The sequence below is a fragment of the Vulpes vulpes genome, chromosome 5 (genome assembly GCF_048418805.1).
Source record: "Vulpes vulpes isolate BD-2025 chromosome 5, VulVul3, whole genome shotgun sequence".
Taxonomy (NCBI): Eukaryota; Metazoa; Chordata; class Mammalia; order Carnivora; family Canidae; genus Vulpes; species Vulpes vulpes.
In genome coordinates, this window is record NC_132784.1 from 100,818,895 (window position 1) to 100,890,983 (window position 72,089).

Genomic DNA, 72,089 nt, shown 5'->3' on the forward strand with positions numbered 1-72,089 from the left:
CTCCTTTATCGAATATTAGTTGACCATAAAGTTCAGGGTCCACTTCTGGGTTCTCTATTCTGTTCCATTGATCTATGTGTCTGTTTTTGTGCCAGCACCACACTGTCTTGATGACCACAGCTTTGTAGTACAACCTGAAATCTGGCATTGTGATGCCCCCAGATATGGTTTTCGTTTTTTAAAATTCCCCTGGGTAATCGGGGTCTTTTCTGATTCCAGACAAATTTTAAAATAATTTGTTCTAACTCTCTGAAGAAAGTCCATGGTATGTTGATAGCGATTGCATTAAACGTGTAAATTGCCCTGGGTAACATTGACATTTTCACAGTATTAATTCTGCCAATCCATGAGCATGGAATATTTTTCCATCTCTTTGTGTCGTCCTCAATTTCAGAAGTGTTCTATAGTTTTTAGGGTACAGATCCTTTACTTCTTTGGTTAGGTTTATTCCTAGGTATCTTATACCTAGGCATAAGGTATAAGGCAGGAGGAATAGCCAAGGTGGTGAGACCCACAGGAAAACAAAAGCTGGGAGTCAGAATTCAAAATCCACCATCCCCAAGGGCACGAATGGTGCTGCTTCTCCAGCCAAGAAGGAAAACCGTGCCCCTAAAGAAGTCGTTGCCCATGCAGCCAAGGAGGGACCTAAAGCCAAGGCTGCTGCTCCTCCGAATGGTGGCAGGTCTAAGACGCTGCCTGAACACCTGGCCAGGAAGACAGAGGCCCCCAGGGGCCCTAGGAGGGCTGGCATGCCCACCAAGTCCTCCTCATCCAAACTGGCCAGTAGGAAGACAGAGACTGAGAGCTAGAGCTGGGATGGAGACACTGAGGTTCTGCCTGAGTTTTTATTCCCCAACAAACTGTCACTCTATTTATTTCATTGTAAACTATTTATCAATAAAGGCTTTTTTTCCCCCTCACAAAAAAAAAAAAATAATTGGGTGCAATTGTAAATGGGATTGACTCCTTGATTTCTCTTTCTTCAGTCTCATTGTTAGTGTATAGAAATGCCACTGATTTCTGGGCATTGATTTTGCATCCTGCCATGCTATCAAATTGCTGTATGAGTTCTAGCAATCTTGGGGTGGAGGCTTTTGGGTTTTCTATGTAGAGTATCATGTCATCAGTGAAGAGGGAGAGTTTGACTTCTTCTTTGCCAATTTGAATGCCTTTAATGTCTTTTTGTTGTCTGATTGCTGAGGATAGGACTTCCAGTACTATGTTGAATAGCAGTGGTGAGAGTGGACATCCCTGTCTTGTTCCTGATCTTAGGGGAAAGGCTCCCAATGCTTCCCCATTGAGAATGATATTTGTTGTGGGCTTTTCGTAGATGGCTTTTAAGATGTTGAGGAATGTTCCCTCTATCCCTACACTCTGAAGAGTTTTGATCAGGAATGGATGCTGTATTTTGTCAAATGTTTTCTCTGCATCTAATGAGAGGATCATATGGTTCTTGGTTTTTCTCTTGCTGATATGATGAATCACATTGATTGTTGTACAAGTGTTGAACCAGTCTTGTGTCCGGGGGATAAATCCTACTTGGTCATGGTGAATAATTTTCTTAATGTGTTGTTGGATCCTATTGGCTAGTATCTTGTTGAGAATTTTTGCATCCATGTTCATCAGGGATATTGGTCTGTAATTCTCCTTTTTGGTGGGGTCTTTGTCTGGTTTTGGAATTAAGGTGATGCTGGCCTCATAGAACAAGTTTGGAAGTACTCCATCTCTTTCTATCTTTCCAAACAGTTTTAGTAGAATAGGTATGATTTCTTCTTTAAACATTTGATAGAATTCCCCTGGGAAGCCATCTGGCCCTGGACTCTTGTGTCTTGGGAGGTTTTTGATGACTGCTTCAATTTCCTCCCTGGTTATGGGCCTGTTTAGGTTTTCTATTTCTTCCTGTTCCAGTTTTGGTAGTTTGTGGTTTTCCAGAAATGTGTCCATTTCTTCTAGATTGCCTAATTTATTGGCATATAGCTGTTCATAATTATAAATTATATTTTTGATGTTCATTTACTATATAGTAAAGTTTTCAGAATGTAGTGAATGTAACACTTAAAACTCTCCCAGATACTTAAAATCTGAACTGTTAATTTATGTTATTTAAATAACCCTTGGATATTTAAAATATAGCTATACGTTTCAAATGTTTGAATAATGAATTTAAGTGAATTAACTAAATACACATTCATATTTAGTACATCACAACATTTAAATTTTATCATTAAGGCCAAAGAAATACATTGAAAATACACAGATCCTTTAGTCATCTCTGCAGTGAAGTGTGTATTGATAATTCATCCACCGACATGTGTGAAAGAAGTATAATATCTATTTATTTTTCACTCATAATTTTTAATTTGTGCTTTGTAATTATTTTATGATGTGCATTATATCTAAATATTCTCTTAGAGGAATATGTAAGTGATGTATAAATAAGAGTCCTCATCTATGTAAAATTCTATGATTCTTAAAAATGAATTAATATGAATATATAAAAACTTAAGTAATAGATGTTAGTTTCTTTTGGCCATTATATTATTAACAAGACTATAACCTGAGATTCCATGATTCTTTATTTCACAAATATTTTTATTTATTAGTAGTATTATAACTCTTTAAACCTGAAAATTTTAAGGCTCTTGACAAGCCTTAGTAGTATTATAACTCTTTAAACCTGAAAATTTTAAGGCTCTTGACAAGCCAAATTAATTTGTTTCCATAAAAACAAAAGACAGTGCTATACACTGTGCCTAAATATATATTTATATACATAATATATATAATATATATATAATTTTAAGGCTCTTGACAAGCCTTAGTAGTATTATAACTCTTTAAACCTGAAAATTTTAAGGCTCTTGACAAGCCAAATTAATTTGTTTCCATAAAAACAAAAGACAGTGCTATACACTGTGCCTAAATATATATTTTTATTCCTATTCTGAATATTTCAAGAAATTATTTTAAGTAGTGTTATGTTGTATGATACTTACAAATATCTTATGAAAAAAAAGGGTTGTCTATCATTTAGAGACCAGGAATTGACCTCAAAAGAGATTAAAGGGTTTTCCAAAGTGATCCTGATAACCAAATGTAAGTAGCAGAATTTAAGCCACCAAGTATTTTTCACATGGTCTTACATTATGCTAGATTACATTTAAATAAATTTAAAAAAATCTTGTTTCCTTGATTTTCACTGAGGTAGAGGCACTGTAAACAGAGAAGCTGCTTAATGATAGTGTGTGACAAAAACCATTACTTAGTCATCCATGTAGGTCTAAAAAAAAAAAGGAAAGTGGAATAGAAAAAAAAAAAAACAGAAAACGACACTTCTGATCACAGCAACTGTTACTGTTATCCAGTATTAACTGCTCCTTCCACATTTCCACACTGAAAGTTATGGTATTTCAAAGACTCTTTGTCTTTGGCTCTTTTCTTTCAGAAGATTTGAAGACAGACAAACTATTTATTTTCATCCATTTACAGTAGACAATTTATTTTAAGGATCATTTCTGGGAAGATGATTGTAATTCTAATTAAATAGCTTGTCAGGGAAGCATTTGCCTTAACAGATCTGTTGTCATCATGATACCAGCCAGATATAAAGCTGACATGCTGATATATTTGTACCGCATTTTTACCACTGCTACATTTCTTTCTTTCTTTGTTTAATTTCCAGCTCGTAGTTTCAAGAGAGCAGAAAGATATCAAGGAAATACCTTTTCTGGGAAAGTTAATTACAACATATTTGAATTATCAAAAACCTAGAAAAATAAGTAATGATATTTAAAGATGATTACAAGTTAAACCAAGATCTGATTAAAAGGCTAGGCTTTTTATAGATGATAATCAACAGTTTGGGTGTTAATATTTTTAATTAAAAGAATTTAATTTATTCCATATAGCCTCATCATTATTCAACTAGGTAGCTTACAGAAGACTTGATTCTTATCTTTAAGGAGGTTGACGCATTCTCTTAATTTTTTGCTTTTTAAAATTAATTAATTAATTTTGGGGGGGGGGGAGAGAAAGAATCTCGAGCAGACTCCACACCCTCACAGAGCCTGACACTGGGGTCAATCTCACAACCCTGTGATCATGACTTGAGCCAAAATCAAGAGTCTGATGCCTAACCAACTGAGCCACCCAGGCACCCTAATTTTTCTTCCTTTTATAGTAAGATTTGAAAAAACCAATGAATGTTATGGAGGTCCAATATAAACCATTCTTGTTTTGCATCTCAACCCTCAAACAGGGGTAGGTAATACAAAACTAAACCAAAACACAACAAAAATCATGTGTACAACAGTAATGCCAATTTTAAAATCTATATATCTCAACTGGAAAACATAGCTAATGGTTTTCTCATAGCTAAAATATCAGAATGAATATTCAGTGTCAAAGTGTCTAGACTAGCGGATCACTTCAGAAAATGGAACTTACCCCTTGGAAGAAGGAGCTAAGTAGTAAAATGTGTATTCACTGCAAGCAGCATGATTCCCAAAGAGAAGGAGGAAGGAGCTATGATGAAAATATCCCAAACTTATGGTGCTCAAATGTGCCAGCAGAATAGTTAGTCCATTATAATGAAATTTCCTCTCAACAGAAGGAAACATTAGGAATGGAGTGGTAATACTATCCCAACAAATAACTAATTGCAGTTTTCTGTAATGCTAAATTCTAAATGTCATTTTTCTCTTTCCCATTCTCTACATAAATCTTCAGTAACAACTGCTCTCAGGTTATGGTCCATTATTCAGAAAGTTGTTGGTTCTTATAGGTAAGAGAGGATTTTTCAGATATATCCTTCATATTGTCCATATTGTCCTGGGTGGTCTTTACTGTCTCTGCCATCAGGGAGAAGATATGTAGCCTGCCCAGGACTCATCCATGTAGCATATCTTCTCTTAAGTGAATGGAGACTGAGTGTAGGGAATGAGATGTGGACTCTTACTCATAATCAATGAGTGTTCTAATGTATTGAGCTGCACAGCATAGGGCAAACTGATCACAAGGGAAGGATAATGTTTTTTTTTAAATATCACTATTTCGTGATGGTAATATCTTTACTCTGTCTTGAGGATGTCTCTTAACCTCCCATAACTTTATATTTTTAGCTCTTCTAGAAGGTCCACTAACCAACTACTCCTCTTTTTACAAATTGAAAAGCAACTTATGATTGTAACTGCAATACACAGGGAAAAAATGGAAAACCAGATGAAATAATGAAATAAACAAAAATAATTATTTTCAATGTATTATATGACATTCATAAAAGTGATTATAAATTAATTATAAACTAAAATTCAATCAATGTTAAAGAATCTCAGACTATGATTTCTGATCATGTCATTCTGTCATCACAGTAATTTGGAAACAAATAACATGGATAATTATAAATATTTATTAGGCCCAAAAATCAGCATCTGGCACAGGCACATTGTGCATGACTATGTTCCCTCATGGAGGCTTTAAGGGAGAATCTATTTCCTTGCCCTTTCCAGTGTCTAGGCATCAACTACGTGCTTTGGACTTAGCTCCCTTTTTCCATCTTCAGAGTCAACAGCACATCAACTCCTCAAGTCACACCCATTATCCCACTCTTCTGACTCTCTTCCACTTTGAAGGATTCACGTGATTATTGTGGCCACCAGAGTAATTCAGAATAATCTCTCCATCTCAAAGTCTTTAACTTCAACTATGTCTGTAGGTTCCCTGCCATTCTGTAAAGCAACATTTCACTAGGAATACTGGGGATTAGACGAGGATGTGGACATCTTTGGGGGATCATTATTCTGCTTACTACAACCAGTAAATATGAAAAATGAAACTGTTTGATGAAAATCACAACCTATGAGCATCTGCCTTTGGCTCAGGGTGTGATCCCAGGATCCTGGATTAAGTCCCACATCGGGCTCCCTGCACGGATCTTGTTTCTCTCCCTGCCTATGTCTCTGCCTCTCTCTCTCTCTCTCTGTGTCTCTCATGAATAAATATATAAATCTTTTAAAGAAAAAAAAAACCTAGAAAAGAGCAAAGGAGCACAAATAATAGCTTTAAAACAGAAGTGCAAAAATTAGGAAAATGAAAATAGTGGATATTAAAAAAACCTGACTTTAAGTGAATATGGTATATAATTATATTATAAAAAATAAAGAAGATACAAATAAACTAAAATTTAGAATGATACAGAAAAAAGCTGACAGAATAGTTTAAAGAAACTATTATTTAAAAAAATAGATCAATAAATTACGAGGCATGAAACAAAATGTACATATTTTCAGAAAATGACCAAATGTAAAACTAGAACAGAATTTAAAAACACATTTGAGGGGCACCTGGGAGGCTCAGTCACTTAAGTGTCTGACTATATTTCAGCTCAGGTCATGATCTCAGGGTCGGGAGAGCAAGCCTCGTGTCGGGCTCCAGGCTGAGCATGGAGCCTGCTTAAGATTCTTTCTCTCCCTCTCCCTCTGCTCTTTCCCACTTCTCCCCAAATAAATAAATAAATAAATGAAATTTTATAGAAATAAATATATTTTGAATTAAAACCATTGTGTATCCTTAAACCCCAGGCACTGATGGCCTTCAGCAGAGTTTGCCAAATTTTTTTGAGACAAATAGCCTTAACCATATATGAGTTTTCCCAAAAGGGCAAGATGGAAAGGTAAAGTGCTCATTAGGCTAGGTTACTACTGTACCACTAATAAAACATAACATAATTAGAGCTTACTGTAAGAATGACCAGAGGAGAGTTGTCACTGTCACTACCATCACCATAATGTTCCAGCACAGTACAAAGTTTCCTGGTCAATGTAATATGACAAGGGAATTAATTAAATAAATCATTTAAATAAAGACATGAAATAGAACTTATTATTTGCAGATATTATATTCTTACAAGATAAGGAAATCCATAGATCTAATAGATAAATCCTAGTTTTAGTCTTCAAATAAAGAATCAGGAGAGAACCTAGGAGGTATAAGAAAATGGAAGGATAAGTAAATGTATAGTTTTCTTGAGAAAACAGAAAGATAAGTTGTAGAAGGTACACTTTTATTTATTTTCTATTTATTTTATTTATTTATTTTTATTTTTTAAGTAGCTTCTACTTCCAGGGTGGGGCTCAAATTCATGACCTCAAGATCAAGAGTGCATGCTCCTCCTAGTGAGTTAAGTAGGCACCCCTGGAAGGTAGACCTTTAGAAGAGAACTGCTATCAATATGCACCCACTTTTACAAGAGAAAACAATGATGCTTGTTATACATATGGTAGCAGAGAGTTGAGGATGTATTATATAAATGCATGGTTTTTTTCCCCCTAAGGAGAAAAATGTTAAGACTTATAAATGAGAGCCAAATCTAGGAAGCTAGTTGGAGGAGACTCAAATGGTTTTTGTAGAATGAGAGTTGATGAGAAAAACAAAGTAAGATTGCAATGTTGAAGTTTAGGTTGGTATTGGTGTGTTGAGATTTTCTGTGAATTTAATATTTTGTTGTGTGATTATTCCTAACAGTTAATGCTAACCAGTGGGTAACGGATTATCTATGTTTGATGATTTGCTAAAGAAATGTAAGGAAGGGATAAAGGACAAATTAGTTTGGTGGTTTGATGAAGGATTATTTTAAAAAGTGACTCAAGGAATCTACACTGGATATAGATGAAAAAGACACTAGGGTAAATGGGGGGAAATACACTATACCTAGGCATATCATGTTAAAACTATAGGAAATAAAAGAAAGAAAAAATCTTGAAAGAAGCTAAAGGAAAAAAAAAAACACCTTATATAAAGGGGAACAAAAATAAGAATTATAGTCAATTTCTCCTCAAAATTCATGAAGCAAGACCAGAGTGTGGTGAAATATTTAAAGTGTTGAGAGAGGGGTGCTTGGATGGTTTAGTCATTTAAGTATCTGCCTTCAGCCCAGGTCATGATCTCAGGGTCCTGGGATTGAGCCTGTGTTGGGATCCCTGCTCAATGAGAAATCTGCTTTTCCCTCTTCCTCTCTCCTGCTTGTACTCTCTCACACAAATAATAAATAAAATTTCAAAAAAATAAAAATCCAGTGTTGAGGAAAAAAATAAACATAACCTTAGAATTCTATATCCTGCAAAATTATCCAAAAGTAAAAGATATATAGACTTTCTCAAACAAATATTGGAGGAATCTGTTGCCAGCAGACCTCTCTTGCAAGAAATGTTTAAAGAAGTTCCATGGAGAGAAGAAAAATATAGGTCAGAAACTTTAATCTTCATAAAGGAGGAATATCAAAGAAAACTTAAGTGAAGGTAAAATAAAAACTTAGTTTTCTTATTTTTAATTAATCTAATAGATAACAGTTGGCTTAAAATAATAGCAACAATGTAGAGTATGTATATATGACATATATACTTAAGCATACATATGTTTATGTATATTTATTTACTTATTTATTTTTCTTAGCAAGGGGGATAGAGTAGGGAGGAGAAGAGAGAGAAAATCCTGAGTAGACTCCATGTCCAGTGTGGAGTCTGACTGGGAGCTCAATTTCAGAGTGCTGGGATCATGACCTGAGCTAAAATTAAGAAACAGATGTTTAGCTAATTGAGCCATCCAGGCACCCTTGTTTATGTATATTTAGTATTTGCTTACATGCATATATATGTCTGTATACATATATACACACACATGTCAATGAATGTTTATATAGAAGTGAAATGAATGAGCAATGATACAAAGTTTGGCAAGAAAGAATCAGGATTACCTTGTTGTAAGAAATTAGGATTATTTTGTTATTGGGGTGCCGGGGTGGCTCAGTCAGTTGAGTATCTACCATCAGCTCAGGTCATGATCCAGGGGTCCTGGAATTAAGCCCCATGTCTCCCTGCTCAGTGGGGAATCTGCTTGTCGCCCTCTCCCTCTGCCCTTCCCCCCACTCATCCTTGCTCTTTCTCTCTTGTGATCTGTGTCTCTCTGTCTCAAATAAATGCATATTTTTTTAAGAAAAAAGGATTACTTTGTTATTATAAAGTTTCATAGGAAAAAAGGAAATAAATTAATGGTCTGGGAGTTCTGATAATTTTCATTAAGAAGATTAAGTGGGAAAAATTTAGTAGGAAACTGGAAGAAGTAGGAAGTTGTATTTAGAACATGAGTGGTAAAAAGTTAATAATCTGAACTCAGTAATAGGGATCCCTGGGTGGTGCAGCGGTTTGGCACCTGCCTTTGGCCCAGGGCGCGATCCTGGAGACCCGGGATTGAGTCCTGCGTCGGGCTCCCGGTGCATGGAGCCTGCTTCTCCCTCTGCCTATGTCTCTGCCTCTCTCTCTCTCTCTGTGACTATCATTAAAAAAAAAAATTAAAAAAATAAAAATAAAAAAAAAATCTCAAACAAGAATTTTAAGTGTAATGCAGCTATTAGAATAGTTGCTAACCTACAGAAGTTATTATTGCCTGTTGTACACAACATAGGTCAACTGAGAACATGAAGCAGCTGAGCTTAATGACTATTAATCAAATAATGAGGCTTTAATCCTTTAAAAGACCCATGAACAGGAAAACAAAATGACGTGGTGAGATAATTCCAAATCAGTTGTGAAGAATGAAAAAAATCAAATATATATTGATGAAGGTGAATTGCCTTAATTCTGACTTTATATATGCCCTGATACTTGCTAAATTGAAAGTCCTTTGGCCATATTAAATGCTATTTCCAAACCAAGAAAGTACTACATTTAGGATATGCATATGTTCTTCACATAACTTTACAGAAATAATAATTGTAATATGGTCATTTCATATTCCTACAGGATATACTTCCCCACAGACCTCTATTTTGTATGTCATACTCATAACCTTTTACATTAAAATGTGCTTTTGCTAAGTGATTAGATCTGATCTGAGACACTGTCTCAGAGCCAATGCAAGCTATCATAATTTTAAGGTAGAAGCTCACATTACAATATTATAGCCCCTATAAAACACATTTCTATTCCTATTCTTTTCATTAAAACACAATTTCTGAAAAACTGTAGAACTATTGAAAGACTTTCAACATACTCTTCAAAGGACATACCTTGTCTAGTACATCAACACGCTACTTAGATTTTTACATTAATTATCTTAAAAATCTGAATCAAGGTATTCACTTACTTTTCAAAGGATGCAAAATTTCCTGATAGGTTTAACTTCTTTTTTTGCAGCTACTATAATCAAATCTATATTTTCTGGCTTTTCCCCCCTCCCTTTACACATTATTATGAGAACATGATCGTTATGATTTGTGTACATAACTTTCTTCTCTATATAAGCAATTTCCTTCATGGTGCACATTTCAATTACCTGATGGAAAATTTCTTGTGTATTTTTCATTTAAATGAAAAAGAAGTACCCCTTCAGTGCCTGGGTGGCTTAGTTGATTAAGTGTCTGCCTTTGGTTCAGGTGATGATCCCACAGTCCTATAATCTAGCCCCATGGATTGCCTGCTCAGCGGGGTGTCTGCTTCTCACTCTCCCTCTGCTCCTCCTCGTGCTTATGCTCGCTCACTCACTCTCTTAAGTAAATAAATAAATATATATTTTTTAAAAAAAGAAGTACCTCCAATCAGGTCTTACAACAAAATCTTAAAAGGGCTTGATGATCCTTGTTTCAATAGCCAATAGTTAACTCATGTTCACACGTACAGAATATTTAAAATTAGTTTACTTTCTCATGATAGGTGTTAAAAAACTTCATGTGCAAAAGAGATAATTTTCTTTTCTGATTAGCCTCTGAAATAATTAGTGGAGTTAAGGGAGATAAGATTCTAAGATAGGTTTCTTGGTACCAGCACCTTAAGTGATCAAACTGACCATTGCTATTACTGGATTTCTAACAAGGGTAAATGGACTCATTTATTTTGTCCGTGGAACAAAAACAAGGTGACAGATTCATATTTTGCCCACCTTCCTCTAGATTTCTAATGTTTCCACAGAGCAAAACCTTCCTATAATTCATGTGTTCTCCCCTAAGATGAATATGGATATTAATTGATGAAAGGGTAAGAATTACCACTGTTCCATCATGGCTTGGATGTAGATGTGAAACTGAAAATGGTGTTTCCCTTCACAGAGGATAGTTTACTTTTTCATCATACCCTCGAAAGTAGCAAGACAAATACATGAATAAGACATAGTTCTTTAAAGATTTTTCCTTGTCCCTTTATTAGGAGAGTGGATTACTCCACACTGAATTCCATGCTTACATGGCCTGTACCTTTTCCTTTTGTTTAGTAACACAATCTAGGTCTTTGAGGGTGGCAATGAGCTAGGTTAAAATGAAACAAAACAAAATAACAAAGAAGTAAAAACATACATAATTTATTTTATATTCTTCCTTTTAATGGTTTTATGGATCAGCAATGAGACTTGAGTTACATTTCAATGGAAATCTCTCACTAGAGTGAAGAAAATAAGAAAGATAATAAAGAAGATAATTAAAAACATAGATTTGAAAATGAAAATAACAATAACTGTGGGATTACTGTTTCTTCCTTTTTTTTTTTTTTTTACTGTTTTTTCCTTATTGGAGTTTTGGAATCAGACTTCTCTTTGTGAGTTTCCTTATAGTAGCAAAACATTATCCAGGATTTGGAAAAAAAAAATCTTTTCTCTCTTTGGGATCTGGATTTTTTTATTCCTGGAACAATGTTTGAAAGCTTGAAGCTGTTGGAAGAGAGAGAAGAGCTGCCCATGGTCAGAAAGAAACAAAGTAAAAGGGAGGCTAGGATGTATTCCAAAATGGGATTGTATAGATAAATTATGCTCATTATGTATTTAAAACAAACAATATCTATACTTGGAAAAAAAAGAATACGGAGAACAATAGTGTCCTTTTATCATGAAACTATAGATGAGTGATAATTAACAAAGTATTAGAAGTAGTAATAAAATAAAAATGGCCTGAACAAACTGTTATAAAAAAAATACCAACAATATTTTTGCCTTTTTTGGCCATGATGATAGTAGCTTCAGTATCAAGACATGTCCATCCTCTGTGGCTGCCAGGACTGGCAGTGGGCATGGTGTCCTTTAGCTTCCTAAGAACAAATCTGGGCCCAATGGTGGTTAGTGAATATTCACAAATATTCTAATGGACGTAAGGATTTATGACATATTAGAACTCGTGCTAACCCAGACCAATGGGATTTGGATTGGTCATACTGTACACTGTTCATGCAGAATAAAATTGAACAAAGTTCAAAACTAAGTATATACATACATTTTTAATCAGTGCTATAGTTAAGTGACCTGCCAAGAAATGGGAAGAAAAAATAAATAAGAAAAACCTCTCCTTTCCTTAGAAATAGAGAGTAAAGACTGCTGACCTCAGTGGACATTATCTAATCTCTTGAGAGCCTGAATAGGGGCAAAAAAGTAGAGGAAAAATAAATTTTTCCTCTGTTTTTCAGCCAGAACATTCATCTTTTTCTCCTGCCCTCTGACATCAGTGGTCCTTGCACTTGGGTCTTAGGACTTAGACTAATACCTTTGGCCCTCAAGTCTTAGATTTTATGACTCAGGCTGGGACACATACCATGGGTTCCCCTGGTTCTCAGGCTTTGGGGTTTTGACTAGGCCTCCAGTTTGCAGAGGGCAGATCCTGAGATTTTTCAGCCTCCATGATTGTGAGCTAATCTTTCACAATAAATCTTATCTATTATCTATCTATCTATCTATCATCTATCTATCTATTCATCCTATATTATCTTACTGGTTCTATTTCTCTGGGGAATCCTGGGTAATACATTGTTTGAGGTAGATCTACATTAAGTATAATTAACTGAAATGTTGGTTAAACAACATATCCAATTCCATGAACATGCAGCCAATATTATTTAAAATGGAATTTTAAAATAAGGAAGAAAGAAAAAATATAGAACGGAGACTTCTCAGGTAAAAGAATCATTCAAATGTGATTGAGAAAGCCAGTAGTTTCTAATCAATTCTTCAGAGTTACTTTCCAAAAGAAACTCACAGATTTAAGCCTTGCACATAGGGATGCTACTTAAAATTGCATTCACCAGCCTTCCTTCTAAACCACTGGAAGACTTGTGCTTCCTACTTTCCCTTTTCTTCTCTTCAGGACAATGTAGAAAGTGGTTGGACTTGTGTGAAGACCCATGTTGAGGAGGGCAGAATTACTGATGACTAGTGCCCATATCCCAAAACTATGGAGTCCCAATAACACATTTGCTTTGCTTTAATTTAAAATTTTATATGATAGAGAAATGATTATTTTTAAGTAGCTGTCTTTTTAAAAAGCAAGAGTATTGGGGATCCCTGGGTGGCGCAGCGGTTTGGCGCCTGCCTTTGGCCCAGGGCGCGATCCTGGAGACCCGGGATCGAATCCCACATCGGGCTCCCGGTGCATGGAGCCTGCTTCTCCCTCTGTCTATGTCTCTGCCTCTCTCTCTCTCTCTGTGACTATCATAAATAATAATAAAAAAAAAATTTAAAAAGCAAGAGTATTTATTAAAGCAGTAAAACATGTGTTCTAAGCAATGCACCAACCATAAATAAAAATCAAATAACTGCTAAGTTATAAAACACAAAAGAAATGTAAAAATAACTTTATTCATATACATTTGTGAAATCACGTTATGCATATCTAAAATTTGCAGCCATCTTGAGAATTTCCTTTAAAATTCCTTTAGATATTTAATTAATAAGAAAATAGCTGTCATGTTATTTTTCTTCTTAAATGTCTTTCTTTCCTTATTTCCTTAAATGTCTTATTTTTTTAATTTTTAAAATTTATTTATTACACAGAGACAGAGAGAGAGAGGCAGAGACACAGGCAGAGGGTGAAGCAGGCTCCATGGAGAGAGCCTGGTGTGGGACTGGATCCCGGGTCCCCAGGATCATGCCCCGGGCTGAAGGCAGGCGCTAAACCGCTGAGTCACCCGGGCTGCCCAAATGTCTTTCTTATTATACGAAGTGCATAGGAAATCTCTTGGTAATTAGCTCAATGTTTTTGTTTGTTCAATTTTGGTTACTCACTACACAGTATTAATACATTTAATAGTGAACTTGGGAAACTAGGAGCTGACTGTAATATTGAAATACGTTTTTTAATGTTCATAGACTTGCTATTCATTTGGAGTTAAAAATACATACTTTGAATGGCAAAACTATCTCTAATATTCTTTAGTTTTCCAAGTAGAATATTGAGAAACAAAAACAAACAGTGCTGAAACAGGATTGGCAATGAAACCTGAGTTTTAGGCCAGAATTTCAACTGAAAATATATTTTAACTATTCAACCGTTGTGACCTATTTTAAATAGTTATGTTGATACTTATGATTCAAGGGTTAGTGATTCAATTACATAAACCCCTAATCTGAAGCAAGACAGTATGAAAAAAATAGGTTATCTCTACATTTAAGAGCATATGTTTAGACAAATATGTCTATAGGTCTTTCTCTCCTGACCAGGTTATAGTAAACTGACACAACCCAATATAATACTACTAAACCAAGAATTAGGTAAGGCTGGAAAGTCACATTAATGACATATTAAAAGATATTGGAAAGATGTGGAAAATTTGACCTGCAGTTCCAGAACGGAGCCAATCTGAGGTGAGATGAACATCTCTGGCTCTTTGAATTCTTGGGCATGTTTGCCACTTCTCTGTGTGGACATCGGATTGGGTTTAGCCCAAAAAGAAGAGCCTTCCTGAAGGAGAGAAACCAGAGAAGTCTTCTGGCTGCCTCTGTGGATTGGCCTGGCAGCATGAAGAATTAAGAAACCAGAAACACTTTTTAACATAAGACATTTTCTGAGATTTGGGCAGCTTGTGAAAGACTCACAACTGTGTTTAGGAAACACATTTCTACTAGTTAATTTGATTTAATGTAAATTAAAACCACAATGTGGGGGGAGCCTGAGTGGCTCAGTAGATTAAGGTCTGCCTTGAGCTCAGGTCATGATCCAGGGTCCTGGGAGAGAGTCCCATATCTGGCTCCCTGCTCAGCAGGGAGTCTGCTTCTCCCTTTGCCTCTGACGCTCCCCCCACTGATGCTCTTTCTCTGCATTAAATAAATAAAATCTTTTAAAAAACAAATCACAATGTTGTATCATAATACACATACCAGAAGAGCTAAACTTAAAAGAACATACAATTACAAAATATTGGCAAATATGTAGAGCAAATGAAATATTTATGTGTTGATGGGACATATATTGTTTGCTAAAAAGCTAAATACACACTCCTATAAATACACACACACACAAGCAGTCCAGCAAATATAATCAATGGTATATAAAAAGGAGTGCTTCTGTCCAAAAGACATATCCAAGGACAATATGGATGAATCTCATAGGCATAAGTCCAATAAAAAGGAAACATGATGCATGAATCCATTCATATGAAATTTAAAAACTAGCAAAACTAATCTATAATGATAAAAGATAGAACAGCATTAACCAATTGATAGTATCAATTAAAAGGGCACATGAGTACTTCCGGGTGTTAGAAATATATTATGCCTTGATCTGTGCTACTAAAGTGTAAAGTATGAAAAGCTCATCAAGGTCTATATTCAATTATTGTGTACCTTTACATATATTTGTTATACCTCAATAATATATTCACATTAACTACTGAAAAATTCTGATTTTCTACTTAGAAGAATGAAGGCAATCAGTAAAATTTGTATTTTATTACTCTAAAAATACCAAAACAGTATTTTTATTGGCTTGTATTACTTGAATATTAGCCCTGATCATTACACAATGTTTAAGGATGTGGCTTCTACAATCGGAGTAAATATTTTGGTATCTTCCTTTACTACATAGCATCTCCCTGACCTTGAAAATATTACTTAACATACTAAAGCTCATTTTTTTTTCATGTTTAAAGTGAATACATCAGTACCTACCTTATAAGGTCATGTATGATCCTTAGTAATGATTACTCTTCATATTTAGTGAGTTACATAAACTTTTATATTTAGAGATTACTTTGATCATATGCAGACTTCCAAATCTTTCCTTATTTTCTTGTATTTCTTGTACATCCGTAAAAATTATAAACAATGAAATTCTCCATTATAATTTATGTCTTTGTATATAATCCACCTTTATGCAATACAATGTTTCTATTGTGATAAAAAATTTCACAAGTACATTTAAAATGTTGGAAAATATATTTAACAAGCTTCACAAAGATACAAGTATCAGAAGGAGGCTAAGACATAAAGGTGGTAGCAAAATTCCAAACATATATAATGGAAAATAATTTATTTTAGTCTTTTTGGAGTATACAATAGATTTGAAGCTCCTCTAAATATCTATCAAAAAAGTAGTGTACATTAAATTGTTTACTATGCCATGAAATATATTTTCAGTAAGTGGTAAATAGTATTTTATTGCAAAGACAAATAAAATGTTTTTTTCCTTTTGAACATGCAATTTAGTGTTTCAATGTTAATTTTGGCCGTATTATATGGGTTTGAAGTTTGTTTCTGTGGGACTGTTGTTCACCTTTGTGAACAGGTATAACAAATATCTACTGTTCTAGACAACTGGCTGGTTGCAAATGTGAATTCTGTGGAAACATTTTGAGAAGTCCAGGAATGAAGAATAAAAGGAAGGACAAGGAAAAGAAGGTGAAGAAGAGGGAGATGAAGTAGGGGAGAAGAAAGGGAGGAGAACAGAGAGAAGGAAAGGAAGTAGGGTAAGAAGGAGAACTTTTATTTCCACATTCTGCAAACTACTGAGAGTCTTTAATACATGATGCAAGTCCTAAATATTTGAATGCAAATATCTTAATGGAAGATAGTATACATAGCTTTTTACAAAAGGAAACAATATTTTACAAATACATTGAGTTTTAGAAAATGTAATAAGTATTGGTATAAATAGGAGAAAAGGCTTATGATCTATATGGATATGTAAATATTTTTCTTCTGATCCTAAAGGAAAGGTCGTTATAGGTTTTTAAACATTTTTTTAAAATCTTTATTTATTTATGATAGTCACAGAGAGAGAGAGAGAGAGACAGAGAGACAGAGAGAGAGGCAGAGACACAGGCAGAGGGAGAAGCAGGCTCCATGCACCGGGAGCTCGACGTGGGATTCGATCCCGGGTCTTCAGGATCGCGCCCTGGGCCAAAGGCAGGCGCCAAACCGCTGCGCCACCCAGGGATCCCCTCGTTATAGGTTTTTAGAAAAACAAAACAAAACTTTTTTTTCAATGAATGCTCAAAATCTATTTTACAAAGAAAAGAATAAATACTTGTTTTTATAAAATTTCCCAATTTTTATATTTCACTAATCGATAAAGACAGGGTTATCCTACAAAACATCTTAAAGTCTTCAACTGTTTATTTGCTTCTTTGTCTTGTTATTTAACTGGTTCTTTCTCTCCCTTTGTTTGGTAGATGGAAGTTACCTCTAGAAACTTTTTTAGATTCAGCTGATTTAGATGTTCAGTATTATGTTGTATCAATGACACATAATGTCTGGTTATTACATATTTAATTAAGATTGATCTGTGTTTCAGATGGTGATATCCTATTCCCTCCATTAGCAAGGCCTCCTGAAGTACTTATTGGTTTTATACATGGATGAGCCTTCCCTGAATCAAACACTCCATTAAAGGATTACTCTTGTCACTAGTGTCAGCTAGAACTCCATTTATATAAATGTTGTGGGGATCCCTGGGTGGCTCAGTGGTTTAGCACCTGCCTTCCGCCCGGGGTGTGATCCTGGAGTCCCGGGATCAAGTCTCACATCAGGTTCCCAGCGTGGAGCCTGCTTCTTCCTATGCCTGTGTCTCTGCCATTCTCTCTCTCTCTCTCTTTCTCTCTTCCTGTCTCTCAAGAATAAATAATAAAATAAAACATATATATATAACATATATATATGATATATATAATGATATTTAATGGATATATTTGCTTGATAAATATTCCTCAATTCTCTCACTTTCAATCTGCATGTGTCTAAGTTTGAAATGTGTCTCTTGTAGGCAACATTTAGATGAGTCTTGTTTTTTTATCCATTCTGTCACCCCATGTCTTTTGATTTAGTCCATTTACATTCATTTGCATTTTCTGTTGGTTTTTTACTTGTGATTACCATTAAATGTATAAATAATATTGTCTGCATTTAGCATCCTACATTAAGTTGATGGTCACTTAAGTTTGTATCCATTCCTTTACTCCTCTCCTCCCCACATTTTTAAGGTATATGGTGTCATACTTTACATCCTTTTTTTTGTGAGTCCCTTGACTGATTTTTATAGATATATTTTTACTGTTTTTGTGCTTACTACTTTTTCTTACTCTTACTTATGGTCTTTCCTTTGCACTCAGAGTCCCCTTTAAAGTTTATTCTAGGGCTGGTTTAGTAGTCATTAGTCCTTTAACTTTTGTTTGTCTGGGAAACTCCGTATTTCTCTCTTTATTCTGAATGATAACCTTACTGGATATAGAATTCTCGGCTAAAGATGCTTTCCTTTCAGCATGTTGATTTTATCATGCCACTATTTTCTGGCCTGTAAAGTTTCTGCTGAAAAATCCACTGATGGCCTTATGGGGTTTTCCTTGTATGTAACTGTCTTCTTTTCTCTTACTAGTTTTAAAAAAAAAAGTCTTTCTTTATCACTACCATTTGCCATTTTAACTACATATGTCTTGGTGAGCATCTCCTTCTGTTGATTTTGTTGGGAGATCTCTTTGCCTCCTGGATCTGGATATCTGTTTTCTTCCCTTGATTAGGAAAGTGTTCAGTGATTATTTCTTCAAATAAATTTTCTTCCCCATTTCTTCTCTCTTCTGAAATTCTTATAATACAAATATTATGCTCAATGGAGTTACTGAGTTTCCTATGCCTATTCTCATTTTGCATATTTTTTTCTCTCACCTGTTCAACTTCATTACATTTCCATTATTCCAGGTAGCTGATTTCTTTTTCTGCTATGCATTACAATCTAGTGTGTTTTAAAATTCATTTACTGGGCTCTTCATCTCTGGTTGGTTCTTTTTTTATCTCTTTGTTAAAAGACTCACTGAGTCCTCCACTCATTTCTCCAGTCCAGTGAGTATGTTTATGATCATTACTTTAAATTCTCTATCAGCCATTTTACTTATCTCCATTTCACTTAGGTCTTTTGCTGTGATTCTAAAACTCCACTTATAAAGAAAAAACTTTCTTATCAATTAGGGAAATTGCCCTAGAATGAATAAATGATTAATTATTTTCTTTTACTTGACAATTACTCAGGGCAAGGAGTTTATGCCCCAAATACTTTTAAATGTGTCCAATATTACTCTTTTTAAGGTGGAAGAGGATTAGCAGATTTTTTTTTGTTGTTCCTGATTAATTCCTTCTCCTAAAATAAAATGTACAAGTATACCATTTGCTAAGTGATTGACAATGTATCCAAATATACGACATTTATTTTCCCCACCTTGTTAGGCTTGTGGCTTATTTTGGCCAATGAATGTACGAGGACTTCACCATCAAAGCAAAAACTTTAAATATAATTGCATGAATTAGCTGAATCTCTTGTTTTTCTACCTTCTGTAATGAGATAAGCATGCCTTATCTAAGGGTGACACATTTATGCTTGGCTCTGAAATGTGAAGACATGTAAAGCAGAGCTTAGCAAAGTCCAACAGAGCTGAATAGATTTCCTCTCAAGAAATCCACAAACACACAGCCAGACACATCAACCACTAATTTAGGAAACTGACCCACTCTGAAGGATTAGTGTGATCTAGTTTATAGCACACTCAGCTGCATTGGGAAGTCTGCATATCTCCACTGCTCTGATAGAACCTATTAGGGGCACACCTTTGAGAGGCTAACTTCATTGGCAACACAATTCTGATTTTCCAGTTTGCGCTATTGTCTTAGATTTGGGTCACATTATTGGGTTTTACTTTCTATTTGCCAATCAATTTGCCCCTATTTATCCTTAACTATTATTGGATTTTCCAACTAGAGGAATTTAAATGGCTCCTCATTATAGTAATGAAATCCAATAGAGTTTATTAATGACTGTTTGATTGCCATTTTATTATTTATAACTTTTGTATGTGTTTGATCAATAATATTCAAAAATAAATATTACATCATTTCAGACTAGGGTCTTAAGGATAATTGGTTTACACTTTGCCAATTATAAAACTTAATAAATTAAACTTTCATTTTGAAGTATGCCACAATGCTCAAGTCATTCTCTCTTTGCCCTGAGCACAGATTTCTAAGATGGATGCACAGCTACGATGCCAGTATCCAGAAGTTCACAAGATGAGAACGATGGCATAGGAGTGAAACAGGGCAACAGTGAGAACATCCATTATTTTGACTGCATTCTGCAATTACTAAAAAGTTAATGGAGTCTGCCTGAATGACAAATAATACAATACTACTAGATAAAACACTACTAGACTTTTTAAAATATTATTTTAATGAACTTGTTGCTAATGTTGGCAATTTAACATCTTTAATTGTTTAAAATTAATACTTTTTAAGATGTTATTATTTTTGCATCTCTAAAGATATTATGTAAACTATTAAATAAGTTTTAATCTGCTTAACTATTATCTTTGAGGGAAACTATTTCTTTTCTCAGCTGAAACTTAAATTGATTTCAAGACCAGAATGGTTATATCAAGTATAGAACTGGTTTAATTACTGAGCAATTTTGTGTATGGATTATACTTCTTCTGCCTTAAGCATGCATCATGATATTATCACATCCTTCCTTCTTAAAATAGTAATCCCTAACAAAATTGCACACAATCTAAATTTGAAGTAGCATCTATTAACATTCTTTGAATCATGTAATATACATTTTAAATAAGAAATGAGGAAATAAAAGTACAGAGGATAATTTCTGGTATAAGGGTTGTTTCTTCCAACCATCTATGCAACCACTGAAAATAATTTATTTTATTTTATTTTAGTCTATTTTATTTTATTTAAGGATGGATTTGTTTCATGAGTAGAGAATGTAAATCTGGTGAAACAATGTGGAAGCGACTGCTTTTGCTGACCAGATAAGACAAAATAATACAAAAGTTCAAAACTAAGAGGGCACAAGAAAACAGTTATAGTAAATAGGGTTATAAAATTTGTTTTCATTATAAAAAGTGCACATGATAGGGGAAATTACAAAGTAGGACTGACTCAAACTCTAAGGGAAGTTTATCATAAATAAATGATATTTAGCAGTTTAGTAGGACATATTAAAATAAAAGGTATGGATATCCATAATGAATTATTAATTTACTATAATGGAATGGCATATGCTATACATGTACAAGAATAAATTTTATATTATTTCTAAAGAATTTGCCTTCATATTGACAAGAACAATCTGTATAATAGAAGATATCAAATAATCAATTAAGAATCTAATTGTATGGGCAGCCCGGGTGGCTCAACAGTTTAGTGCTGCCTTTGGCCCAGGGCATGATCCTAGAGTTCCAGGATCGAGTCCCACATCAGGCTTCCTGCATGGAGCCTGCTTCTCCCTCTGCCTGTATCTGCCTCTCTCTCCCTCCCTCTCTCTCTCATGAATAAAAAAATAAAATTAAAAAAAATCTAATTGTAAAGGTTACATAGTATGAGAATATATGGAATTCATAATCTTGCCATCTGACCTAAACTGGGAAATAAAAAAAAAAAAAATGCTTTATACATTTTCACTCTTATTTTCAATGTTTGTAAGTAATTAGAATAACCTATAAGGATAAATACATTTTATACAAGTAGAACTAATAATAGGAATAATAGGAAACTATTATAACAGGAATAATAGGAAACTATTTTTTTGCATGAACTGTGAGGCTTTAACCTACACACATGTATTTTTATCTACCTTAAAGTTATGATATTATGACAACTATGCAGTTTGTGATTATTTTACAAAAATAAGATGATCACCCCAAACTATGTGTTGAACTTGCTAGAATATACTGTACTAAAATCACATTTCAGGAAGAAATAGGCCTAGAAACAGAGTTTAAATTATGGATTTTTAAGGTTATGTTAAGCATTGCAATGTGATGCTAACCTTTCACACAGATGGAATAAAGTCTCCATCTGCCATTTCAGCACCTGCCCTTCAGGGTGTTTACAGCTGATATTTAAGCAGACAGTAAATGCAGAAAGGAAATATCATACAGCATAACCAACAAATATGTGTAAAAATTCAACTCTATAACTAAAATCCCATTAGAGATCTATTTAATCTTATTTTGAAGGAAACGTTATTTTTTTCTTTCTATAGCAATAAAATGCTGCATTTAAAATCAATTTGTGCATAACTCACTGACATGGATTAAAACTCTAGCTTGTGTGGCATTTTTAGCAGACTTTACAAAATGGAAATGTCACCTTTTCTTTTGGGTGAAAGTCTTTTGGCTTTTCCTAGAATAAAATACATAGAATTTAACATTAGCTTTTTAAAAAAAATTCTCTGTTAACCTAAAAGTTCACCAAAATGTTAAGTTTGCAAAACTATTACTAAATAACTAAACTGCGAAATTATTGCTAAATAACAAAATGTCTAAAAATATGTCATTAATAAAAGGCAATAGATCGATTTTTGAAGAATATTTGGTAATTCAAATAAACCATAAATAATCTCCTAAAACAGTGTATGGAAATCATAAGATACACTTTGTATCCATTCATCAATTTCCCTAGGAATGCCATTTGAAAGTTAAAGATACAGGATTCCTGAGTATTACATGTCTACTGATATGACCAAAATAAACTAAAATGATGAATGCTACCAGGATTCTGATAACTTGACACTTCTTTTCAGAATTCTCTTATGCTGATGGGGTGATTTCTTTTTGGCTTTTCTGAAGCCTTGAACTGTTTTTACTTATACTCAGGTCAAAAGAATATTTTGTTACATGATATATTACATTTGTCTATCATGGAATAAACAGAAGAATTATTTTAAGTAATGAACTTGATAATTAGCCCATTATAAGAGTTACATTGTTTTTGTTTTGTTTTGCAAAGGTGCAGATATCAAATGTTATATAGTTAGGGGTAACAATTTGGTAGTTTCTATATTTTATTTTTTTGTTTTATTTTTTACATTTTGGTAGTTTTTAAAATAAATATCGTGATGAATATAATTTTGAGATTATTCAATAGAGTATAATTTTTAGGAAAAGGAAAAATACTATCCAGCATCTAGGACTTAAACTAAATAGCTGACATGAAAAAAATCATGAAGACAGAGGAATTACACATGTTCTACAATTCATTCTCAAAAATTAAGAAAAAAATAGTCCAAATTGTGACAGGTTAAAACAATGCCTTCTTTCTAGTGGTAACTGGAAATGGATATCCAGATGCTTTACACTAATGTAAGTACAGTTAAGATGGGTCATTATTTAAAATTGCTTTTATACTTTTATTCTTCATCCAAATATAAAAATACTAGCTATAGCATATAGTCTTAAGAATATAACACGTGTTCACAATGATATTATAACCTTAAATTAGTTTCATTTAGCTAAAATAGTCACCTTAAATTTTAGCTTTCACATTTATGCATAGTTAAAAAACAATTCTTCTTTCCAGGCTTTTACATACTTTGAATAATTCTCAACCTAGTAGTTATAAAACTTCAATAAGATGGCTCTGTGGGACCGAAGCAAAGTATACCCGAAAGACTTCAGAGAAGCAAAACCATAATTGAATATTCCTCTAATCAGTGTTAATAATTCTACTTGTCATTTAAATAATATTTAAAAATAAATTTCCTGAATTAGAGTACACAGTATTGCAAGAAATAAAGGAGAAAAAGAAAAAAACATGTAATAAACGAGTCAACAGGAAAAGTTTTTATTTGTGACAGTGAATACTCAAGCTTATTCCATATTTGATATATTTGAGTACATATATAACATGCATAATGTATTTTATATTTATGTCAAAATATCTTAGCAAGAATATACAACAAATTTTAAAATATAAGGAAAGACATAAGTGACAAAAAATGTTATACATATACACAAAATAATTGTAAGATTGTGAAAAATCAACATGACAGACAGCTTCTAAAATACCTCCCAAAGATCTTTGTCACCTGGGGGTGTGGTGTGTGTGTGTGTGTGTGTGTGTGTGTGTGTGCACTCATGCATGTAAAATTCCTCTCAAGAATATGTGCTGTGTTTCGTATTGCTTCTAAGCACAGCAATGAACAAAGGTGATGAGATATCAGTATTAGTTACCAAAATACTGTGACTTTTGCCTGACTTGCCATCTGTCAGCCACTCTTGTTCTCTTGTTTCTCTGATGGACATCAGCTAACAAGTTGTGAGCTATCCTATGAGAAGGCTCCACACAGTGAGAAACTGACACTTGCAGGAAACAACATTGTGTGAGGAACTGCTAACAGTTATTGGAATGATCTTGGAAGAGGATCTTCTTACAGTTGTGCCTTTATATGATTACAGTCCTGGATGACTTAATTGCAGATGTGTGAGACTCAGAGTCAGAGAACCCAGCTAAGCCATATCCAAGTCCCTGACTATAGAAAGTGTAAGATAATGTTTATTTTAATAAGACACCACATTTGGGATAATTTATTATGGAGGCATAGATAATTAATACAATCTCTCTAAACACAAAAACCAAAAGATAAATAAAGCTCAATTATAAAACATCAACTTATGTATATATCAAGAATGATATAAAATTAATAAAACACATAGGAAAATATATTCTTCATAACCATGCAAAATATTAATTTTCTTATATAACAATATCTTGAAATCATAAAAATATAAAATATTTTATGATAATGGAAAAATTTATGAATAGATTACCCCTATACATACAAATAGAATTGTCCAATAAATAAACATGTCATATCATTAATAAGTAACAAATTTTATAACTTCTTTTAAGACTATTTTCATAGAGTAATTTTAGTTTCATAGCAAAATTAAGAAAAAGATACAAAGACTTTCCAGATACCACCTGCCCCCACACATCCAGAGCTACCTCCATTAACATTGCCCACCAGATTGGTATATTTATTATACTGGATGAACCTACACTGACACATCATAATTACCCAAAGTCCATTGTTTACATAAGAGTTCATACTCAGTACTGAACAAATACTCCATGGTGTGCATGTACCATGGTTTGTCTATCCACTCATCTACTTCTTAAAGTTTGGACAGTTATGGCACAAGTTTATTTTATTTTATTTTTTAAGATTTTTAAAATTTATTCATGAGAGACACACAGAAAAAGGCAGAGACTTATGCAGAGGGAAAAGCAGGATCCCTACAGGAAACCTGATGCAAGACTCCATCTTAAGACCCAGGATCACAACCTGAGCCAAAGGCAGATGCTCAACCACTGAGCTGTGCAGGCACCCCAATGGCACAAGTTTAAATATGAAGGGGTAAGACTGCTGAATTGTATGGTAAGAGTATGTTTGGTTTTGTAAGAAAACTCCAATTGCGGTATCTAGGTGGCTCAATGATTAAGCATCTGCCTTTGGCTCAGATTATGATCCCAGGATCCTGGGATCCTCTATCTATGTCTCTGCTTCTCTCTCTGTGCCTCATATGAATAAATATATAAAATCTTAAAAAAAACCTCCAATTGTACCATTTTGTACTCCTCACAGCAGTGCATGAGAGTTCTTATTTCTCCAATCCTTGCCATCATTTGATGTTAGTGTTCCAGATTTTGGGCTTTTAACAAGGTTTACACGAGTAATGACCACAAAACTGTCACTATAATGTCATGAATAGGAGGCCACAGCATGAGGTTCTAAGGATCCTGCTTGTAAGCAGATATCAGGCAGCAGCCCATCGACTTCTCAAAAAATTTTCAAGGACTTCTTTAAGTCCCTTAAGAATTTAAGTCCCTTAAGAATAAATGGGTCCTTATTTTCATGGACTTATTTTGCTGATTTAAGCAAAGCAATGTGATGTCCTCATTTTTGGGTGGGCAAGGGGAGAGAATGAAATTGAAGGGATTGAAGAAAGAATATATAAATAATAGATAATGGTTACTTTCAAATAGTGAAACTATGGGTTCGTTTCTTATATGCATCTTTTTCCCCACCATATGCATGATGAGGAGAAACAGGAAGAAGTTAATTCAATTTGTTAAAAACCACCAACTTATGATAATTTGAAGTTCAAATATATTATTAAAACATAACACTAGAGATTTCTTATTAATGGTTTACATTTTCTAAATACATTGTTCACACAACAATGTAAAGTAAATTAAATTGAAGAGCTTACATGATTTTAATGTGATTAATTTTGATAAGCTGAGTATTTAAATCAAAAGTTCATATTCAGCCCAAGGGGATATGAGCTATTTTCTTTTCTTTTATAAAGAGAGCATAGAGAGAGTTTTTCATTCACTGGCAAAGTCTATGAATATGAGTATTAAAACTAAGTCCAAGGCAAATGATTGACAAAAGTTCACCAAGTTCAGCAACATTCTTTTTCTTTACATTCAAAATGTATCACCTGTGGCATAATTTAGTTTTAAAACTTTGAGTTTTTGTCTTTGTCCTTTAATAAGTAGCAGTTGTAATATTTATATGTTGGCTTATCTATGTGGACTACAGCAGTTAAGGTACAATCTTTGAATAGCTGCCTCAATTCAGGCTATCACTCAATTCTTCTTATCACTTTTGGGATCTTTAAATGAGGATGAAAGAGAATAGAAGAAATTAGTGGTTGAAATAAACTAATTTCATTAAAAGTGAAAATATTAGCCATTACACATTTATTGAAATTTCTAATTGCTTAGTTAAGGAATACAATAACTAACACTACACTAAGGACATATGATTTTATCTGAATCATTGTAAAGAAGCAATTAAGACATCTAATATTATACTCATGGCATTATATTGAGATTTTTTTAAGTTATCCCATTGTGTCTGTTTAATATGAGCTCAGTGAATCCTGGTAGTAGGCCAATTTTATATTTTCATTGTCAGTATATTTATTGTACATATAACATTTTAAATTTTTTGTTGCCTGAATAATTTAAATAATGTGAGAAAATTATAAAGATGACAAGGAACTAAAAGGAGAAAAATACTATTTTATATACTTTAACATATCATGAAAGTTATTAGAGCACTTATAAGCTTTAGTCTAGATTGATCAATCATTTCAGACCTGAGTGCTGAAAGTTAATTTGAATTCTCTCACTAGTGGTTACATCTACCTTAAGCAAGTGATAATGATACTTTCAGTAAAGAAGAAAATATACTATATCCAAACGCTAAATTATTAATATTTAATCTGAACAATTTCAGGATAAAAAAAATGTGAGGTTTTTAAATTAATACATCTTTTTAGCCCATCTATATTGAGAAGACTAGGCCAGATCCCTAAAAGTCTGTTATAATTGACTATATGGGCTGCTCTCTCTGGGTTAAAGTCAAAGCAGATCCCCAAAGTGAAATTTTCTTCTCTTTTGTAATAGTTATTTTATATTGAAAATGAATCGCCATGTAGCTAAGATGGAGATTTATCACAGTCAGAAGGAACACCTGGGTGAGAACAGATACCATGATGTGCTCTTGACAGTACAGGAAAATTTACATTTGACATGCTTAAAAATGAAACTAATTGAAGTGTTCTCTTTATTTATCCATATTTGTCTGTTGTATTATTTCATGTGTTGATAAATGATTGGTCAATGTCAACAGTGAAGAAAGATTGTTAGCATTATATATGAATTGAGCCAAAGCTAATTATGTTGAAATGAAAAGCTCAGATATCTTAATATTCTCAGGATATAGTATAAAATGAAGAAAAATTTCCATATAAACTGAAATAATTACATACGTACCTATTCCTGCTCTTTTCCTTAAAGCTGATTTTTTTTTTTTTTTTCCTGAGAGAGTGTATGAGCAGTAGAGGGCAGGGCAAAGGGAAAGAGAGAATCTCAAGTAGACTCCATGCTGAGTGCAGAGTGGGGCTGGATCTCACAAACATGAGATCATGACCTGAGCCAAAATCAAGAGTTGGTTACTTAACCAACAGAGCCATCCAGGTATCCCCTTAACTCAATTAAAAAAATTAGACAAAAAAAGGAAAATCATAAAAATTAGTCTTCAGTAAAAAGATAATCACAACTCTACAAGATATGAAAAAAAATTGTCACAGTCAAACTTGGGAAAAGTTTTGTAGAACTAGAGAAGACACACATCTCTACAGATAATGATTACAAGTATGTGTGTTGCTAGCTAAGAGCCCAACTATGAAGGTCTTGTAGGACCCAATCAGATCCTGAAAACAGGGCCATGTGGAGTATCTCCATCACCTTTCACACTGAAGAATGGCAGAAGAGGAGCAGTTTGCAGAAATGTGGGCTGCTTCCTCAATGCGATTTTCAACTTTTATCTCCTTTTGAAAAATGTTTAAGGATTCTGAAATATAGCTAGATCTATGTACACATTCCTAATTGGCAACTGAAATCCAGGCAGTTAAAGATCAGTATACTACAAATCTCCCCAACACTTTTTAAAATTTTGGAATTCATTTTGAACTAAAGCTATTTAAGTGTTAATGGCAAACATGATAAGAATGTGTTCTCAGGCAACAGGCTTAACTAGCTTTAGTAAGGAAAATCTACACATATCAACAAATGAGAAACCCAAATCAGTAGTGAATAAAATAAATAAATAAATAAATGATTAATATAAAAACAAAATAGCCTTCAAGCTAAGATTGATTTAAATTCCCAAAGAGATAACTGCCAATTTGAAAAACTACCTCTGAGTTGTCAAAGCAGTAGGCTTTCCAGCTCCTGCTTTCTAGAGTTGGTTTCTTTCTTAATCACACACTTCTAGGAGTTTTCTAGGATTTCTAGGATTCCATTACACACCCAGGGGTCTGGGGCTGATGATGTATTCTTCTAATGTATATTTAGTTTTTACCCTGGGCTCTAATCTATTTTTTCATGTTAAAGGCAATCTCTAACTCTTTCTTTCAATACCATATGGCTCTCATTCTCATTTCATTCAGGTTTACACTCATTCCTCATATCACTAAAAATAACTTACTTTATTGTACTACATAAATGAATAATCATCACACTTTTCTTTTACACTGTATTTTATAGAATATTTCTGACAATAATTCTATACATATATCTGATCATATAAGATTGAGATCTTTGTCTTATTTTTAGATTTATCACAAGGATTATTTATTTATTTCCTTCAGAAAATTACTTTAAGTAGAAAGGGTAATAGGTAAGATTCAGTTATAATAAAAATACATGTGATATAAAAAATATAATGTAATAAAATGATTAGAAAAAGAGGTTGACTATAATATATAACAGAAAATGATAAAATTACTGTGATAGAATGACTTCAATTTTACAAAAAGTAAAATGGTCCCCTATTAGAGAAAGATAAAATTGCTAAAAAAGCATTGTCGATGTACTTTATCATGAAGACATAGATGAATACTAGAAAGAGTGTGGGAGAATGTACTTCAAAAGAAGGATGCACAATTTTTTTTCTAATGGATTAAGCACAGTTATTTGATATTCGTAAATAAATTGCCAAGTTAACTTTATGCTGCCAGTCAATTCTTGATTATTTACATTATTATAAGAATACATCGTTACATGGGGCACCTGGATCACTCAGTGATTAAGGTTCTGACTCAGTTTCCTCCCAGGTTCTTGATATCAACCCCTGCATCAGGCTCTGTGCTCAGCATGCAGGGTCTGCTTGTCCCTCTCCTTCTGCTGCAACCCCTGCTTTCTCTCTTCCTCTCTCTGGAATTAATAAATGAAATCTTTTTTTTTTTTGAAAAAAGAACACATCAGCACACAAAGGCAAAGTTTAGTGTGGTAGTAGCTGTGGTTATAACTGACACTCAGAGTGAGTGGGAGGAAGTTAGCCCATCATGAGTAATGGAGCAAAAATAATTGACCACTCAAATAGTAAAGAGTGGCTTCAAGAAAATTCTCCATCCTCAGTCTTCCTCTTTTAGAAGTGGATAATCAGAAGTTGATTCATTAAAATAGATATTGTAATGCTTACATTTTAATTCATGCAAAAATAATTGAATACTATTCTGTGCCAGGCATGGTCATTGGTGAGGAGATGGTCTGCAACTTTCATTGGCATTAAAGGCTAGTGAGTGAAAGAAGCAGTTAGGTAATTACTCAAATAACTGTTAGGGTCATTCTAAGATGCTAGGCATCAATGCCTATCCTATTTTTTTTTCATTGAAGTTGAGAAAGATACATTCATTTCAATAAATATTTAAAACCTGTTTCCTACATGTATCATTTAAATTTTGAATACATCCAATGCAACTAATATTCAATAAGGTCATTCTGGGTGAAATGATTATACTAATTAGAGAACAAGATGAAAGAAACAAAAAAAAAATCAAAGTTATCTCAAGAAAAGTTAATGAATTATTTTTATAAAGAGGGAAAAAGCTGCATTACATTATTTGTGCTTTTTCTAACTTATTAATGGAAGTGGTGATAGACATATTATTTCTATTCTCTTTCTGCTAGATATTAATGTGGGTGTCTTGTGAAAAGCTTTTTTCTGATTGCTTTTCATTTTTATTTTTAAGCACAGCCAGTTTCTAAAGAGAGCTCTGAGGTCACCGACTCATTGTTCATATATTTATAAATTATTCTAGGCTATTTAATACTGATTAAATTATTAACATATACAAATTTTAATCAAAATATTTTATTAACAGGAAGAAATTAATATTTTAAAACAATTACTGACTATAATGTCAAATGAAGTGGTATTGGAAGGACTTAATTCTCAGTTAATCATATTGTAAACATCCAACACTGATCAATTTACCAAAGTTATCAGTTATATCTCTTCTACTTGATTGTCTTGACTATCACAGAAGCATATTCTATGGTATTTTATCTTAAATAATAATCACTGATGCCATGCCTCCTCAAACATCCATAGGCATAGCCAAGTTCTACTATCTGGAGAAGGAGAAGCAAGCCTAAGAGTAGAGTAAAGGAAGAAAACTTAATGTAAAAAGAATGTTTTCAATCTTGATTTCAATTCCATATTTTACACTGCTTCATTTAACACTACGTCACCATAATCTTAATAATGATCATTTCAAATAGTAGTAGCTCTATTTTACACTTAAAATAGAGTTGGAGAGGGGATCCCTGGGTGGCGCAGTGGTTTGGCGCTTGCCTTTGGCCCGGGGCGCGATCCTGGAGACCCGGGATCGAATCCCACGTCAGGCTCCCGGTGCATGGAGCCTGTTTCTCCCTCTGCCTATGTCTCTGCTTCTCTCTCTGTCTCTCTGTGACTATCATAAATAAATTAAAAAAATTAAAAAAAAAATAGAGTTGGAGATACATCAATTGTGCGTGGTATTGTGTGTGGTATTTACATAGACATGCACACTTGGTGCATATTTATATGTTGTGCACTTTTTAGCATGTATATTGAAATCAACAAATAGTTTATTAAAAAATGAGGAACCAAAAGAGTTTTGATTATACCTAAGAACATGAAGGTAAAAAATAAGAAGAATAATACAACCAAATACAATAAAGGAAACCAATCAAGAGATGGGAAATTTATAAATTTTGTGTTCATTGTAAGGAATTAAGGATAATGTCTGAATTTAATCAGACATTATTTAGAGACTATATTTCTATAAAGTGTAGTTACAAATTTAAATATTAGGAAAATATTAGCCTTCTTATGTTTAAATTTATAATAAAATCACAAAACTAAGAAAAAACCGCAATGGGAAATATTTAAAGAAGATACAGAACTTGAACGTATAACACATAATAAAATAATAATAACAGAAAATATTAAACATCTGTCATATTTATGTATGGTCTTGGTTATGGTATAAACTCATCTATTTAAAGACAAATGACTATCTGATTTAATAACAAGATAAAATGTGACATTAAGGTATATAAAAGAGATCTAAAATAAAGAGATTTAGAAAGACTAAAGAAAAGAAGAAATGGAAAAGAAACATCAGGCAAAAGTAACAAAACTCCATTATCGGGAACCATAAACTTCTTATCAGAGAAACTTAAATTCAGCTAGAAACTATTAAAAAATGTATTTTAATATAATTTTTAAATGCGAAAGGATCAAATTCACAATGAAGATATATCAAATAAGAAGTTATGCTCTAAATAATTTATTAAACATTTACGATAAAAACATACAGAAAATATGAAGAAAATTGAAATAGATGACATAGCCACATATTGAACTGACTGCTAAAAGAAAGGGGGTTTTAGAAATGAAAGACCATAATTCTTGGTGTTATATAGCATGGTGGTACAACAACTTGTACTTATCCTAGTAATGTCGTCCTTTTTATGTCATGAACCACATTACTGGTCTGCTGAAAATTTTTTCCTGGGATTTGCCTATTTAAATAATCAAATGTATCTCACCTGATTCTTCCACCACAAACTCCTGCCCATCACCAAAAAAAAAAAAAAAAGCCTCCAAAATCCTCTTGCTCTCTCCTAAACAGTAATTGCCAAGGTATTCATACAAAATCTGCATTTAAGATTACATTCTAACTGGCAAAAACAAAGGTAGGCTACAAAGAAAATATGTGGAACATGAAATATGTAACATAAAATAAATAGTGGACCTTAACTTCATTATTTGAGGTTTAAGAAATGTGACTAGGGCAGTATTATTTTATGTGAACCTTGAAAAGCACATTATAGCATGGTTGTGCATCTATCATAGAGTAATCATGGAAAACAAAAATTCACATCAAATAATGTAAAATAATTATAATGGGTACATGAGTGCTGAGTAAACCATACAAGTAAAGCATAATTACACCTTTATATCTGACCAGTAATGAAAATCTTATCAAACTATTTGAAGTAAATAAAACGTTATATTCAGGACCAATAAATTCCATACCAAGTATCTCTCAGAAGTTATAGTCAAAAAGCCATTCAACACATATAAAAATTTGCAATTCAGAAGACAATAGGCAGCTTAATCCATTATTGTTTAGCTCCACCTTATTTATAATTTAAATTTTCTTAGTTTTTCAATTTGAAACTACATAAAAAAGTAAAAAAAAATGAAACTACATAAAGTTAATCTACTCTCTCTATGTCATTATTTATCTCTGTGCTTCCAGTTGGTGCAAAAGCCAATGACTATCTGTGAAAGGAAGGAAGGAGCAGCAGTTCATTATTTAAATAGTTCTCACATATTGTCTTGAACTTTGTCATGCTAAACATGTAGTTATTTTGAATGATATCTGTGTGACATGGATTTCCCACCTTTTACCATTTGCATTAACTTCTGAATGTTCTTTAGGACTGAAATTCATAGTTTTTATGGAGTATTTACTATAAACTCTGGACTATATTAAGTTCAGTGTTTTAAAGATAAATAACATGTATCCAATTAATGAGCAAAATCCCCCTGGGGGTTTTCTTATTCAACATGGATTGCTGCTTGTGATTATTTTCTCTGAAGTTGCTTACACTACATTAATGCAAACAAGATTATGTCTGCTATTTTAGCATCTGCTTTAAATGACTGGCTCATTAAACTTTCCAACCACTGACACCACCATATCCTGACATCATTATCCACTGTTTCACTAATTGTATCTCTCAACTATTACTCATGTGATCTTATTTTAAAACATATATTTTAAAACTAACTTTACTAAATTTTAAAAATTTTATTTTATCCAGTATATTTTTGAAACATTTTTATATCCAATTCTGTAAGCCTAGTAAATAATATTATTTACCTTTTCTAGTTTTGTTACCAAAAGAAAAAAAGAAAGTTTATGTATGCATTAACTGCCTTCATCCAAAGCATTAGCAAAAGTTTCAGAATTGGTAAAACTATGAACTTTTGATATTCCACTCAATATCCACATCTATTTTAATAAATAATATTAATGATTGCATAATGTACAGTTTATAACAATAATTTATAACCATTAATTTCACTGTATTTATAAAAGTAGACTTGTTAAAAACATTTAAAGACTTTGCTCAATTTATGAACTCTGTAACCATTAAAATATATGCAACTTTAAATTTTCCCTTTTAACCTAAGGTTTTTGTTGTTTGCTTTATTTCTGAGGTCAGTGACTTTTCTTTGTTAGTAGTATTTTTGATAATTGTTTCTGAAATACCCTAAGAATTGATACATTTTCTCACTGTTTTTGAAAAATAAAGGTTCTTTCACTATTCTAGCTTTTTAGTTACTTCCCTTGCTAAAATTTTTCAAGACATTCAGAAATGACACTGCCACCAAATCTTCATTTCCTTAATAGAATTTTATCCACTTTTTCCCTGTCTGAAGACATTTATAGATTAAAAGATTTAAGGGCTAAACTGCATCCTATAAGTTGATTACATGATAGGTTTAAAGCATTTAAAATGGAGAAAATGTTCATAATTATGATAACAAGAAAATATAAAGGTTGAGGATTGTGTCAGTTTACCATTGAGAGTAGGCTGACTAGTAGTATCAATCGATTATAGATTTCTCTGAAAGCCTGGATGATTTGACCATGGAATGCTCAGTACTAGTTATCTCACTATGATGTTAACCACTGTCCTTCCATTAGCAACTCCATCGTATTTGGATCAGTTTTGCACCAATTTTCTCATCAGCATGTGCCATTATCTTTTGGGTTTCCTATTTGTAATGTGCTGCTTCAACTCTTTCATACATTTTTATGTTGGGTTGTCTCTTTTTATCAGTGGTTTGAGAAGCTGTCCATCATATCTTCTATATTCAAGTATTTTATTAATTGTGTGTTTCTAATGTTGAAGTTCACAGATTTTCTATAAATTATTATTTTTTTTTGATTTTCTATAAATTAAAATAGCATATTTCACCTTTACTCTGAAGGATATTTACACTGCTTATAGTATCCTATGTGACAATTTTCTTTCAGAAATTTGAAGACAACACTTTATTTTCCTCTGTTGATTCTTTTGTTCTTGATGAGTCAACTCTTAGATTTTTTTAGAATTATCTCTTTTACTTTGGCTTTTTGTTCTATTTTTCATTATTTATTTCTCACTTTTCCTCCAGTTTGTAAGTTCTCCTTTTGTCTTTGTCCATATGTTCTTTTTAAAATTGAGGTATAATTGACATAAAATTATATTAGTTTCAGGTATACAATGTAATGATGAGGTATTTGCAATAGCTGCAAAATTATATCACCTTGTCAAATATGTTTTTAATGCCATCCCTTGAATTATTCTATTGTTATTCCATTTGTCAGTTTCAGAATGTTTATTTGATTCTATTGTAACGATCTCAGTTATTTACCAAAATCTATATAGCCTTTTTGGTTCTTGAATATACTAAATACAGTGATTTTCAAGTCTGTAAATTTCTCCATTACCTGGTCCCCTGTGGTTTGTTCTTAGTATCTTTTATTTTTCTTGGATTTATTTTTACGTTTGTTTTTCTACTTAATCTATGACATTATGTATGGAAAAAAAATCTTGAGACAACTTGAAACTAGCAGAACTGTGTTGCATTTCTTCAGATATAATACTAGATTTTTCCCTAAATGTCTTTGGTCCAATTAGAAACTTAGGTATTTTGATTTTAAGTCTCATTCCATGTGAAAACTGGTCATTCATTTGTTTAATATGGGCACTAGTAATTTTCTCTACCATCTTAAGAATATCTGAATCTGACCAAACATTTAGAAAATAAACTTTGATAAAAATGGAAATGTTCTTTATATATGTTGTCCAGTATAGCCCTATTATATAGTGGTATGAGTCTGTTGAACACTTAAAATATGATTAATGATACTAAGATTAATTTAATTTTATTTGATTATAGTTCATTTAAATATACATTTAAATAGTCATACTGTAGGGATGCCTGGGTAGCTCAACAGTTGAGTGTCTGCCTCCGGCTCAGGGCATGATCCCAGGGTCCAGGGATCAAGTTCCACATCAGGTTCCCTGCATGGAGCTTGCTTCTCCCTCTGCCTGTGTCTCTGTGTCTCTCATGAATAAATAAATAAAATATTTAGAAATAAATACATAAATAAATAAATAATAAGTAGTCATAGTGTATAGAGAAGCCCCTACTATTATTAGCCTGTAAAAAAAAGTGACATGTTGAATTTTATGAGCAGTTTACAAATATTTTTAAAAACAAAATGAAAAAGCAAATATTTTTATTAACTCAAAATAATACAGCACTACGTGGATATAATTAAGTGGATATCTTTGGATGATGGGAATTACGTGATTTTCTTTTTGCATATGAAATCAAAATATATTATTTACATATATATATTTTAAAGATTTCATTTGTTTATTCATGAGAGACACAAAGAGAGGCAGAGGCATGGGCAGAGGGGGAAGCAGGCTCCCCACAAGGAGCTTGATGAGGAACTTGATCTCAACCCAGGGATCATGCCCAGGACTGAAGGCAGACACTCAACCGTTGAGCCCCCAAGCATCCCTATTATTTACACATATTATAGACATCCTTCGGGAGGAATGATTAGTAGTTCATTTAAGTGGAATGAAAAGTATGGGAATATTAGGAAAGGTGAACCATCAAGACTTGCTGACTGAACAGATATATGGCTCAAATGAATATGATAATTCAAGTTATAATTCCAAAAGTTTAATCATGGATATGCATCAATGATAGAAATCTCAAGTCTGTAGTATGAACTAGCAGAATAATAACTTGTATATGGATGCTTTGAATTTGAAATACTTAGGCACAAAGAGAGGCAAGGTGTTTGTTTATCATTATTTATCATTCTGGATTGATATACCACAGCCACGAGTACACCATGAATTCTGAAGAATAACAGTTGCTAATATATATTGACCATCCACCATGTGTTAGACACTGGTCAAATCCTTTATCTATTTTGTCTCCAAGACTGGCATCTTGATGTCCTTCTTTTATGGATGAAAAAAACCAAGGGGATTAATAAAGTTGCCTCACTGAAAACAGTGAGATAAGCATGATAAGACTGGGATTTAAAGGCAGGGAGTCTAGCTAGCTTTAAGAGCCCATACTCTTAACTACTTTGCCTTATAATTTCATATGTGTAGGTTGAATATGATACACACAATATGTTACAAATAAGAATAAGGAAATCTGAAAATAGGAGCTATTAAAATTATAAGGCTACATATTGGACTGATACATCTGATCATGTTAATAGACCTTTGTAAAAAAGACTGTTATATTTATAAGTTTAACTAGGATTAGTGTAGCAGTTAAGAAAAATGAAATAGCATTCCCAAATGTTAGCCTATGTAGATGAAATTAAATGCAAAAATAATCAGTAAAAATAGCACCAATGCATTGAATACACACTCAAGGGTGCATTAAGCTTCACGAAAAAGACAAAACAAAACAAAAAACTCAACAAGGCATTTCCATAATGTAAGCCTCACAGAAGCACTCCTTTAATCTATTATGTATTAGTAAATTTTTAATGAAAGGCATCAATAGTCAGTTTTAATTTGTTCTCATTAATTTGTTATCTGAAAACAGAAAATAAAATATATCATTTAGATTTATTATGCAGTGCTAAATTTCAGACCAAAATATTCTAGGAATCATATAAATTTATTTTTTTTATTTTCAGTTATACAGCAATAAAATATAACTTTATAATATTCAGTGTTTTAGGCAAACAAGGATTTCAACACACTTTAGTTTTTAAGTAATTAAATAAAGTAAATATATATGAGAAATTTGACATGTCTCATTGATATTTTATACAGTATGTTAGTTTTTAAAGTCTGTTATAAAACTTAAGACTGCTTTTAAGAATCCTAATTAAAAAAATGCCAATATCTGATTCAGCATGATGTTGGTGTCAAAAGATCATTTTTTTTCTTATTCAGTGGTGTTTTTTTTTTCTTTTTATGACAGATGAGGAGGTTTTTTAAAATTGTTTTAAACATGTGATATTATTATGTTAGAACACCTTGGGTTTTATTTAAACATTTTGTATTAGCAGGCAGTCACCTTGTTCAGGTTTAACATATGAGTCTTGGCCCACTTTTAGGCTGTGGTTGCAATGGCAGTTTAATTTTCAGAACCTTTGTTTTTTTTGTTTGTTTGTTTATTTTTTTAAATTTATTTATGATAGTCACAGAGAGAGAGAGAGAGAGAGAGAGAGAGAGAGATGCAGAGACATAGGCAGATGGAGAAGCAGGCTCCATTCACCGGGAGCCCGACATGGGATTCGATCCCGGGTCTCCAGGATCGCGCCCTGGGCCAAAGGCAGGCGCTAAACCGCTGCGCCACCCAGGGATCCCTTCAGAACCTTTGTAGTGTTATTTTGGTCTATTTAGCGTATCTGGTGCCACTGGAGTCTCCCCAGCAGTTCTTGCTGAGGTTGTCTGAGAGAACAGAAGAGATTTCCTCTGGTTGAATGTCTCTAAGTGGGAGATGGTCGTGATAGGATCTCCTTCCAAGTATCCACCCCATGCAGGCCCAAACAGTGATAGTGGTGTGCCTTGAGCACCAGAGGAGTGAGTGAGAATGGCTGGAATAAAAAGGCTTCCTAGACCAGACCATACACTGTAGCTGGGTCTTTCCTGACTTCTATAAACCTGCCTCTGTATCTTTCAATAGAAAAGAGAAGTCTCAGACACAGAAGGGAAGGTGAAGGCTTTTCCTGGCTGCTTATTGTTGGTGGGGCTCCAAATTAATTCCACTTATTAAGGTATCAGGAGGTTAGGCTCACCCAATGTTTTCAAGGTTGATTCTAAAAGGGAATGTACTGAAGTGGAATAATTTCCACCTTCTAAATTGTCTTCTCTCAAGAATCAGAAAACACTAGATCCAGGTGGTCTTCCTGTTTTGAGGATGGGGGTGAGCACAACACACTCTGCTGCGGTGCTGTTCCTCTGGCCCCAGTGTCTCAAACCAGTTTGCATTCTCCTATCTAACTTTGCAGATTTCTCCTCTAGTTGCTACTGTACATTCGGGATTACAGATTTGCTTAATGGGAAGGTGTAGGGAAAAATAAATCTATCCCATCTGGTACAGACTAAGAGTCCTTGGTCATACATATCATAGTTTTACACAACCTTGTAGTAGTGAAGTTTTCTTTCACAAGATTCAACAAAAAAACAAATTTCACTTGGTTGATTAAACTGAATTAAAATGAAGAATTTATGTTGTTCAAAAACACTTTATAATAGAGGATAAACAAGGAAATCACAGAAAGGGGGAGAAAATTTTCATGATATTTGATATAGAGTATGTTTCTGGCATATAATTGTCACCCAGAATATATAATGCACTTTATAAATCAATGGAGAAAAATCGAAGAAAAAACTAATTGGGAAAAAACTAGCAAAAATCAGCAGGCACTTGGCAAAAGAAGTCTATTTTACACAACCAAATACACAAAAGGGACAATAACATTTGCTCTCTATCATCAGATATCTTGGGTATGCAAATTGAAATCACAAAGAATAATCTTTAGAAACTTAAAGGAACAAAGAAATTAAAAAACTAAAAATTCTCAATCTTGTTGAAATGGATGAAATTTAAACATTGCTAATGAGCATTAATGATGGTAAAATTACTTTAGAGTTTTGGTTGTATAAATGAGTTTTTTCAATATTAATAAAACAACACACACTTCTACTCTACAACACAGCAATTCTATTCCCAGGTGTGTGTATGTAGGAGTGTGTGTGTGTGTGCACAGTAAAGAAGTGTGTATATGCAAATAAAATAAAAAAATAAAAACAAAAAAGTACAAAAAAACAACAACTATATATTCATGGTTGACAAAAGCTAGAACTAACCAAAATATTCATGAGCAGTAGAAAGGATAAATTGATTATAGTATATTAAAATAATAAAATACTTTACAGTATATAAAAAATATATAATGATATATCCATTCAGATAGATGAACTTCACAGACATAGAAATAACCGAGGGAAGTCATGTACAAAAGAATATGAGATTCAATTTATGTGAAATTCAAGAAAAAATAACTATGCTGATAGAAGATGGAAGAACAGTTAATTCTGGGTGTTGAATACCTATTGTAAAGTACAACAATGGAATATTGTAGTATCCTGGAAACATTCAACATTCTTTATCCTTATTGGGTAGTCTTTATTCAGATTGTAATTATATTAAACTAATTAAATAATTGAAGTTAATTAAAACAGTTCATTTCTTTTTAACCAATCTAAAGTAATTAGATTAAAATTCATTATGTGAGCAAATACTTAATGAAAATAGAATTTCTGTTTATAGCATAATTAATAACCAAACTTTTATTTTTGATAAGCCAGAAGTAACCTCAGGATGGATGACTAACAGACATTATTATAATTATTACTACAAAGCAGTAGAAAAAACATTTTGAACTCTTAGGTAAGATTAGGAAAGTAATTTTTAAAAATTATTTCTCTTCCGAAATACTTGCTTATATACTTTTGTTATAATTATTAAAATTCAACATGTCCATAGTTAATATTTTCTGAGGCTTTAAACAAGGAAGAGCTAGTAATTTAAATTTAATTAAATAAATGCTATTGAGTGCTCACATGCTGTTTAACTGAAAGAACACTTGATTCCCTTTTACTTTTCTGTACTTTGCTGCTCATGCCTTTCTATCGGTCATAAAATGTTTCCCAAACCCTCCTGCCCACTAATATATGAAAAGCTTTATGGTAATTAATTTTTTCTTTGACAGGCTTGTTCAATGATGCATTTCCAATATATTAATTACTGTCATGATGAGGTTTGCAATGAAGGTTGAATACAATTATTCTCCATTGGCTAAATCAAATCAACTGAGAAATAAATGATCAATCCAGTCTATTGCTAACAAGATAAAAAAATATATGATTACTAAACCTAAGAAACTTTGATATTATCTAACCATATTCTAGATACCAGCAATTTGTTATACATGTTGGAAGTATATTCCAAAACATTTTTCTTGTTTAAAATTTATGTTTCTATTTGGTAATATAAGAAGCTATATAATATAACCACATTATTTTTCTTTGGGTCTTGGCTTTTTTCCGTGTGTAAAAATAAGTTTCCTCTACACATTTATATAAACATGTATTCTTGTTGTAATTCTGTAGCTTAATTACATGTAAATATTTGACACGGATGGAACTAGAGAGTGTAATGCTAAACGAAATAAGTCAGTCAGAGAAAGACTTATCATATGATTTCACTCAAACGTAGAATTTAAGAAACAAAACAAAGGAGCAAAGGGAAAAAGAGAAAGAGAGACAGACTCTTAACAACAGAAAGCAAACTGATGGTTGCCAGAGGGGAGGTGAGAAGGGATTGGGTGAAATAGATGATGGGGATTAAGGAGTACACTTATGATGAGCACCGGGTGACGTATGGAATTGCTGAATCATTATGTTGTAAACTTGAAACTAATACAACACAGTGTGTTAACTGGAATTAAATAAAGACTTAAAAAATAAAAATATTTGATCCAGATGGGATGTATTTTAGTGTAAGGGATAAGGCTGGATATTGCTTTTCTTTTACTTGCACTAAAGACATTGGGTAATCTATACCTTTGTAGTCTTGAAATTACACTTTATTATGCACTAAATTCCCATGTATTCCCGAGTCTGGCTTGAATTTCTTTTTATTTTGATTTGTCACTCTATTTCTGCAAATGTACAGCATGCTGGATATTATGTGTAAATATCTGGTAAGAAAATGTCACTCTGTCACATTGAAGTATTTGTCCAATCTCATCTTACTTTTTCATTGCCTAGATGAATTGTGGCCATATTTTCCTCAACTTTCAGAGATCCCATAATAGATTTAATTAAAATCTTTTTGAATTTATAGGTTAATTTAGACAGATGAAATTTTTACAGCATTGAGTTTTCTATCCTAAGTAATATTGCTTTCCCTCTATTAAATATTTTTAAATCCTGAAGTAAGGCTTTATAATTGTTCAAACACAGGTCCTGAACATTTAGTTATTTTATATTTATTCATACTTTATTCTCCTTTATTGCCTTCCAAATCTTATTTTCTGGCATGTTAGATTTTTCTATTAAGACCTGTAATTAGAAAGCCTTGAAAATGGAGTTAAACTTAGTGTAGATTTGTGAGTGAAATCATTGAATCTTGAAAGCTCGTTGTAACTTTCTTTTCTTATATTTCTCCTCTGACACTGATATTAACAACTTCCTCAGACCTCAGCACTTTCTCTAAGTCCCCCAAATGCTTTCCAAATGGAATTATGACTTTAAATACTTAAAAAATGGGCTTATGGATGCTACTTTTATAATCACTATTTTAATGAGACCGAATAACATCAATTTTATACCTATTTGTAGCCAAATACTTCAATCTTTGCCATCATCATTTGTGTGTTTTTCTTTTTTACATTATTTCATTTATTTTTTTAATTTTTATTTTTTTAATTTTCTGTTTTATTACTTTGAGCTATTTCTAGACGGTTTTGAGAAGGGAGCAGATATCTATGAGCTAGCATCATTGAAAGGAAATTATATTAAAAAATAGTATTTGTCCTTACAAAATTATTCCTGTGTTTACACACAGGCTTTAATGACATTTGCAGAAATTTCATCAATCTGTTCCAATCAAGATGCTGAAACTTACTGATATTAATTAAGACTAATGTCAGACACAAAACCAGCATAAACACATAAAATAGTTCCTAATTTTTCACTTGCAATATGCATACTCACAATAGACAGACTGATTGCTTGTGTGGCAGGCTGAATTAGGCTTCTCCTTCTTCTATCCCAGTACCCACAAATATGCACAGGTCCTTGTCCCCAGGCCTGTGATGTTACCTTATATGGCAAGAAATGCCTTTTAATGTATGATTATAGTTCTTTAGACAGGTTATCCAGATTTATTCTGATTATCAGAGTGACCAGTATAATCACAATAATCGTTAAGATTAAGAGGAGTCAAAGATAAAAGAGATGACAATGTGATAATGAAAACAGAGATTAGGAGGTCACAATTCAAGGGATGCATGTGCCTACAGAAGGTGGAAAAGACAAGGAAACATATTTTTCCTTTAGAATTCCAGAAGGAATAACTCTAACACCTTGATTTTAGCTCAGTGATACAGACTTTAGGCGTCTGGCCTCAGAAGTTTTAAAAAATAAATATGTGTTATTTTATTTCATGAATTTTATGGTTATTTGATAATAGCAGCAATAAGAAACTAATACAGTTTGATAAAGTTAATGTAGTCTCTGATCAAGTGAAGATGGCATAAACATTGTTGAAGTCATAAAGTGTTTTCATCAGAAATTGCAAAACCACAATCTGAATCACCAGTATTTAGTGTGACCAGCCATCCTATATATATTTTCTGCCTTGACCTCTAAACTCTCCCTTTCATAGATGAGAAGACATTACTATAACACAATACACTTTCTTTTTCTAAAAAACTTATTCTTAGGCTTCTTGATATTCCCTTGCAATTTTCTGCTCTACCAAAGCATTTCACCAAACTCTATAAACTCTCACTTAATAACTCCCCCAAATAAGAGACTATCAAGAAAACTATTATGAAAACTACTCATATACATTGAAGCCAAGTAAAATAAATTGCACTTATAATGAATATTCAAATATTTTAAAAGTAGAATAATTATCCATTAAAATATATATTTTAGAATCACAATTACTTTTCTCTTAACATTTATATCTATAATCCTACTCAAATGTTTTTTTATATGTTACTTGATTTAGAAATCAAGAATCTCCTTTTTTGGCATCAAGTTTTTATTTAAATTCTAGTTAGTAAAAGCAAAAATTCTAGTTAATTAATACGTAGTATAATATTGGTTTTAGAAGTAAAATTTAGTGATTCATCACTTATATATAAAACCCAGTGTTCATGGGGCACCTTAGTGGCTCTAAGGTTGGACATCTGCCTTTGGCTCAGATCATGATCCCAAGGCTCTGGGATGGCATCCCGCATCAGGCTCCCTGCAGGGAGACTTCTTCTCCCTCTGCCTATGTCTCTGTCTTTCTCTCTGTGTCTCTCATGAATAAATAAAAAATATCTTTAAAAAACAAAACAACAACAACAAAAAAAAACCCAATGTTCATCTCTAGTGCCCTTCTTAATACCAGCCCATCATTTGGACCCCCTCCTGCCTACCTACCTTCCATCAACCCTCAGTTTGTTCAAGAATCTCACTTTAAAACATAGCTATCCCATTGCACTTAATAAAATTTATTGAAAAAAAAGAGATCAATACCTTGTATAATGCAACACTGCAGTGTTATATTTAATCACAATACAAACAATAGATTTTTCAATATCCACTTCTCAGTTTAAGGGAAGGAATACTATCATTAATTTGGAATCTCTTCAGATCTATGCCTCAGATCTTCAGATCTATGCTTTTCTTCCTTCTTCCAAATATAAATAACTCTTACCCTCAATTTTGGGTTTATTATTTCACTTTTTACACTAGAACTTACCATCTATGTTTATTTCCTTAGATATTTTTATGCTTTGCAGTATAGGTAACATGATAAGCTCTGGGAATAGAACCTTGAAATTATTAAAAAGCATTTTAAAAGTAAAATTTACATAAAAATATATCTCTAAGCATTTCCAATGTTATTCATTTATCCTTAATATCGAATTTTAACTAACTTCAGAAGCCTGTATTAATTTTTCAAGATCATTCCATGACTAATACTATTTTAATGATTAAAAGTGATTAAACAAATGTCACAAAAGAGGGAAATTACACTTAAATAAATAAGGAAATTCTCAGGATGCCTGGGTGGCTCAGTGGTTGAGTGTATCCCTTCAGCTCAGACAGGGCATGATCCCAGAGTCCCAGGTTGCAGTCTCATATTGGGCTCCCCACAGGAAGCCTGCTTCTCCCTCTGCCTACGTCTCTGCCTCTCTGTGTTTCTCATGAATTAATAAAAAAAATATTTTTTAAAAAACAATAATAAGGAGGGGGGCAGGGCAAAATGGCAGAAGAGTAGGGTCCTCAAGTCACCTCTCCCCACCAACTTACCTAGATAACTTTCAAATCATCCTGAAAACCTAAGAATTCAGCCTGAGATTTAAAGAGAGAACAGCTGGAATGCTACAGAGAGAAGAGTTTGCACTTCTAAAAAGTACAACTTGTTTTTAGCCACTCTGCACTGAGTAAAATGACTAGAAAGAAGAACCACAAAAGAAAGAATCAGAAGCAGTACTCTCTCCCACAGAGTTACAGAATTTGGATTACAATTCAATGTCAGAAAGCCAATTCAGAAGCACAATTATAAAGCTACTGCTGGCTCTGGAAAAAAGCATAAAAAATTCAAGAGACTTCATGACTGCAGAATTTAGATCTAATCAGGCTGAAATTAAAAATCAATTAAATGAGATGCAATCAAACTAGAGGTCCTAACAACAAGGGTTAATGAGGTAGAAGAGTGAGTGAGTGACATAGAAGACAAATTGATGTCAAGGAAGGAAGCTGAGGAAAAAAGAGACAAACAATTAAAAGACCATGAGGAAAGATCAAAGGAAATAAAAGACAGCCTCAGAAGGAAAAATGTATGTTTAATTGGGGTTCCAGAGGGCGCCAAAAGGGAGAGAGGACCAGAAAGTGTATTTGAACAAATCATAGCTGAGAACTTCCATAACTTGGGAGGGAAACAGGCATTCAGATCCAGGAGATGAGAGATTCCCTCCCCCTCCCAAAAATCAATAAAAACCATTTAACACCCTGACATTTAATAGTGAAACTTGCAAATTCCAAATAAAGAGAAAATCCTTAAAGCAGCAGGAGACAAGAGATCTCTAATTTATATGGGGAGAAGTATTGGATTAACATCAGAACTCTCCACAGAGACCTGGCAGGCCAGAAAAGGCTGGCACAATATATTCAGGGTCCTGAATGAGAAGAACATGCAGTCAAGAATACTCTATCCAGCAAGGCTCTCATTCAGAATAGAAGGAGAGATAAACAGCTTCCAAGATAGACAGAAACTGAAAGAATATGTGACCACCAAACCAGCAATGCAATAAATATTAAGGGGGACTCTGTAAGGAAAGAGGAAATCTAAGGAAACACTCCATAAAAACAGGGACTGAATAGGTATCATGATGACACTAAATTCATATCTTTCAATAGTAACTCTGAACATGAATGGGCTAAATGATCCCATCAGAAGATGCAGGGTTTCACCTGCATAAAAAAGCAATCCATCTATTTGCTATCTACAAGAGACTCATTTAAGACCTAAGGACACCAACAGCCTGAAAATAAAAGGTTGGAGAACCATTTACCATTCAAATAGTCCTCAAAAGAAAGAGGGGTAGCAATCCTCATATCAGATAAATTAAAGATTACCCCAAAGACTGTAGTAAGAGATGAAGAGGGACAGTATATAATACTTAAAAAATCTATCCAACAAGAAGACCTAACAATCATGAATATATATGCCCCGAATGTGGGAGCTGTCAGGTATATCAATCAATTAATAACCAAAGTTAAGACATACTTAGATAATAATACATTGATAGTGGGAGACCTCAACCTGGCGATTTCTGACAGATCTTCTAAGCATAACATCTCCAAAGAAACAAGAGATTTAAATGATACACTTGACCAGATGGATTTGACAGATATTTACAGAACTTTACATCCAAATGCAACTGAATACACGGTTCTTCTCAATTGACCATGGGACTTTCTCCAAAATAGACCACATACTTGGTCACAAATCAGGTTTTAACCAATACCAAAAGATTGTGATTATCCCCTGCATATTTTCAGACGATAATGCTTTGAAACTAGAACTAAATCACAAGAAGAAATTTGGAAGAAATTCAAACACGTGGAGGTTAAAGACCATCCTGCTAAAGGATGAAGGGCCAACCAGGGAATTAGAGAAGATTAAAAAGATTCATGAAAACTAATGAGAATGAAGATACAACCGTTCAAAATCTTTGGGATACAGCAAAAGCAGTTCTGAGAGGGAAATACATCGCAATACAAGCAGCCATCCAAAAACTAGAAAAAACTAAAATACAAAAGCTAACATTTCACCTAAAGGAAATGGAGAAAGAACAGCAAATAAAACCTACACCAAAAAGAAGAGGAGAGTTAACAAAGTTTCAAGCAAAACTCAATGAAATAGAGACCGGAAGAACTGTGGAACAGATCAACAAAATCAGGAGTTGGTTCTTTGAAAGAATTAATAAGATAGATAAACCATTAGCCAGCCTTATTAAAACAAAAGAGAAAAAAAATAAGGAAAAAAAGAAAGAAAAAAAAGAGAAAAAAACTCAAATTAATAAAATCACGAATGAAAAAGGAGAGATTACCACCAATACCAAGGAAATACAAAAGATTTTAAAAACATATTATGAGCAGCTATACACCAATAAATTAGGCAATCTAGAAGAAATGGATGCATTTCTGGAAAACCACAAACTACCAAAACTGGAACAGGAAGAAATAGAAAACCTGAACAGGCCCATAACCAGGGAGGAAATTGAAGCAGTCATCAAAAACCTCCCAAGACACAAGAGTCCAGGGCCAGATGGCTTCCCAGGGGAATTCTATCAAAAGTTTAAAGAAACAATACCTATTTTACTAAAGCTGTTCCAAAGGATAGAAAGAGATGGAATACTTCCAAACTCGTTCTATGAGGCCAGCATCACCTTAATTCCAAAACCAGACAAAGACCCCACCAAAAAGAGGAATTATAGACCAATATCCCTGTGAACACAGATGCAAAAATTCTCAACAAGATACTAGCCAGTAGGATCCAACAATACATTAAGAAGATTATTCACCATGACCAAGTGGGATTTATCCTCGGGATGAAAGGCTGGTTCAACACTCATTAAACAATCAATGTGATAGATCATATCAACAAGAGAAAAAACAAGAACCATATGGTCCTCTCAATAGATGCAGAGAAAGCATTTGACGAAATACAGCATCCATTCCTGATCAAAACTCTTCAGAGTGTAGGGATAGAGGAAACATTCCTCAGCATCTTAACAGCCATCTACAAAAAGCCCACAGCAAATATCATTCTCAATGGGGAAACACTGGGAGCATTTCCCTAAGATCAGGAACAAGACAGGGATGTCCACTCTCACCACTGCTATTCAACATAGAATAGAAGTCCTAGCCTCAGCAATCAGGCATCAAAAAGAAATAAAAGGCATTCAAATTGGCAAAGAAGAAGTCAAACTCTCCCTCTTTGCAGATGACATGATACTGTACATAGAAAACCCAAAAGACTCCATCCCAAGATTACTAGAATTCATACAGCAATTTGGCAGTGTGGCAGGATTCAAAATCAGTGCCCAGAAATCAGTGGCATTTATATACACTAACTATGAGACTGAAGAAAGAGAAATTAAGGAGTCAATCCCATTTACAATTGCAGCTAAAAGCATAAGATACCTAGGAATAAACCTAACCAAAGAGGGAAAGGATCTATACCCTAAAAACTATAGAACACTTCTGAAAGAAATTGAGGAAGACACAAAGATGGAAAAATATTCCATGCTCATGAATTGGAAGAATTAATATTGTGATAATGTCCATGCTACCCAGGGCAATTTACACATTTAATGCAATCCCTATCAAAATACCATGGACTTTCTTCAGAGAGGTGGAACAAATCATCTTTGTGTGTGTGTGTGTGTGTGTGTGTGTGTGTGTGTGTGTGTAGAATCAGAAAAGACCCTGAATAGCCAGGGGAATATATAAAAAAAGAAATATTAAAAAAGAAAACCATAGCTGGGGGCATCACAATGCCAGATTTCAGGTTGTACTACAAAGCTGTGGTCATCAAGACAGTGTGGTACTGGCACAAAAACAGACACATAGATCAATGGAACAGAATAGAGAATCCAGAAATGGGCCCTCAAACCTATGGTCAACTAATATTTGACTAAGCAGGAAAGACTATCCACTGGAAAAAAGACAGTCTCTTCAATAAATGGTGCTGGGAAAACTGGACAGTCACGTGCAGAAGAATGAAACTAGACCACTCTCTTGCACCATGCACAGAGATAAACTCAAAATGGATGAAAGATCTAAATGTGAGACAAGATTCCATCAGAATCCTAGAGGAGAACACAGGCAACATCCTTTTTGAACTTGGCCACAGCAACTTTTTGCAAGATACATCTATGAAGGCAAGGGAAACAAAAGCAAAAATGAATTATTGGGACTTCATCAAGATAAAAAGCTTCTGCACAGCAAAAGAAACAGTCAACAAAACTAAAAGACAACCTACAGAATGGGAGAAGATATTTTCAAATGACATATCAGATAAAGGGCTAGTATCCAAGATCTATAAAGAACTTATTAAACTCAACACCAAAGAAACAAACAATCCAATCATGAAATGGGCAAAAGACATGAACAGAAATCTCACAGAGGAAGACATAGACATGGCCAACAAGCCCATGAGAAAATGCTCCACATCACTGGCCATCAGGGAAACACAAATCAATACCATGATGAGATACCACCTCACACCAATGAGAATGGGGAAAATTAACAAGGCAGGAAACCACAAATGTTGGAGAGGATGTGGAGAAAGGGGAACCCTCTTGTACTGTTGGTGGGAATGTGAACTGGTGCAGCCACTCTGGAAAACTGTGTGGAGGTTCCTCAAAGACTTAAAAATAGACCTGTCCTAGACCCAGCAATTGCCCTGCTGTGGATTTGCCCCAAATATACAGATTCAGTGAAACGGCAGGACACCCGCACCCCAATGTCTATAGCAGCAATGTCCACAATAGGCAAACTGCAGAAGGAGCCTCGGTGTCCATCGAAAGATGAACGGATAAAGAAGATGTGGTCTATGTATACAATGGGTTATTCCTCAGCCATTAGAAACAACAAATACCCACCATTTGCTTCGCCATGGATAGAACTAGAGGGTATTATGCTGAGTTAAGTAAGTCAGTTGGAGAAGGAGAGACATGATATGGTCTCATTCACTTGGGAAACATAAAAAATAGTGGAAGGGAATAAAGGGGAAAGAAGAGAAAATGAATGGTAAATATCAGAGAGGGAGACAGAACATGAAAGACTCAAAACTCTGGGAAACAAACAAGGGGTAGTGGAAGGGGAGGTGGAGAGGGGGATGGGGTGACTGGGTGATGGGCACTGAGGGTGGCACTTGACCGGATGAGCATTGGGTGTTATGCTACATGTTGGCAAATTGAACTCCAATAAAAAATAATTTAAAAAATAAATAAAAATTTAAAAAAACAATACTACGGAAATTCTCCTTTTGTGGTATATTCCAAATACAGCCATAAATTATCCCTCTCTCTGGTTTCTGGTATTTTTATATAATGTAATGCTGAAACTCCTCATAAGAGAGGTGGAGTGCTTTTAACTGCTGAATGTTCATATGACTTGCTTTGACTAATGGAGTAGTAGTTAATATGAAGGAAGCAATGGCTTGAGAATTTCTTGTTCATTTGGTCTTGCTCGCTCTTGCTATTCTTAGAGACAATTGATACATGAGAACAACTATTCAGAACTTCCCAGGTGAGCTCAGCTCAAGCTACTGACCCACAGAAAGCTGAGGTATATTGATGGCTATATTCTAAGTTACTAAATTAAAGATAGTCCTTTACTCTGCAAAATATAGCTGTCAAAATCTCCCCCAAATTCACAGACCATTTATCCTATAAACCTACTTCCTATTAAGCACTTAAATAGTTAATAAAACATAGCAATGCATATACTTTAAAATATGTGAATGAGCTTTCAAGAAACAGAAAGAAATCATTAAGGACAAAAGAGTAGAAGGAAGACAAATAGAAAGGCAAGTGAGATAAAGCCAACAGCTCCCATGAGGAGATTTGAAGATCCCCCAAATTTAGATGTCCCCCTACTTTTCCAATTGCCCACAGGAGACAATATACAAGCACCTGAGCACACAATATGGGGAACTGCTGCAGTGTAGAGTGACCCTAGGAAAAATCTAAATTCCCAAAGATTTAAACCTCCAGCAAAAGGATAAACTATTTAACATACATGTGCGAATTCATGACTCCAGCTGACTTTCACAGAAGTATTGAATTTGATTCCATCTTATGGCCATAAATTGTAACAAGAAATTTAAAACATATTAAAATTTATGATATATCAAAATGAATAGAGGAAAATAAAATCTCAATAAAAACAGGTAAGAAAATAATGAATATTATAGAAAATAGTATAAAATAATAATTGGAGACAAATAGATACAAATATATCAATTATCATAAAAATATGTAAATGACATGATCCAATAATTCCACTACTGGGCATATATCCAAAGAATATGAAAACACTAATTTGAAAAGATGTATGCATCTCTAGTTTTATTGCCATATTACTTATAATAGCCAAAATATGGAGCAACCCAAGTGTTCATGGATAGATGGATGGATAAAGAAGATGTGGTAAGTATATACAATGGAGTATTAATCAGCCATAAAAAGGAATGAAACGTTGCCATTTGCAACAACATGGATGGATTCAGAGGGCATAATGTTAAGTGAAATAAGTCAGTCAGAGAAAGACAAATACAATATGATTTCACTCATATGTGGAATTTAAGACACAAAACAAATGAACAAAGAAAACAGAGACAAAAACCAGACTCTTAGATATAAAGAACACATATGGTTACCAGAGAGGAGATGGGTAGTGGAATGAGTGAAATAGGTGAAGGGAATTAAAAATATACTTATCATGATAAGCATTGAATAATGTATAGATTTGTTGAATCAGTACATTGTACACTTGAAAGTAATATAACACTGGATGGTAATTACTCTGGACAAAAATAAGTAAATGATAAATTATTCCATTCATAAGCAGTAAAAAAAATAATGAAAATATAATTATACACAAGCTAAAGGATACATATCTAAAATGAAGACTGGAAATATTGCTTAAAAAGTCATAAATAAATGTAAGATAAAGGGCAGCTGTAATATGAATAAGGTTTCAACTAGCCAAGAACATATAAAATTATTCAAATGTGTGAATAATAACTCTTTTAAATACATACACAGAATAAAGAAAAGAACAAGGAAAACTGATTAGAAGATTAACACATATTTCTCAGAAAGTGATAGGTAATGACATAAAAATATCAATAGAGTGGTTTTAAAAATACAAGTCTTATATTTTTAAACATTAATATGCTTAAAGAATCTAACAAATAGGAGGAAGTAGCTTAAAACTACAGTTCTAATGAACATATTTTCACATAAGCCATATTAATTAGAGATATCACATCCCTCAAATGCCATTCAATGCACCATAAATCAAGTCTTAATATATTTCTAATTATTTTTATCCCACAAATTATGTTGTCTGACTATGATACAATTAGATTAAAAACTAACTATATCTACAAAAACTATGTTAAAGTTGTGGATACTTAAAAATATAACTTAAAATAATATGTAGGCCTAAGAAGATAGATGCCATATATCCATTACAACATATATACAGGCTAATGTCAATATGCATCAAAATATATTATATATACTGAGAAACATAGCTTTAAGTTACTAACAGTAAATAAGAAATAATAAAATTTAATGAAGTTAACATCTCAAAAAATGAGGAAGATGTCCTAAGAAAGTTAAAAAAAATTGTCTATCAATATAGACATAATTACTAGTTTAATTCACCCTCAAACTCACATTTCCTGGTTAATGGGAATAGATACATGTTTTACTAAATAAAGATGCAAAAAATGAATTGTTTTCTTTCTTAGACACAGTACTCCATATACCTATTTTGGCTCTCTGAATGAAGTTTGTATTTGCAAATATCTGCATAAGTATCAAATTCAAATATCCAAGGAGTCATATATAGAAACAAGTAGAACAGTTTTAATAATTTCAGAAATATTTTTCTGGGGATCAACTTCCCAAATGTCCCTATCAGAATGCACAACGTTTTTGAATCAAGGAAATGAAAATCTGAATATAATTAAGGTCACTTTTCAGAAAAGAAAATCACTCTTCAAAATTTCACCAGCCACAAATTAAAAAAAAAAAGTATTAATTTGTTAAATATCTTTTGTAAAAATACAATCAAGAAAATAGAAAGCCTAACTTTGATGGCAAAGAAGAGATACACATGTCCGTCCATACAACATGCATGCAATCACCTGCACAGACACACGCAGATAGATGTAAGCAAATATGGGTGAGAAGCTGCAGTGAGTACTTTTTGGTGGCCAGAAAACATTTTTAAAGGAATTGAAGAGTGACTACTCAAAGAAAAACATAAAATAAAATGAATATAGCACAACTTTTGTTAAAAGTTTTTTTTTTTTTGAAGATTAGAATGCTAAATTCTACTCAAGTCTCACTCTATACTTTAGTATTCATTCATTAGCATGTGTTTAGCACAGTTTAATGATTTACCATTAATGACTAAGAAATAAACCTATCTTGGAAGGATAATGGTTTTCTTTTTTTTTTTTTTAAAGATTTATTCATTCATTTAAGAGGCAGAGAGAGAGAGAGAATCAGTAAGCATGAGCAGGGGTAAGTGGGACAGGGAGAAAGAATCTCCAGCAGACTCTGTGCTGAGTGCAGAGCCCCAGGCAGGGCTTCATCTCAAGACCCTGAGATCATGACCTGAGCCTAAATCAAAAGTTGATCCCTTAACCGACTATGTCACCAGGCACTCCCGGTAATTCTTTTCTATATGAAGCTGTATTTGAGGTTTGAATTGAGTATTATTTTGCATAGGTGAAACAAATATTTACTTTAAAATTATTAAAACCAGTTCGTTTGGGTTTAGCATATTTCTGCATCAATAGTTGATATGGATAACATTAAGAGGACAATATACTATCCTGACATTATTCCTCTTCAACATTCTCTCTTCAGGGCAGCCCCGGTGGCTCAGCAGTTTAGTGTCGCCTTCAGCCCAGGGCCTGATCCTGGAGACCCGGGATCTAGTCCCACATCAGGCTCTCTGCATGGAGCCTGCTTCTCGCTCTGCCTGTGTCTCTGTGCTTCTCTCTCTCTCTCTCTGTCTCTCTCTGTCTCTCATGAATAAATAAAGTCTTTAAAAAATATATCTCTTCAATCTCTAGGACTTTACAGTGACTCAAAATACCTGTGAGATCAAAGCTAAAAATATTCTACAAAGACATGCTGAAAGACTAAAATCCTAATGTAAGAAATTAATCATTACAGTGAACATTTATCTATTAGTTAGAAATTAACCATTAATTCCCTATCACTTAAGTTCCTAAAAAGATACATCTAATATTTGGGTATTGTGGCAGCTATGTTCAATTTTGTATTTCAGACAGTATTTGTATTTTCCATTGGCATGGTGAAAGAAAGAACTTAGTTTTGTTTGTTTGTTTGTTTTAGTCAATGAAATCAATCTCTCTTATCATTTTAACATCATGATATTATGAAAATCTATGTATATTTTTGAATCCCCACAATTAAACAAAACTCCTGATACTTGAACATATTACATTTATATTTGTGTAGCAATATGCCATGCAAATATTAGATTCCAGTGAATGTTTTCAAATGAACAGAGTAATGAACAAATAATCAAATTTCATGAGAGCTTTAAGAGTTATTATACTGTTGTATAAATATTATTTCTTGGAATGAATAAAAGGAACTACCAAACAAAACTAAAAGTCACTAGAAAACATAAGTATCTAAAAAAAATCATAAAATAGAAAATAACAAAGAAATCCCAAGAAATAAGAAAAAAATATAAGGCAGTGGGCAAAATGAATATTTTGGTTTTGGCAACTTCAATCAATTCTTTATACTCTACTAAAAATTGGTAACGAAGTATGCACAACTATTACTTGGGAAACAGAAACCATAAAAACAAATCAAAAACAGGGATCCCTGGGTGGCGCAGCGGTTTGGCGCCTGCCTTTGGCCCAGGGCGCGATCCTGGAGACTCGGGATCGAATCCCACGTCGGGCTCCCGGTGCATGGAGCCTGGTTCTCCCTCTGCCTGTGTCTCTGCCTCTCTCTCTCTCTCTCTGTATGACTATCATAAATAAATTAAAAAAAAAATTAAAAAAAACAAATCAAAAACATATCCCCAAATTTTGGGTGGAAAATTTGATGTCAGAAAAATTAAAGACCAAAGCAAGTAAATGTTGGAGAAATGTTTTGAAAAACAGAGGGTGAAATGGTTGACACAGTGCAATTAGAGGTAATAGTACTAAATTGTTTCATCTCCAGGTTTGACATGGATTTCCACAAGCAAAATAATAGAAAGGCTGAAACCATCTTCATCACTTTACTAATACACAGAAGAAAATTTTAAACTGGATAATTTACTTAAGTCAGTCACATCATAGCTTCCTAACTGATTCTCAATTCCCTATTTAGCAACACTGGTATGGATTAAAGCTTAATAATTACAAGGTCAAAAAAAAGCTTTGCAATTTGCATTAAGGACCAAAGAATAATATGTGTTTACAACAAAATAATGTGTTTTCTTAAATGGCAAAATTATGCTAAAATTTCTTTCTATAAGACTTGTAAATGTCTACTTTATGCTTGCATGTTATATTTTTCACATTTTTTACAATTATTACTAAAGAAAACTGTAAAAATTGTATATATGCATATGTACATGTATATATGCACACACTCATTTAAATATACTATACTATTGAAATAAGATAAACTTTTAAAGATTTTTTTTGATAAATAAGATAAACTTTTAAAAATACTTTTGATAAGTATGTGATTAGTGTATACCAAACTGTCATAAATTGTTGAAAGAATTAGTGATACCTATTTATACCTTTTAATACATTCCAACAGTCAACTTTGTTTTTCTTCTTCAATGTTCAACTTTCATTTCTGTACCTACTAAAAATTAAACTCGTAGATTGAAGGAAAAACCTAAGTACTCTTGTACTTCATTGATTTTCTAGACAAAAGATGATTTATCAGTATAGCAGTCTCCACAGTCTATTTATTCAAGTTGTCTGAATCCCATGTACTGCATATATTTGTGAGACTTACACACGCACTCATACTAACGCACATGTGCTGATCTGGCACATAGGCTAGTGGGATTTAGACCAGAAAGTTCCTAGCTTTCATATACTACTTACTCTACGTCAGTGATTTTTTTCTTTCCTATTAAAAGTGTACCTCGGAGATATTGTTCATGAGCATCTCACTGCTTCAAAATGACTGGGGGAGGAAACTTTACTCTGGAAAAAGCCGTTTTTCTTCACCCAATTGCCTAAGTGCAAATCAAGAAAGTGTTTTTTTTTTCTTTTAAAATTGTACTTTTTGAAAGAGAAGAAAATAATTTATTTTCTTTTTACTCTTCAATATAAAAGATTTGATAAATTCTGTTACTAAAATCTCCAGAGAGCAAACTTTCCAAAGTGTAAAAAATGTAATGCAAATCTCCTTTACTGCCTTTCAGATTTTACATACTAAACACAGGAACCAGTTCCTCACTACCCAAGAGTTATTTCTAAATTGAATAACAATAAACCCCTGTGGAACTAACTAACTAACTAACTAACTAACTAACTAACTAACTAACTATATATATATATATATGTGTGTGTGTGTGTGTGTGTGTGTGTGTGTGTGTGTGCATGTATACATGTACACACAGACAACTTTAAATTTTATGACATGGTTCTTTTAGACTTACCAACTTCTTTAAAGAATAGAAATGCTAATAAATTTTCCCTGGCTTTACTTTAGTTTGGGAATTAAAGATTAAGGAGCCTTCAACAACTAAAATAGCTACATGGTTTCTTGAAAAATTTAGCATTTTCCTTAGTTTGTGAAACAGTAATAGTATTTGTAAGAATTCTTCCTGAAGAGAAATATACTCTAATCTCAAAATCCCTTACTAATAGTCTGTGTGCTAAATCTTTTACTGGTAATGTAATCTCTATGAGCTCAAAAAAAAAAAAAGCAAATGCTGCTTTATATCACAATGTGTAATATTTATCAAGTACAATTTATTTATAAATTCATTATATTTACTTTATAAATATACTCATTATTCACTTTACCTTATTATTTATAAAGATTTTGTTACTTTATACAGCAATTATTTTTTGGTGATGAGACACTCTTTGTATCTATTCCCCCACACACAAATGTATTATATTAATGGTCTGTTAGGTTCAAGCTAGACATGAATAGTGGAAGGAATGCCAGGAGGCAGAAGCCCAAGTTCTTTTTCTTTTTTTTTTTAAGATTTTATTTATTTATTCACGAGAGACACCAAAAGAGAGGCAGAGACACAGGCAGAGGGAGAAGCAGGCTCCCTGCTAGGAGCCCTATGCAGGACTCAATCCTTGGAATCCAGGGTCACATTCTGAGACAAAGGCAGACACTCAACGCTGAGCCTGCCAGGTGTCCCCCTCCCCCTTTTTTAAAGATTTTATTTATTCTTGAGAGACACAGAGAGGCAGAGATATAGGCAGAAGCAGGATCCATGCAGGGAGCCTGATGTGGGACTCAATTCCAGAACCCTGGGATCACGTCCTGAGCCGAAGGCAGATGCTCAACCACTGAGTCACCTAGGCATCCCAGAGTACCAAGTTCTTGAAAGAGAATGAGCTGGAGGGAAGGATGCTATGGATTAGAACCCCAGGGCTCAATACCTTGACCTTGAGGCTGAGAGACCAAGCACCAGAGGTGCAGAGCCTGCGCTCTCCTCTTCCACCTCTGCCCAAAGGTAACCTCTAGATTCATTACAATACATTTGCATTGTGGATAAAGACCCACCCAATGGAGAAAGCTTGCCTTGACCCTTAGGGTACTAACATTCTAAGGTCAAAAACTGCCCCTTCCAATCTATGGGAGGAGTTCTCCAAATGACTGGCAGCTGACTTCTTTAGAGACCACTCTACTGCTCTTCACAGCTACTCCCTGCCCAGAGAGAAAGCAACAAATATCCAATTCCAAAACAATGTAGGGCCTGTTCTACTGCCCAGAACTTGCAGGCTCTCCCACCTTGAGAGTGTACTTTTGCTTTAATAAATGGCTTTGTGCTTGCTTCTCACCTATTGGTTGTCTTTATTCCAGTGCAGATCTCCAGTAAATCTTGTCCTGGAATCCAAGGACCAAGACCTCCATTTACACAACACAGACTCTCCTATCTGTAACATGACTCTTTAAAGTATTTCTTCTAAAAGAAAATATTTATTTATTTGACAGGTAGGGAGTGAGAGAGACCAGGAGCAGGAGAAAGGGCAGAGGGAGAGGAAAAAGCAGACCCCCCCCCACTGAGTGGGGAGCCCGACAGGGGGCTAATCCCAGGACCCAAGGATCATGACCTGAGCTGAAATCAAGAGTCCAACATTGCTTAACTGACTGAGCCACCCAGGCGCCCCAAAATATTAAGCCAACATTCTAACATGACCACATAACTTCTCCATGTGAGGAGTCCACTAAATTCTAATATCTGCTTATAATAATACTAAGACTAATAGTGCAGAATTTACACTATGAGAAAGTGGAGTTTAGAGATTACTATGTTACAAACATAACTACGTGAAACAAAATCAAAATTAGAAATGGCAATCATTTTAAATAGTTTTTTGACAAGGACATTTAGTTCTATCTAGGTACCCAAACATACACACTGGTTTACTTCACTTATGTTCTTTGCTTTTTGCTCCAATGAATAAAAGAAGCAAAAAAAATGTATTATGCTTTTATTTTTTTTTTAGATTTTATTTATTTATTCATGAGACACACACACACACACACACACACACACACACACACACACACACAGAAGGCACAGACACAGGCAGAGAGAGAAGCAGGCTCCGTGCAAGGAGCCTGACTTGGGACTTGATCCCGGGTCTCCAGGATCAGGCCCTGAACCCAAGGAGGCGCTAAACCACTGAGCCACCCGGGCTGCCTGTATTATGCTTTTAATGAAGAAACATTTAAAATGTACACTTGGATTAATTGGTCATAATTTTTTTCAAATGGATAGAATTATCATACCTTATTGGTAACTGTGCATTGAGACTTATAATTTCAACAGACCTACAATTAGCCTGACTTGTGCTAATGAAATAAGAAATGAACCTGCATGGCACAAACTCTTGGTCAAGGCATAAAGCATATTGAGTGACCATAATTACAATGAATGTAACAATTTGTACCTGAGCTGGGTGAGACTTGCTGTCCCTCCTCTGCACAGGGCTTTGCTATTGAGGTGATTGCAGAACAAAAATGCCTGTATAACAAGCAAAATATAGAAATATGGGCATAAGCTCCATTTTGATGTTCCAGGTTCCCAGATGTTCTGTGAGAATGAATCAATTCCGATCCCAGAGCAAAAGACTCCTTGTTCTGTGACAGCATTTGGCTGTGATGCATATTATTAATGTACTTACTATTTTGCATCCTTTTCTTGTGATGAGCTAAAAGCTCATAACTACCACTCTTAGTGAAGCAACATGTAAATAAACATTCCCTCAGAAAAATCATTAAATAGTAACAATAAACATAAATCGAAATAACAACATATTGAGATCCAAACACTTTTTTAAAAAAAAAACTTAAGAGTCAATTTTTTTTGAAAAATTTGTCCTACAAATTTGGGATTAGTGGCAATAATGGCTCCAATAAAAATCACAATAAATCATAAGTTATAAGGAAAATATGACATAGATTAAAGAATCAATCAACCAAATGTAATTTTATTTTTAAATCGGAAAATTTATGCCAATGAAGAATTAAAACTGTCTTAATGGAGGGAATTTCTTCTAGAAAGAACTTCTTCAACAAAAATATATCAATATTGTTAAAATTTCACTGGCAGTTTTCTTATCTATAGCATGGATGTGACTTTTGTCAAGATGGTGAAGTTGTATTTGTATATCATTTCAGAATATTAAAAACAAATAGAGACACAGGTAGAATAGTTTTCTATGTTGCAGTAGAAGAGATTTCCCCTTTGTTCTTTTCAAATAATCTTGAACTTTTATTTAATGTGTAGAGTTGTTTTGGCCCATGCTTCTCTGTGGCAGGAAAGTAATATCCTTATAACAAGATTATTTCTCCCTCTCTCTTTGTTTTTACATAACATACTATATTTCTAAAATTATCCAATGTTTAATTAAATATAAAACAGTATTAGGAATGGTATTTAAGGGACACCTGGGTGGCTCAGGGGTTTAGCATCTGCCTTCAACCCAGTCCTAGGGCCCTGGAATCAAGTCCCACATCGGCTCATGCAGGGAGCCTGCTTGCTTCTCCCTCTGCCTATGCTTCTGCCTCTCTCTCTGTGTCTCTCATGAATAAACAAATAAAATATTTTAAAAAATAGTATTTGAATAAAAATATATTAACCTATGCAAAATATTTGCTGTTTATTTTTTACTAGGAGAATACTAGTTTTCCAAACATCTGATCTTTTTTTCCTTTTCTATCTATCTCTGTTTTTGTTACACTGAATCTGCATTATAGTTCCTTATGTTCTATGTTCCTTAACGTGACATAGTCAAGAGAATGGTGTTTTCCTCTCAAGCTCTTGCATGAAACATACCTTTCTAATTGCCTCCTAGGCTAAAAATGGGCTAAAATAAAGGCAAAAACTTTAGGAGGATTTTATATTCTGGAACAATACTACTATGCATCAAAACATCTGGACTTTTAGCTATATTCATTAAAGTATTTTAATTCATTATTCTTTGTTTTTATTACTATTCCTACCTACATTTGTCATCCAATGTAGTACTTATTAGCCACTGAAAACCTGAAATATAGCTAGTTTAAATTGAAATGTTCTACAAGTATAAAATGCATATCAAATCTTAAAGACTTTTTTGTGAAAAAAAGTAAAATAAATTGATGATGCCTTATAAATTAATTGTTAAATGACAATATTTTTGATACAGAAGGAAAAATGAAATATATTACTAAGTTACTTTTGCCCACTTCTTTTTGGTTTTTCTAAAATGACAACTAGAAAATTTAAGTAACATATGTTGATTGCACTGAATTGTTACTAAACGATGCTGCTGTAAAATTTTTTACTTTACCTGAAAACAAGTTTATTCTTGAAAGAAAAAAATGTTGCCATTATATTGCATTAAATCTCCATACTTCCCACATATTAGAAGTTTGAATGAGACAATAATCAAAGTGGTTTTGTCTCATAAAGAATAAAATGTTTATCTACATTATTATTTCTAACTTTTCAAAGGAAAAGCTTACTTTTTTGAATAATGACTATAGAAGTGTTGGGTCCTAACCTAGAAATACAGAGAAAACCACTGCACAATTAGGATTATAAAAGTATCATCTTTGTGAATATTGGCTGTATTCTTCAAGAAGAATATCTTGTTCTCATATTTTTAGCAAAGTAAGACATCAATCAACAGAATAAATCATTCACTTGTTGAATAAAGAATAATTGCAAAGGAAATTGTAGAAAGAATACTTGAGCATGTTGTAAGTATCCAGTGACTTCTTTAAGATCCCTAAAGGAAAGTCAAGGTATTTGCTTTAATAAAATTCTGTTGGGACTGAAATATCAATGACAAAAACATAGTAGAAAACAAATGAAAAATAAGTTTAGCAAAGAAAATCTGCTCATAATAGTGAGAAAGCTGAAAACTCATGTGCACATGCTTGAATACTTTTTATCATTACTTTTCCTGTTTTGATATCCATAAGATGGGAAAATCTACTTTCTTAGTCTATCAAAATGATTTTAATTTATCATATGTATTAGTTTCTTACTGATGCTGTAATAAAATAACACAACCTAGTGACTTAAAACTGAATGACATAAAAACATAAGGTGCTGGAAGGGAGAGAATTCACTTTCTAGCTTTTCTAGATTCTAGTAGCTATTTCTGTTTTATTTACACATTCTTTTACTAACTGTGATTTTCTGGTATCCTTTTTATTAAGAGACTCCTTGGGATCCCAGGGTGGCACAGCGGTTTAGTGCCTGCCTTTGGCCCAGGGCGCGATCCTGGAGACCCGGGATCCAACCCCACGTCGTGCTCCCGGTGCATGGAGCCTGCTTCTCCCTCAGCCTGTGTCTCTGCCTCTCTCTCTCTGACTATCATAAATAAATAAAAATTTTTTAAAAAATTAAGAGACTCCTTTTATTAAGAGATTAGGCTCAGGAATAATTCCAAATAATCTCCTCATCTCTAGGTCTTTAATTCTTTTGCCATATAAGTAAACATAGTTACAGGTTTATTCGTCCTACCACACCATCTTATCACTAGAGCATGATGGAATATTCTAGAAAATTTGACTATTAAAAAATTATATATCATCACTCAACTCATAAAAGAACCTTATATAACTTAGTCGATTATGATGGCATTTTTGGTTAATGCTCAATTATTTTATATATCTAGAAAAGCTCAATGTCAATAAAAACTAATTTAGATCAAAATGTGTGACACTTGTCTAATTTTGCTTTCATTGTCATTGCTTTCATTTCATTTCATTTATTGTCTTAGATTATAAATCATTGCCAAGTCCAATCTCCTGAAGCTTTTTCTTCTAAAACTGATACAGATTCAGGGTGCCTGGGTGGCTCAGTGGCTGAGTATCTTTGGCTCAGGTCACGACCCCAGGTCCCGGGATCGAAGCCCACGTTGGGCTCCCTGTAGGGAGCCTGCTTCTCCTTTTGCCTATGTCTCTGCCTCTCTCTCTCTCTGTGTCTCTCATGAATAAATAATCTTAAGAAAATAAAAAATAAAAGTCTTACAGTTTCAACTCATATGTTTAAATATTTAATCCATCTTAATTTTATTTCAGTGTATGATGTAAGATAATAGGCTAATTTCATTCTTTTCCATGTGGATATCCAGTTTTCTCATCATAATATGCTGAAAGAGCCATACTTCTCCCATTCTGCATTCCTGACAACCTTGAAGATCAGTTGATCACATATGTGTGTGCTTATTTCCTGAACTCTATTCTGTTTATTGATCAAGCAGTAAAAGCAAAATTAAACAAGCAGGACTTCATCAAACCAAAAGAATCTGCACAGCAAAGGAAACACTCAACAGAATGAAAAGCATTCTACGGAACATGAGAAAATATTTGCAAACCATATAATTAATAAGAGATTGGTATCTAAAATATTAAAGAAACTCCTATAACTCAGTAGCATAAAACAAACAAACAAATAAAGAATCCAATTAAACATAGGGAAAATAATTGAATAGACATTTCTCCAAAGAAAACAAAAAAGTGACCAAAAAGTGTATGAAAAGATGCTCAACAATCCAAAACATCAGGGAAATATAAATGAAAACCATAATTCAATATACCTCATACTTGTTAGAATGGCCATTATAAAACAAACAACAAAAACGAAACCTATTTTTTGACAACCTTGCAACTCTTGTGCACTGCTCATGGTATAAAAAGGATGCAGCTGCTGTGAAAAGCAGTATGAAGACTCCTCAAAAATGTAAAATAGTGTTGCCACATGATACTGTAACTCCATTTCTGATTATTACAAACAAAATAATTAGATTCTACATCTCAAAGCTATATATATACTTCACGTCCATTGCAGCTTTAAGCACAATACCAAGATATGGAAAAAACCTAAAAATTGATTGATGGATGAATTAATAAAAAGATGTGATGTTTACACACACCACACGTGCATACACACACACACACACACACACACACACACAATGAAAAAAGAAGTCAACCCTACCATATATGACAACACGGATGAACTGATCTCTTGCCAAGTGATGTTATGCTAAATGAAATGTACCATCTCAGAAAAAAAAATTGTATTATTCTACTTACATAAAGTACTCAAAATAGTCAAACTCATAGAAACAGAGTAGAATGGTTTTCATCAGGGTCTAGTGGAAGGAGGATATGAATAAAGAATATATATTCTTTAGTAGATATAAAGTTTCAATAATACAGAACAAATGAGTTCTAGGGATCTCTATACAACATTGTGCTTATTTTTAAACACACCATAATGTACACTTAAACATTTAAGAAGGTATATCTCATATTAAGTATTCTTACTACAATAAAAACAACAAAACAAAATGTGACCAACTTCCTTGATGTTTGTAAATGCACCTAAGTAGTTCTATTTTTTGCATCCTTTATTAGTTTGTAACATTTAACTCTTACTGTGCACACACACTGAGACACACATTATCTTATCATGTAACATCTTGAATATTTCAGAGGGTGTGACTACTTTGCCCTTTATCCTATTCAATGACTCTTTTTATCAACCTAAAGGAGAAATGAGTATACAATGACAATGAGACTGAAGAAAGAGAAATTAAGGATTTAATTTACAATTGCACAAAAAACCATGAGATACCTAAGAATATACCTAACCAAAGAGATAAAGGATCTATATTCTAAAAACTACAGAACACTTATGAAAGAAATTAAGGAAGACACAAAGAGATGGAAAAATATCCCATGCTCAGGGATTGGAAGAGTAAATATTGTTAAAATGTCTATGCTACCCAGAGCAATCTACACATTCCATGCGATCCCCTTCAAAATACGATCAACATTTTTTCACAGAGCTGCAACAAATAATCTTAAGATTTATACAGAACCAGAAAAGACTCCAAATAGCCAGAGGAGGGGCAGCCTGGTTAGCTCAGCGGTTTAAGCACCTGCCTTCGGTCCAGGACATGATCCTGGTGTCCTGGGATCGAGTCACACATCGGGCTCCCTGCATGGAGCCTGCTTCTTCCTCTGCCTGTGTCTCTGCCTCTCTCTCTCTCTCTCTCTCTCTCTCATGAATAAATAAATAAAATATTTGTAAAAAACAAATAGCCAGAGGAATGTTGATAAAGAACCAAAGCTGGGGGCATCACAATTCCAGACTTCAAGCTATATCACAAAGCTGTGATCATCAAGATGGCATGGTACTAGCACAAAAACAGACACATAGATCAATGGAACAGAATAGAGAACCCAGAAATGTACCTTCACTCTATGTCAACTCATCTTTGACAAAGCAAGAAAGAATATCCAATGGAAACAAAGACCGTCTCTTCAATAAATGGTGCTAGGAATATTGGACAGCCACATGCAGAACAATGAAACTAGACCTTTCTCTTATACCATACACAAAGATAAACTCAAAATGGATGAAAGATCTAAATGTGAGACCGGAATCCATCACAATCCTAGAGGAGAACACAGGTAGCAACCTCTTTGACCTCAGCTGTAGCAACTATTGCAAGACACGTCTCTAAAGGCAAGGGAAACAAAAGCAAATATGAACTAGTGGAACTTCATCAAAATAAAATCTTCTGCACAGCAAAGGAAACAGTCAACAAAACTAAAAGGCAACCTATGGAATGGGAGAAGATACTTGGAAATGACATATCAGGGATCCCTGGGTGGCGCAGCGGTTTGGCACCTGCCTTTGGCCCAGGGTGCGATCCTGGAGACCCAGGATCGAGTCCTACGTCGGGCTCCCGGTGCATGGAGCCTGCTTCTCCCTCTGCCTATGTCTCTGCCTCTCTCTCTCTCTCTGTGTGTGTGTGACTATCATAAATAAATAAAAATAATAAAAAATAAATTAAAAAAAAGGAAATGACATATCAGATAAAGGGCTAGTATCCAAAATCTATTAAGAACTTATCAAACTCAACACCCAAAGAACAAATAATCCAATCAAGAAATGGGCAAAAGACCTGAACAGACATTTCTCCAAAGAAGACATAAAAATGGCCAGCAGAGACACTAAAAAAAAAAAAAAAAAAAAGTGCTCCACATCACTTGTCATCAGATAAATACAAATAAAAAGCACAATGAGATGCCACTTCACACCAGCTAGATTGGCTAAAATTAACAAAATAAGAAACAACAAATGTTGGCAAGGGGGGACCCTTATACACTGTTAGTGGGAATGCAAGTTGGTGCAGCCACTCTGGAAACAGTATAGAGTTTTCTCAAGAAGTTAAAAATAGAGCTACCCGGGATCCCTGGGTGGCGCAGCGGTTTGGCGCCTGCCTTTGGCCCAGGGCGTGATCCTGGAGACCCGGGATCGAGTCCCACGTCGGGCTCCCAGTGCATGGAGCCTGCTTCTCCCTCTGCCTGTGTCTCTGCCTCTCTCTCTCTCTCTCTCTCTGTGTGTGTGTGTGACTATCATAAATGAATAAAAATTAAAAAAAGAAAGAAAACAGAGCTAGCTCTCCAGCTGAAAGAGATCCATAGAGGGCCTTTTAAGGCACCCATAAAAAGCCTTTCTAAAAAGGCCAAAACATTTAAAAAAAAAATAGAGGTACCCTATGACCCTGCAATTGCACTACTGGGTAATTACCCCAAAGATACAAATGTAGTGATCTGAAGGGGCACCTGCACCCCAATGTTCATAGCAGCAATGTCCACAATAGCCAAACTATGGAAGGAGCCGTCATGTCCTTCAATAGATGAATGGATAAAGAAGATGTGGTGTATATAGACAATGGAATACTCCTTCACCCTCAGAAAGGTTGTATGTCTACCATTTACAGTGAAATGGATGGAACTGGAGGGTATTACACTAAGTGAAAGAAATCAACTGGAGAAAGATAACTATCCTATAGTTTCACTCATATGCAGAATATAAGAAACACGGCAGGGAACCATAAGGGCAGGGAGATAAAACTGAATGGGGAAAAAAACAGAGAGAGTGACAAATAAACCATTATAGACTCTTAACGCTGGGAAACAATCTGAGGATTGCTGAAGGGGTGAGTGGGTAGGGTGATGGGCATTAAGGAGGGAACATGATAGGATGAGCACTGGGTATTAATATGCAACTGATGAATTATTGAAAACTACATCTGAAGCTAATGTTGTACTATATGTTGACTAACTGAATTTAAAATTTTTAAAAAGAAAAAATATATAAATAAAAGAAATGAGTATCATATCAAAAAATTAAAAATGTTTTTTATCTTATTATTGTCCCAAGAAGGGTATGATCAACCCAAAATTTAGTTGAGGTTTCAAGACTCTTAACAACCAGACATGGAAAGCCTAATTTCTCACATAATAAGGTTTGAAAAGAACTGAGAGATTAGAAAGGGGAGTAGGAGCTTGGGTTATTGTGGTTGCAACAGGGGTGAAGAGTCATAGTTTGAACATCCTACCTACACCAAGAAAGGGAGCTCATGGGTCTTCTTATCCTCTTACCTTGATATAGAGCAAGAAAAGAATAGGATAGGTGGGACCTGGAAGAAAGTCCGCATATGTAGTGGGTAGAATGGAGTCCTCCAAAATAATATATTTAAGTCATAGACCCAGGCACCTGTAAAGATGACCTTATTTGGAAATAAGGTAATTGCAGATATGTCAGGTTACACCCACCAATCCCATGGCTGATGCCCTTATAAGAAGATGGGAATTTGGACACAGACTGCAGATACATACATGGAGAGTGCTATGTTAAGATAGAAGCAGATATTGGAGTTATGCTGCCACAAACCAGGGAATGTCAAAGATTGCCTACAAATCCCCAGAAGTTAGGAGAGAGGCATGGAACTGATTCAAAAGTAATTAACCCTGCTGACAACTCAACCTAACTTGGTTCAATTTGCTAATATTCCTGGAAGAGACATGGTCTCCCCCAACATCATAGTCCAAGGGACTGAGGACAAAGAGAAGCCATTCGAATCCCTCTGCAAAGGGAATATGCCAGATGGCCCAGTTTTGTATTTATCCCAAAGACATAATTTACATTTTGGTAAAGAGGCTTCTGTAGCCATGCAGGATACTGCATTCATAACAAACATCATTAATAGGTGTTAGGGTGGAGAGAGTCACAAGCTCAAGATGAGGCCAGCAGTTTCTCTAACAGGACTAGGAAGGGCAGTTTTTTGAAACAGAAATCCATGGACATTTTATGGCCTTTGTGAGAGGTACAGAGACTTCAGGAAGAACGAAAGAAGATTGCTAAAGCTTCTAAAGTTAAAGAGTCTCTGCTGGGTCCTAGCAGATGTGCCTATTTGTATTATAATTTGGATAGATAGATTCTAAAGCCTTTTGTTGGTGGGTGGAAGGACAGACAAAATGGGCTGGTTTGTAAAAGCATCAGTTAACTTGGATAAAACTTGTAAATGAGGAATATGTTACATCCAGCAATCAAAAAGTCCCCAAAACTATTGGACTTGTTTTAACATCTTGCATGCTGAAATGATCAATAGTTGTTTCTTAAGAGTGTCAGAGAGAAAGCAGGCTTTGACTGACTCTGTAATGCCCAGAAGTTAATTGAGAGGTTGAGGTTTCAGGGCCTTGTACAACATGTTGGGCAATGACCTATCACTCTGTGAGTGCGCATGAGCATGTGCGTGTGTGTATGTGTGTGTGTAAGATTATTTGTGAATGATTGGATGTCCTGGATGAGTGTGTCAAATGACTATTTTCTAAGGAGGATGACACTAATGTAATATTATATTTGTGTTCCTACACTAATGTTGAGTGTAGTTAAGATCTTGACTGTAAAGCATGTGTACAATGGTGGAAGTGTTAAGAGTGGGTAACCCGGTGACGGTTTATTGTGTCTGGGTTTCCCAGATGGGGGGTGAAAGAAGGAATGATGGGATTTAAAAACAGTTGGCATTAAAATATAAAAAATGGAGCCAGGCTCTATGTGATAATTTGCCACCAGTATATAGTATACCAGTAATATATTTCCTAATGTATTTGTCTAAGAGTAAAGGGATGTCATTTAAGGAGACTTCTACCTTAAAAAGAAACGTTAAATATGAAACCAAAGTATCAATCATTAGTTTAGTCTGTCTATTCAGGATTTCTTGGCAGTCCAGTAAACCTGGTCTGCATCCTGAAAGGTGGAAAAGGTACAACACATACACTCCTTTCTATCGATATTCAATTAGAATGCAACTTAAGAATGAGGATGGCACTGTGCAAATATGAATTGAGAGATAAAATAAGAAAATAATCAAAATCATTGGTTCCTGGCACAGACCACTTAATTTGCTGCTCCAGAAACAGAGACTGAACAGATTTACATGTAAAAACCTGCAAAGATTCACAATATAAAACCAGACCTACCAACCAACCAACCAACACAAAACATAAAATTGGAAGAACCAGGCAAAGATGTGCAACATTCTCTGGACCTTATTTGTTTGTACAAAATAAAACAAAATATTCCCCAAGCCACACAAACCTAGACATCATCACAAAAAACTCTCCTTCCTAAGGTTACCACTATCTACAGTTGTGTGTGTAGCTTTTTAGCTTCCTTTCAAAATACTATAATAAATATTACTTTTTAATGAAAACTGTGATGCTGTAGATGATCTATAGATGAGTTTTTTTTTTCTGAACAGATGATTTGCTAATGGGTTTAACAACATGGTTTCTGTATCAATACTCATATATCTGTCTCACAAATTGCTTTTGTAATTAATTTTATTTTCTGTAAAGGCAGACTATCCTTAGTGTCCCTAATTGATTTTTTAATTAAGCATTTTATTTTGAAACAATTGTAGATTCACATGCAGTTGTAAGAAATAATAGAGATATCCCTGCCATTTACATAGTTTTCTCCATAGTTAACATCTTGCAAAAGGGTAAAATGATATCACAACCAGGACATGGGCATTGTTCCAGACAATACAGGGGACACTTCTATCATGACAAGCTTCCTCAGGCTGCTCTTTTAGAGCCACACACCCATCTCACTGATCTCCTGCTGCTACTCCCTCCTTAAGCCCTGACAACTTGTAATTTCTTCTCCTTTCTATTCTTAAGCTCTGGCAACCTCTGATCTCTTACCCATTCTATAATTTTATCAATTCAAGAGTACTATGTATAAATGGAATAATACCGTATGTAGCTATTTAGAATTATTATTTTTAAATTCATTATAAAATTCAGGAGATTAAATTCATTTTAAATTCCCTGGAGATTTTATCAGAAGTTTTGTATGTATCAAATTGCTAAGCAGTATCCCAAGGTATGTATTTACCACAGTTTGTTTAGCCATTCATTTGTTGAAGGACATCTGAATTAATTCCAGATTTGGTGATTACAAATAAATATGCTATAAATATTTATGGTATATTTTTGTGAGAATATGTTTTCATTTTTCTGGGATAAATGTACAAGGCCAGATCATATGATAGTTATATGTTCAGTTTTTAAGAAACTGTCAAATTGTTTTCCATTGTGGCTGTGGAATTACTGCATATAGCAATGTAAAATGATCCAATTTTTCTGCATCCTGGCCAGCATTTTGTGTCACTTTAATTTTTAATCTAGTTATTCTGATAAGAAAGGTGCATGATTATATTTCATTGTGCTTTTAATTTGTATTGCTCTAATGGCTAACGTTGAACATCTTTCAAATTCTTATTTGCCACATGTATATACTTGTGATTGTTAATTTTATGTATCAACTTGGTTAGGCTATGGTACCCAGATATTTGATCAAACACCAGTCCAGATGTAGTTGTGGAGGCATTTTTAGATAAGATTAACATTTAAATTAGTTAACTTTGGAAAAGCAATGTGAGTGGGCCTCTTCTGTTCACTTGATATCCTTAAAAAAGTGAAGTCTACTGGAAAAGACACAATTCTGCCTCCAGAATCCTTTAGGATTTGAGCTGCAACACGAGTTCTTCCTTGGGCCTCCAGTCTGCCAGCCTGCCCGTAAATTGATTATGTACTTGCTAGGCCCACAAATCACAGGAGACACCTCCTTAACATAATGCTCTCTCTCCTTACATATGTATAGATAGTCTATTGCTTCTGATTCTCTGGAGAACCCTAATATAATCCTCTGCTGTGAAATATCTGCTCATGTACTCTGTCAATTTCCTAATTGTTCAACTGTTGAATTTTGAGTTTCTACATATCACAAACAATTCCTTTGGAGAATTGCAGTTTGCAAAAACTTGTTCTTGTATGTAGCTTTCTTTTTTCTTATTAACAAGATATTTTGTTAGGCAGAAGTTTTAAATTTTGATGAGATTCTATTGAAAAATAAAAGTCCAAAATCTTAATGCAATATACAATATTTGGCAAAACTATACCCTTCATATGGAGATAAAATAAAGCCTTATGTAGATAAATTAAAAATGAGCAAATTTGCAGCGATTAGAGCTGAACTGCCAATAACAGTAAATAAGCAAGGGAAACAAAGGCAAACATGAACTTTTGGGATTTCATCAAGATAAAAGATTTCTGCACAGTAAAGGAAATAGTCTACAAAACCAAAAGACAACCGAGAGAATGGAGGAAGATATTTGCAAATGACATATCAGAAAAAGGGCTAGTATCCAAAATCTATCAAGAACTTATCAAACTCAACACCCAAAGAACAAATAATCCAATCAAGAAATGGGCAGAAGACATGAACAGACATTTATCCGAAGAAGACATACAAATGGCCAACAGACACAAAAAAATTCTCCACATCACTTTTCATCAAGAAATACAAATCAAAACTACAATGCAATACCACCTCACACCAGTCAGAAATGATAAAATTAACAAGTCAGGAAATGCAGATATTGGTGAGGATACAAAGAAAGAGGAACCCTCTTACACTGTTGGTAGGAATGCAAGCTGGTACAGCTACTCTGGAAAACAATGTGGAGGTTCCTCAAGAAGTTAAAAATTGACCTACCCTATGACCCAGCAATTGCTCTACTAGATATTTACCCCAAAGATTCAGTGATCCAAAGGGGCACCTGCATACTAATGATTATAGCTGCAATGCCCACAATAGCCAAACTATGGAAAGAGATGAGATGTCCATCAACAGATGAATAGACAAAGAAGATGTGGTGTATATATACAATGGACTACTATTCAGTCATCAAAAGAAAAATGAAATCTTACATTAGCAATGACATGGATGGAACTAGAGGACATTATTTTAGGCAAAATAAACCAATCAGAGAAAGAATCATCATACAATTTCACTCATGTGGAATTTAAGAAACAAAACAGAGGGATCATAAGGGAAAAGAGGAAAAATGAAACAAGATGAAATCA